This window comes from Lampris incognitus, chromosome 6, assembly GCF_029633865.1.
Source record: "Lampris incognitus isolate fLamInc1 chromosome 6, fLamInc1.hap2, whole genome shotgun sequence".
In the NCBI taxonomy this organism is placed as follows: Eukaryota; Metazoa; Chordata; class Actinopteri; order Lampriformes; family Lampridae; genus Lampris; species Lampris incognitus.
Genome location: NC_079216.1, coordinates 13,671,429 through 13,743,517, shown reverse-complemented (window position 1 = coordinate 13,743,517; position 72,089 = coordinate 13,671,429). Strand labels below are relative to the sequence as shown.

General features: G+C 44.8%; 1 protein-coding gene across 1 annotated transcript; it reads left to right on the top strand.

The window, feature by feature from the left end:
* Positions 1 to 26,325: 26,325 nt before the first annotated feature.
* On the top strand, positions 26,326 to 68,933 carry LOC130113889 (solute carrier organic anion transporter family member 1C1-like; the record flags this gene model as incomplete). The annotated part of the gene is made up of 15 exons (XM_056281583.1): positions 26,326 to 26,343; positions 30,673 to 30,814; positions 34,964 to 35,096; positions 37,310 to 37,440; positions 38,286 to 38,432; positions 52,012 to 52,110; positions 53,519 to 53,767; positions 54,757 to 54,921; positions 55,653 to 55,836; positions 57,761 to 57,773; positions 57,948 to 58,088; positions 58,257 to 58,441; positions 58,815 to 58,879; positions 59,574 to 59,691; positions 68,663 to 68,933. Coding segments are annotated over 15 exons (2,016 nt in total), but the record flags the coding sequence as incomplete, so codon positions are not given.
* Positions 68,934 to 72,089: the final 3,156 nt, after the last annotated feature.

The window sequence follows — 72,089 nt, the reverse complement described above, 5'->3', positions numbered from 1 at the left end:
AGTATTGCCACTGCTGATTGGATAAGATGCAACTAGCTACCTAATTTGCATATCTATCTGAAAATCCTGCAAAGACGTTATCAAAGATTCCCCTCCGCTCGCTAATTAGCGACTGACTGTAGGCTAACGTTACTCTGACTGTAGGCTAACGTTGACTGTAGCCTAACGTACAAATATGTTAGGTGTTTTTCCGATCGCTGGTTACACCTGCAGTGCCAGTGATGCTGCCGGTGGCAGAGCAGCCTGGCCCCGGAACCCAAGTCGAGGATACCGCCATTGCTAACGTTACTGTAACCGGTTATTTTCTTGCCCGGTGCGGGATTTGATACGGGGTGTACTGCACCACAAGGCGACATCACTAACCGCTCGGCTAAAGGGTCAGACCCGTTAGCTAGGGGCTAACGTGTCTTATTAGCAGTTTACAGTCGTCACCCTTCCCGGAAGCGCGCCCTCGCGCTTTGTTCTTCCCGCGCTCCGAAGAGACTTCTGAGGATCTGCACACTTCCGGATCCCACCGCTACCACCAATGTAACCGGTTATTTTCTTGCCCGGTGCGGGATTCGATACGAGGTGTACTGCACCACAAGGCGACATCACTAACCGCTCGACTAAAGGGTCAGACCCGTTAGCTAGGGGCTAAAGGGTCAGACCCGTTAGCTAGGGGCTAACGTGTCTTATTAGTAGTTTACATTACGTTAGCACCGTCGGCGTCAACTAGCAGCAGCAGCAGCAGCACTCGGGAGTTTGTCACACACAGTGAGACTGTGGAGGCTGACAAAGGAAAGAGGCTGTCAAAGTTCACAAGGTGAGTAATATTTTCTAGCTAGCTAGCTAAATATTATAATTATAGGCAGCTTTGTTTCGCGACGTTGAACGTTTCCCTGTCACTAGGACGGGTTCGCGTTGTTGGGAAAGGTTGACGTCCTTGAGACCGTTGGCTCCACTATCTCAGTGCAGGGGTGCAGTTCAAGGAACAAAAACGAAACGTTCCTGCACCTAGACAGATAGATTTGTGTGACGAATAAATGACAGTCAAATTCAATTGATTTGTCAGCTAGTAGGATTACATTAGATAGAAATACCTTATTGTCAAGCCCTGCATTTTATTTATAGTTCTATCTTTGACAAAATTAGTGGACTTCCCTAGGTTCAATAGGTTGTCTTTTACTGTATTGGATTTTTGTATAGCCCTGGTTAGTTTACTTTTTTTTTTCCATGCCATATATATTTTTTTTTAACATTTCCAACATTTTCAATTGAAACTCTATAATTTTATTGTATTTATAGCTCTAACAAGCACAGGGTTGGTTGGGATCCAGCATGGAAACAGGAGTTCCCGTGGCTGTTGGAGACCAGTGACGAGTCCGGCAATGTGGTGGGGATGCTCTGTAGGGTATGCAAATCAGACCAACAAAAGCAGCGTAATGGGGAGCATTGCTGGTCAAAGGGTCCCGTCTACGCACTCAGGAGGGATGTTATCCATTCCCACCATCTGAAATCAGAGCAGCATAAGAAAGCTTTGCACAAAGAAATGCAGCGGCTGGCATCTGAGAGGGACAGTGGAGTCGAGCAAGGCTTCCAATTGCAGGTGAGGCTTAAAAAGTACTGCTTTCTCTGATGAGACATAACACATTATTGTTTTGTTTATTTATTTATTTATTTATTTATTATGAATCTTCTACCGCTCAGGTGTCACTGCAGCACGATGCCATAAAAAGGCCATGGAGACCCTCTATTGGCTAGCAAAGGAGGAAGTGGCCCACACTACTAAATTCTCCTCATTCCTGGACTTTGCACAGGACCACCTTGGTTGTGAGGTTCTAGCAGGGTGAGAATGCAAGTTACAGGAGTAGGAGGATCCTGCAGGAGAGGCTACAGGTATAATGTCAAAAAGATAGTTAAAATAACTTACATTTACATTACATTTTATATTAATAATTGGTTTAAATAGGAATCACAACATTAATGATGTGTTCTATTAGGTTTATGCTCATCAGATCCAATTGGACCAGAGATGGCAGAGATGACAGCATCGCAGTTCGTGGGGCTCTTGTGTGATGAGACAACAGACATCACCACCACTAAGGAGTTGGTGCTCCTCACAAGGTGTGTCTTTACCTTTTTTTAAAATGGGGAACAGCTATGCCATAATTGCCAATGCAAGGTCTCTTACAGATATATCTCTGTTCAGGCTGGTTGACTTCAATGGCCAGGCCAAAAGCACCTTTGCCAAGGTAATCCCACTGCAAGATGGCACTGCGGACACAATTGCTGCAGCTCTGAAGGCCTGGCTCCAGGAGAAGAATATCTCCATCAAGAAGGTGATGGGCTGAGGCAGTGATGGAGCTGCAGGGATGACTGGTAATGTTATTCAAATTAATATATATATTACAAAAAATATTGTTTTATTCATAATGTTGACCAGGAATGTTTTTTTCTTAAAATTATGGTTGTTTTGAAACAAAAAATGCCACAAAACATTAATTTTTGTTGTACTGCCTAGGGTGCAAGAATGGAGTGGCGGTGCTCCTGCACAAGGAAAACCCCCTCATGACGGTGATCCACTGCATATGCCACCAACTGGCACTGGCTATGGGGCAGGCAGGGGAGAGGGTTCCATACATAAAGAACCACTTCAAGCCAAATCTGGGTGAACTCTTCAGGTTCTTTGCCTATTCGGCCTGCCAGGTGGCCAGACTCCACCAAATACAGTTTTTTTTCTTTTTTTACGCGTCATTAATTTTATAGGGATAAATACAGTGGCTGTCTCGCCACTTTGTTTTGTTTATTTGCTGAGATACATTTTCTGCAGTTTACTGAATTAAAAATGGCAAATATTGTAATTAAAAATGACAAATACTGTTCTCTTGCCCCTTCAGTTAACATATATTTTGATATTTTATGTTAAATGACATTACATGTCAAAGATTCCAACATGATTCTGAATCTGATAAGATATTGGACTGCAAGAAAATGAACGTTTTTCTCTTTCAGGAACTTATGGATTTGGCCCAGAATACCCTAAAGGAAGCAAAAGATACCCAGTGGCTGAGTCATGACGCGGCATGCAAGCCACTCTATAGGAACCTCCCTGCGGTGCTCATGACTCTCGACAATGAGAACAAGACCAGTGCCACTGCCACCGGTCTCCTCATCTGGCTGTGCAAATACAACACCCTGGCCACTCTCTACATGCGCTGTGATCTGCTGCCACACCTGTCTTTGCTGAGCAAGTGCTTTCAGCAAGAGAAGATCAACCTCCAGCAGATCGACAAAAATGTGAAGGCCAAGATGGCAGAGGTTCGTTCGATCGATGAGAGAGGACATGTGACCTGGGAGCAGGCTGGCTGAGCTCCAGGAAGACCTGGCTGAGTGTCATTACAGTTAGCACGGCTGCCTGTGAGCGTGCCTTCAGTGCACTGAAGAGGGTTAAAACCAGGCTGCGCAGCAGCATGACCTCAGCCACACTGAACGCTCTGCTGACCATACCATCGAAGCCCCCCCCCACCCCAGATAAATTTAACTTTGGTGTGGCAGTGAAAGCTTGGGCACAGCTTAGATGATTGCTCTGTCCTCTGTTCCTGTGTGTGTGTGCGTGTGTGTGTGTGTTTTCGTGTTCTAACAGCTATTTCAGCACTACTTAAATAAATACTTTATTTGGAACGTACCCTTGCATTTGCTTTTTTATTGAAATTATGTTTTTTAAGTTGCAGGAAATTACAGCAAATGGCTTTCTTTATTGCACATTTTTTTGCCTCCCGTACTCGCGACTCAGCACCATCTTGTTTGAAAGTCCTTGGGACACCCCTGTATATATAATATAATATAATGTGTGTATAGTGTAAGGCACATTATATTTATTATGCCCGCACTGCCCTGTCCATCCAACCCCCGTCCCTGTCCCCTGTTCCTTATTTGCATTTCAAGGAGTTGGCAACTCTAGTCGGTGTCCCCTCTGACCTATATTGGGCGTGTTTTAATAATGACGTGGTAAATTATGATTTCATGCTAAAGAGTTCATCAGCCCTTTCTTTTCCTGAAACTTTTACGCTTCTTTGGCAGGTCTCCTTTCTGAAGAAATTTAAAATGGAACCATCCAAGCTATGCATAAGATCCTTTAAACAGGAATGCTCAAATGACAAATGCTTGCTTGACTCTTGATTTTGCTGGAAGTCGAGCATTTATTCAGTGGTTTGGAACTAACTGAGTTCTGTTATTGTATGTACATGTGACCCAGTCAATCTTATAAGGTAATTTGTAAGAGTTTAGAATTGAAAGCTTGCTCAAAGGATATAAATTTATACACTGCATTTTTCTGTTGCCCTTTCAACAAAGCTTCGATGTTTCCCCACCATCATTTTATCAATTTATCTAAAGCTGGCAAGAGCAGAGTTTGGATTTGCTACGTAGCAACATGCCAATTTTTACTGTTAGCAGGGAGTCTTATTTTAAGGCACTATCGTCCCACCTTTTTAGTTCTCAGTTATTCAATTCTCTGTCCAGACTGTGATGAATAAGAAAGAAGCATGTTTGGGCAAAGTGTATTGTTGGACATATATTTAATTTTAGCGGATTTACGGTTGCCATGTTGCTGGCTGTTGACTCCAGTTGCTAGGACAACATTTTGATCCACACTATTTGGTAATTTAGTAAAATAACTGAGTTATGGTTCTGTATTTTTAAAAGCTTCTTCGGGCAGCACGGTGGCCCAGTCGTTAGTGCTGTCGCCTCACAGCAAGAAGGTCATGGGTTCGAACCCTGGGGTTGTCCAACCTGGGGGGGGGGGGGTCATCCCAGATCATCCTCTGTGTGGAGTTTGCATGTTCTCCTCGTGTCTGCAGTGGGTTTTCTCCGGGTGCTCCGGTTTCCCACACCATCAACAAGACATGCATGTTAGGGTTAGTACTCCTGTCTGTGCTCCTGACCGAGACAATGGGAAAAGAACTGGAGTTGGTCCCCGGGTGCTTTCACGGCAGCTGCTCACTGCTCCTAGCTACACCGCTAGGATGGGTTAAATGCAGAGAAAGAATTGCCCCACGGGGATTAGTAAAAAAAAGAAGAAAAAAAAAAGGATGTTCTGGGACTTTGTTCTTGGTAAATAGTGTAAACTGTATGTCTATTGGCTTCATCATGTGTGCACCACATCCAGTTGTAATGGCCATGCGAGCTACAGTTCTACACGGCTACACGCAATATCAAGCATCGAGCATAAGGGATTGATCTCTGCTGACTTTTCAATAAATCTCCTCTCAATTGTCATCAACAGGTGTGAGCGGAGGCAAATTTAGCCAAGTCCTCTCCTGAAGCACCATCTCCAGAAGAAGAAGACTGTGTTTGTTAGGAAGATGGAGGCAAAAGCCAAAGGGAGGTGGACACAGGACAGCTGCCCCAGTCTGAAGGTACCGTACTTCATGGGAGAGGGAGCTCTCAGCTGCTCATGTTGCTGCTGTGTTGTCCGGCCATGTAGGATCCCGAGTTAATGGCAGAGGGACTACCACAAAGCAGAAATGTGAAATAAACCAAAGGGTAATCTCAAAGCGAGCAGCTGTCAGACTCCCCAATCTCTAACCCCCCCTGAAATGTTAGAATTGTATTATGAATAAATGTTTGAGGAGGGAAAGTAGACTCTAAAGAGAAAGTAACTTAAAATTACAATTCTGAAAAGCTTTTTTGGTTTAACTTGTTGACACCTGTGGTGATTATTGTCGTCACAAGAAGATATTCGTTTTCACCTTTTGTACAGAGCCTCACACACAGTAAATACATGTACACATACTGTACATACCACAGGACACACACAGAGGACAGGGAGACAACAACACATTAACACAGGAGTTCAGAGGTGTTCATGTGTTGTTGTCTGCCTGACCTGTGTGTGTGTCATGAGTTTGGTTATTGCATTAGTGTTTTACCACACCGGATCTGAGAGATCCATTTAACATCAAACTGTCACCAGTGCTGTTGTGTCAGCACAGTTTCCACCAATGAGCCAAAAAAATAAAACATGGTTGGACCTGAAGTTTAGTTATTGGTGTTGAAGTATATGTTAGTAAAAGTCTCCTAAAAGCCTATTCTGCCCGTTTTCTCCTTGTTAGCTACAACTTCGCTTCTCCAAAATTACCACGAGCAGTCTTGTTGTTACCACATTTGGCTTTAAAGGTGAAGATGTGAAATTATATGTGCTGTATCCCTTAGGATAGTCCCAACTGGCATTATCTATTTAGATGAATAACTACTTCTGTTGCCTACCAACACGGAGATCGTAGGTTTGAATCCCCATGTTACCTCTGGCTTGGTCGGGCGTCCCTACACACACAATTGACCGTGCTTACGGGTGGGAAGCCGGATGCGGGTATGTGCCCTGGTCGCTGCACTAGTACCTCCTCCGGTCGGTCAGGTGCCTGTTCGGGGGGGAGGGGGAACCAGGGGGAATAGCATGATCCTCCCCGCGCTACATCACCCTGGTGAAACTGCTCACTGTCAGGTGAAAAGAAGTGGCTGGCGACGCCACATGTATTGGAGGAAGCACGTGGTTGTCTGCAGCCCTCCCCGGATCGGCAGAGGGGGTGGAGCAGCGACCGGGATGTCTCGGAAAAGTGGGGTAATTGGCCGGATACAATTGGGGAGAGAAAGGGGGGCCAAATTAAAAGAAAAATTACAAACTACAAAAGCATCCCCAAATTGGATATTCAGGGATTAGGAATTTCCTCAAATCTAAAAAATACCAAAGAGGTAATTTGTTAGCATGTTAATATCAAGGATTGCAACATTAATTATACTTTATTCAGGGATCTGTTTCTCATGTCCATCCTTAGGACACTTTCTTCTATTTCAACTGCTTTCCTCTTTTTTCCATTGGTATTTTTGTGACTATTTTAACTGTTTTGACTAGATAGGACATAGTTAAACTTTGGTTTGAAAAGCGCTATATACAAACAGAGTTCTTCTCCATAGATACTGACTCTAGGATGATCATGTGGTTTGAAACTGCTTTGTTGGAAGGGAGAGTGCCGTGTCTTCTGCGGGGATCAATGACATGGCTGTGTAAGAAAAGAAAGTAGATGTCTGAGCCTGTGACTTGGCCGTTTACTAATGTGACCATGCTTTTTAGAAACAGTCGAGTTGGTCTCGGAAAGGGCACACTCCTCCAAAGAAGCTCTGTTTGAACAATTTCACAGTTTGGCAAGTAATTTACTAGCATGTCAATACTCTTATTCAACTTTCCTGTCATAGCTATACACTCGAGAAGAGACAGAAATTTCAATGACTTCAAACCAAATTCCAGAATTTATATAATGAACAAAATGTTAAACCACTTTTGCCAGGGATTTAGTCTGGATATGCTGGGATCAGATAACAGGATATTTTTGAATCATTTAAAATTGTGTTAGTCAGACTTGACGATCAGCTCTTGAGATGTGTTGGTCCCCAGATAGGACACATTACATGTTTGACACTCACCAGCACAAATAGGAAGGGTGGAAAGCAAGCAAGGAGGGAAGGAGTCAGGAGGAATGAACAGTGTCTTGGAGAAGGGAACATGCCATTTATTATCATCATCATGAAGGTGATAGCTAGCTTCCTACTTATTTTTACCAGCATTCTGCCGGTCTAAAATACCTGTGTGCAGATTGTCAGTTGTAGGGAGAAAACATGGCTGGCGTTATTACTGGATATCAGGCTCACTTTAGGGAATTACCAATCGATGTATCTTCTGGGGTTCTCAAGGCAACAACTTGGCTTCATTCATGCACCTTGTGACGACCACAGATGACTAGACTCACAAGCCCTTGACTAATGTCGGACCCTTTAGATCAGCGTTTCTCAAACCTCTCCTGGAGAACCACTTGTCCTGCATGTTTTAGATCTCTCCCTGCTCCAAACACAGCTGATTTAAATGATCAGTTTTGTTATTAGGCAGCTTCGGGAGCTCATAACGAGTTGATCAATTGAATCAGCCGTGTTGGAGCAGGGAGAGATCTAAACCATGCAGGACAAGTGGTCGTCCAGGAGAGGTTTGAGAAACACTGCTTTAGATGACTGGTTAGCACAGTGGCCCGTGATCTGGGCTATCAGGGGTTCGATTCTCGGCTGCAGCGGATTCCTGGCTGCCCCCTGAATTCGCTACATCGGTGTCAGAAGTGGGATGGTGAGACCGTGAGGCCACCAGAAGCACGTGCACTGCGCCCAGAGGCGTGAGGGAGTTGATATGCTGAAGCGCGTTCCCAAAGGAGGGGGGTTAGTGTAATGACCACGGATGAGTAGACTCGCTAGCCCTTGGCTAACGGGTCGGACCCTTTAGTTGACTGGTTAGTGCAGTCGCCCGTGGTCTGGGCTACCCGGGTTCGATTTCCGGCTTCGGCAGATCCCCGGTTGCTCCCTGAATTCGCTGCAAGCTGCGTGATTTATTTCCACGAGACCGTTTTAATTGTCCCCGGACAGGATCGCTTATTTATTTATTTTTTTGCGCTGCACACAGTTGACTCGCTGGTATAGGTTGTAGCCTTGCTTTTCATAAAATGTGACAGTAGTCTAATTGAAACTCGCACAGTCTGATAAGGGAGATAAATCAAGATTTTATTTTTTCCCTCATCATGCAATGTGACATATGATAGACTTGCGAGCCACTCAGTTTGAAACATAACAGGTGCAGCAGCATAGCTGGTGTCCATTAAATAATAGGGGGTGCATAAAATGGGAGGAATCAAAAAAGTGAAGTCAGTTTCTGATAGGATTACGTCTGCTGTCATGTGTGAGTCTTTTTTTAATTCCTCCCCACCAAAACCGCTTTTGATCCCGCGAGAAATCCACTATCAAGCTTTTCTCAACATCAGATTCTTGCAGTTTTTTCTTTATACGTCGAGCAATACAAAAAAGCTTAAAGAGAAACTGCATGTTTTGTTAGCCCTAACCTTTAATAGTTTGCAAACCAGAGGAGGTATTGCACTGATACAAGAGTCTGCTGTCCAGCTACCAGTGGACCCCCCTTGTTTATTTTATCACACATCATAGAATTCAATTCAATTCAATTCAGTTTATTGTCATTAAAAACAATGTGCAGGCACATGTTAAAAATGAAATGAGGGCTGTGGCTTCACCAAACAGTGCAAGACAGACACATACAAGCACAGCAAACACAGTATAAGATATACACACATGAAGACCAAAAGCTAAAAATAAGTTAAAAAAGATCAAGGGTACAAAATATTTAAAAATATCTACAGGCATTCAGTGGGTAGCCAGGTTGAGGTGGGCAACAGCTTGTGGAAAGAAGCTGTTTTTGAGCCTGGTAGTGCGGGATCTGGGGCTCCTGTAGCGCCTCCCAGAGCGCAGGAGGAAGAACAGTCCATGGTTGGGGTGGGTGGGATTTCTGTTGATGCTCGGACTCCTTCGAAGGCAGCATTTGTGATAAATGTCTTTTATGGCTGGGAGCTGGGTATCAGTGATATGCTGGGCTGCCTTGACGGCCCACTGCAGAGCTTTCTGGTCTACTGAGATGCAGTTGCCGTACCACACTGAGATGCAGATGGTCAGGATGCTCGCTATGGTGCAGTGGTAGAAGTTGGTGAGAATTTTGGGGGATAGACGGGCGCTCCTCAGGAAATGCAGGTGTTGTTGGGCCTTTTTCACAAGGGCCTGGGTGTTTAATGTCCAGGAAAGTTCCTCGCTGATGTGGACTCCAAGGAATTTAAAGCTAGAAACACGCTCCACTTCCATCCCATTGATGTGTATGGGGGTGTGTGTGGCTGCAGCTTCTAGACCTCCTGAAGTCCACAATCAGCTCCTTCGTCTTCTGCACATGGACACGATAGTTGGTAGTACACCATGATGTGAAGTGCTGAATCTCGTCCCTGTAGGCTGTCTCATCATTGTTGGTGATACAGCCAATGACTGTGGTGTCATCTGCAAACTTAATTATAACATTTGAAGGGTGAGTTGGCAGGCAGTCGTGGGTAAAGAGGGAGAAAAGGAGGGGTCTGAGAACACAGCCTTGAGGGGCACCTGTGCTGAGGGTCAGGGTGGAGGAGGTGTGGTCACCTAACCTAACAGACTGAGGTCTGTTGGTCAGGAAGTCCAGGGTCCAGTTACAGAGGGAGGGGTTGAGGACAAGGGAGAGGAGTTTGGTGGTTAGTTTGGCGGGGATGATAGTGTTGAAGGCAGAGCTATAATCTATAAACAGCATCCGGATGTATGTGTTGTTAAGTTCAAGGTGGGTCAGAGCAAAGTGCAGGGCAGTGGCAATGGCATCCTCAGTAGACCTTTTGGGACGGTAGGCGAACTTATGTGGGTCGAATGTGGGGGGGGGATGTTTTTGATGTGAGCCAGAACCAGTCTTTCGAAGCACTTCATGGCAATGGGGGTGAGTGCTATGGGTCAGTAGTCATTCAGACATATGGATGTTGGTTTCTTGGGGACAGGAATGATAAAGATGGTCTTAAAGCATGTCGGGACTATGGATTGGGACAGTGAGATATTAAATATAGTTGTGAAGACCTCAGCCAGCTGGTCGGCACATTCCCGGAAGACCTCCAGGGGATCGGAGTTATTGTGAAAGTGGTCCTCTATTCGTAGGGAATATTTATGTTTGGCTGTTCTGATGACCTTTTTGAGGTTGGATCTGGCTGCGCTGTAGGCCGCACAGTTACCTGACTTGAACACTGCATCCCGGACTTTCAGCAGCTGCCGGACCTCACTGATCATCCAGGGTTTCTGGTTTGGAAAGGCGCAGATTGATTTTTTTTGTTGTGACACTCTCAGTGCAAAAGTTAATGTAGGCGAGTATGGCAGATGTCTGTTCATTAATGTCTATATGGGAGCCATGGGTAGCTGAATGTGCAAAAATACTCCAGTCTGTGTTTTCAAAACAGTCTGGAGTTCAGAGACTGCTCCTTCTGGCCAGACAGTGATTATCTTTACTGCTGGCTTGACCCGTTTTATTAGGGGTTTATAGGCTGGGACCAGGAACAGGCAGAGGTGGTCAGAATGCCCCAGGTGGGGGCAGGGAGTAGCTTTGTATGAGTCATTGATGTTTGTATAGAGATGGTCCAGGGTGTTTTGTCCCCTAGTGGGCCAGGAGACATGCTGATGGAATTTGGGCAATACAGCCCTGAGGTTAGCCTGATTAAAATCACCACCTATGATAAAGGCGTTCTCTGGGTGTTTGGTCTGTTGTCTGCTGATGGCACACTGTAGCTGCTTAAGTGCTACCTTAGCATTAGCATGTTGGGGGTGTATACAGCAGCGATGGTAATGACCGTTGGCTCCCTGGGCAGGTAAAAAGGCCTACACTGAATCATAAGGAGCTGGAGATCAGCAGAGCAATGCCTTTCAACGATCTGTATATTGCTGCACCAAGAGTTATTGACATAAACACTCAAACCTCCTCCGCGGATCTTGCCGGAGTCCGCTGTCCTGTCAGCACGGAAGGCTGTGCGGCCCGCTAGCTCGGCTGCCGAGTCGGCTATGTTGCTGTTGAGCCGAGTCTCCGTAAACATCAGCAGACAGCAGTTCTGCAGCCTTTTCTCAAAGGACATCTTGAGTCTTATGTCGTCCATTTTGTTAGCTAACGACCGGGGAGGGAAACTTTGAAGGGAGCGCTACTTAGCTTAGCATGTAGCCCGCCACGTTTCCCCCTCTTCTGTTTACGTTGCCGACGGGGGATTTCACGGATATATATCACCAAGTCCAGTTGCACTTGATTCAACTCCTTTGGATAACCATGATCTGGATGAATGAGAACATTCACAGACACGACGGGGGCAGCGTTTCCACTGCGAGACCGGTGAGCGGATCATATCGATGGGGAAATTGTCCGTGATGGTGGAGGGAAGTGAGGAATCCGTTCTGAGGTTTAAAAGTTCCTGACGGCTGTAGAAGAGCGCATGACCTACACTAGTAAATAAACTGAAAACTAAAATATAAATAACAAAGAAAACACAACACTGACCGGGCAGCCGCAGTAGCCGCTGCGTCCAGCGCGCCGATATCTTGGAAACGCTGTTATGAAAGGTATTGTAGCGAATCCGGGGGACACCGCAACCACAGGAACTGCCGCGGCCGGGAAGCGAACCCGTATCGCCCGCACCGCAGGAGACATCGCTAACCGCTCGACTAAAGGATCAGACCCGCCAGCCAGCGGCCAGCGTGTCTACTTATCCATGCACGTTACACTATGAAAGCTCAAGGTCTCAGCTTTTTGAATATACACAGAGTACATTACTCTGATAATTAACATTGCAGAAGGCATGTTTAATCAGAGGGTCATAGAATCTAATGGGTCACAGATTTTGGTGGGACACCAGGCAAATCCACCTCATCTTATGCCTAGTTGACATAGAAATGGAAACGGATGATCCGCTGTGGCGACCCCTAACGGGAGCAGCCGAAAGTAGCAGTAGTAGTAGTAGTTACGCCTAGTTGACATGTACACGAGTATTTTTGAAATCTGGGTTTGTCCTTCTTCATTCTTAAAAAAAATCCCGTCCACACAAGCACTGTTCAAAAAAAAAAAAAACTCCGTCCAAAAGAAAATGCAAAAACACATAGTACTCAAGACAATGAATGTGCTGTCAACAGCATGCCAAACCAACAGGAGGCGACATAACCCTAACCCTAAAGCGATGTTGGCCAATCAGAAGCCTGGAGAAAAAAAAGCCCCAAACTCCGTTTTCACTGTCTACAGGTCAACGCTGAAAACGGAGTTTCTGAAAATCTCCACCGTGAAAGAAGTTTCCCAAAAGGTCCATTTTCAGGGACGCAAAACGCAGACTAGGCATACAACTGTAATTTGAGCGATCTCCGCGCTGCTTGGTTTGTCCTCTCAAATTCAAACCTTCAAGCACAGACTCCTCAAGAATACGAGTTTGTCCTTCGTACCGGATACTGGGAAATGTGCCGGATTCTGAGGAATGCGCAAACAAAACCCCAGATATATTTAGGAATTTTATTTATCCAATACTTTAAGCCTCAAAAAGAGACATGTCTGTGAAAAAGAGTTCTTCTGGTCAGCCTACTCAACCCAGTAAAAGCTACTTAGAAAAGTAAAACAGACAATGAGCTATGGAGTTGCTTAAAAAAAATCGAGAATAGTTTTTTCTACTCTTCAGAAGTTTTTGTTATTAGTTTAGAAGTTACTATTTGGGTATTTCTGAATAGAGTATTTGTATTTGGGAGTACACAGAATATTGCCACTTCTGTTTTTGTTTTTTCAGTTGGACCATACTCATACTCAGCATCCATGTAATTACTGCACCCCAGGAGAATCTCTAGAAAGCTTTGGTGTTACAGTCTGATATGTGCCGTAACCATAAACTGGTTCTTTTGTTTATGTTAAACTGGTTCTTTTGTTTATGTTAAACTGGTTCTTTTGAGCAACAATATGATAATTGAAGGGCGGCACGGTGGTGCAGTGGTTAGCGCGGTCGCTTCACAGCAAGAAGGTCCTGGGTTCGAGCCCCAGGGTAGTCCAACCTTGGGGGTCGTCCTCTGTGTGGAGTTTGTATGAATCAGAATACTTTATTCTCCCCGTGTCTGAGGGGTTTCCTCCGGGTGCTCCGGCTTCCTCCCACAGTCCAAAGACATGTCGGTCAGGTGAATTGGCCGTACTAAATTGTCCCTAGGTGTGTGTGTGTGTATGATGGACTGGCAGCCTGTCCAGGGTGTCTCCGCCTACCACCCAGTGACTGCTGTGATAGGCTCCAGCATCCCCGCGACCTTGAGAGCAGGATAAGCAGCTGGATAACGGCTGAATGAATGGATGGATGATAACTGAATTGTTAATAGTTGGCATAACACTATGGAAGGATGATGTTGGGTAGGTGAGATGTAGAGCCTGATTACTGCCCACATGGGGAGTGCTGTATTCCCAACAGAAATGGGGGAGATGGTTGGAAGTGCATGAAGGGTTTGGGTGTCAAAAGACTTGGGAGCCTGCATATCTTTTCAAGTTCCGTATCATCTGCCAGGCCCTGGGGTGACACGCAAGAGGCCAACTGTTATGTCTGCACACATCGACAGTGCTGCATTTGATTTGGTGCTGTTCTATTGTGCTGGGATCGATTGGTGATGCCTGCGGGCTCTGGGTTGTTTGATCGGGTCTGCCTTTGATGCTGTGTCAGTCTAAATAAAGAATGCCACGGAGAGGTTGTGTCGAGCGACAGCGCAGTGTCCTGACGTGATTTCTAAATACAATATTGGCGACGAGGATGGCTGATATCTCTCTCCCACCACCTGCCCCCTTCCTGGCATTACCTGGTGAGCCTCCGGTACCATGGACTCGCTGGCTACATAGTTTTGAAAATTACTACATCATCGCCTCAGGGCTCGACGACGTGAGCCAGGCTAGGAAGACGGCTCTGTTGCTACGATGCTTGGGAGCAGAGGGTCATCATGTGCTCGGGACTCTGGGGAACGTCACAAACTTTGACGAAGCTGTGGGACTTATGAGCACCCATTTCGCTGCTCCACAGAGTGCCCTCCTTCGGCGATTTATATTCTGTCAGCGACACCAACTGCCTGGTGAGTCTGTGCAGCAGTATGTAGCTAATTTGCGAGGGCTAGCTAGCTCATGCAAGTTTGGCGCGCTTCAGGACGAGATGGTTCGCGACCAGCTAATCGAACACACCAACAACGCAAAGGTGCGTGAGACTCTCCTGCTGGAAAAAGACGATCTGCTGCTGTCCAGAGCAATTATCATCGCACTACAGGTTGAGGGAGCAGCTGAGTGTGCTGCTATGCTAAATACACAGCAAGTGGCCACCTCCAGTCAAGCTGCCAACGACTCCTCCCTCTACTCACGGCTGCCCCTCGGGATGCAACCCAGCCAGAGCGAGGCGGGCGCCGACTCCACTGGGGACGTCTTGCAACTGCAACGACAGCATTCTCGGCCCCGCCCTCAACAGTCCTGTGGTAACTGTGGGTCTCGGTCTCATGTTTCAAGGGCTCAGAACTGCCCTGCCCGTGGCCAGACATGCCGTAGCTGCGGTAAGCACAATCACTTTGCCAACGTCTGTCGATCTTCCCCGGCTGGGTCAGAGGGCCACACCCCCCAGTCATTCACAAGGTGAGCTCTGGGCCAGTGTCATTCAAATCATGCACAGTCAACATTAATGATGTGTGCATCCCCCTGCTGTTGGACACCGGTGCAGGTGTGTCTCTCCTGAATGTTGATACCTACAGTCAATTTTTCGGTTCACTGCCACTGTCCGCACCCTCAGCTGTCCTCTGTGGGTATGGTGACTCCAAAATCGATCTGGTTGGCTCTCTCCAAGTGACTGTCTGCTATGGAACCAAGCTGGTGCCCAATGCAGTTTTTCATGTGGCACGCCGTGGGGCCAACCTGATGGGCCTGGACCTGTTCACCGCTCTGGGGTTCTCCCTCTTAGACACAAGGGGGGCAGCAATCCTGACTGTTGCCACACCTTGGCAGCAGAAGTGGCCATCGCTGTTTATGGGGCTGGGCTGCCTCTCCGCCTTCGCCCATCAACCTCTCCTCAACCCTGCTGTGAAATCTGTCATCCAACCACTGTGCCGCATCCCGTTGGCTCTCCGTAATGGGGTCTCCGCCAAGCTGCAAAAACTGCTGGAAGCTGGCATCATTGAACCAGTGGACGCGTCACCTTGGGTCTCAAACCTCGTGGTGGCTAAGAAGAAGTCGGGGGGCCTGCGTGTCTGCGTCGATCTACGTGCAGTAAATAAGGCAGTGGTCCCTGATAAGTATCCACTGCCCACCTCAGAAGAACTCACTGTTCAGTTCTATGGCTCTGAGGTGTTCTCCAAGCTCAACCTCAGACAGGGGTACTTACAGGTGCCCCTCCACCCCAGCAGCCAAAACCTCACAGCCTTTGTGACACATGCAGGAGTGTTTCGCTACACCAGGATGCCTTTCGGTCTCAGCTCCGCCCCTAGCTGCTTCCAGAAAATCATGGTCTCCGTGCTGGCTGGCATACTGGGCGTGGCCATTTATCTGGACGATATAGTGGTACACGGGCCCACCAGTGAAATCCACGACAAGCGCTTCAACATGGTCTTCGCAGCCCTGTCCAAGCACAAGCTAACTCTCAATGCTGAGAAATGTGTCCTCTCTGTGCCAGCCATCGAGTTCGTGGGGTTCCGGCTGTCAGCGAGCGGTGTAACTCCACTACAATCCAACGTGGACGCCATTCAGGCCATCCCTGAGCCCAGCTCGGCCGCCCAGGTCGCCTCCTTCCTGGGTATGACAAGTTACTACCTGAGGTTTCTTCCCCAGTACTCTGCGACCACAGCCCCCCTGCGCCAGCTGCTGCATAAGGACGAGCCATGGGTGTGGTCAAAGGCATGCAGTGACGCTGTGCGTGATCTCAAGACTCAACTGACTTCACCACCAGTGTTGGCTCACTTCGACATCTCCAGCTCCACCTTTGTGACCTGTGACGCATCAGCCACAGCGATAGGGGCTGTGCTGTCTCAAACCCAGAACGGTGCCTTCGCCTCCCGTGTCCTCAACCTGACTGAGCAGCGGTACTCCGTGGGTGAGCGTGAGGCGTTAGCCTGTATCTGGGCTTGTGAAAGGTGGCACCTCTACCTCTATGGCCGCTCCTTCACCCTCAGGACAGATCACCAGGCCCTGACAGCGCTGCTGTCCACATCTGGGACAGGCCACCGCTGGTCTGACCGCCTCCGCCGGTCCAATTCAGCCCGCAGTTCACCCCAGGCAGAGACAATGTTGTCGCCGACCTGCTCTCTCGCTCTGTCTCCACCCCAGCTCCACAGACGGACACTGACTTTGGAAAAGGACATTGTCCAAATGCTACACACACCCCTCCAGGCCACTGTCTCTCTGCAGGAGCTGAGGGCAGCCTCCGAACAGGACCCTGTCCTCCCCCAGCTCCACACCTACATCCAGAACGGCTGGCCTCACAAGGTCCCAGAGGAGCTGGCTGCGTTCGCCCGAGTCAGACAGGAGCTCTCCTGCTGGAACGACACCTGCGTGGCACATGGGTTTTGCACAGTGGTCCCAGCTGCTCTCCATGCACGTGTTTTGAATATGGCGCATGAAGGCCACCTGGGCATTGTGAAACTGAAACAGCGCTGCCGAGACCTGGTGTGGTGGCCGGGGATAGACAGAGATATTGAGGCTCTGGTGAAGGACTGTTCTGCCTGCCTTGTGAGTGGCAAGACTGGCCACCAGGCTCCCCCACCCCTGCAACCTCTCGCCTGGCCCTCTCAGCCCTGGGAACACCTGCAGTTGGACATTTGTGGTGAGATCCATGGAGTTCCCCACCACCAACGCTTCGTGGTGGTCGCCTACGATCTACACTCAAAATGGCCTGAACTCACCACTTCCGGCACTGTGACCTCACAGATCATCATCGACTTCCTGGACTCTCTTTTCTCTCGCCGGGGCCTCCCAAAGACCATCACCACTGACAACGGCCCTCAGCTGGTCTCTGCTGAGTTCACTGCTTATCTCGAAAGCAAGGGCATCCGTCATATACGCACTGCGTACTACCACCCCCAGGCCAATGGCGGCGTTGAACGTTTTCACCAGTCACTGAAGAACGGCCTCAGAGCACACATGGCCCAGGGGTGCTCTTTCACGCAGGCCATCCGTCACACTCTGCTGCACTATCGGGCCACACAGCACTCGACCACAGGCGTCTCCCCAGCCTCTCTCATGCTAGGCCGGGAACTGTGCATGCCCCTTGACAGGCTCCGCCCCTCCACACCTCAGGCACCTCCCTCTGGGGTCAGAGCCTCAGTCACTCGTCAGCAGACGCGGATGAAGCAACGGTTTGACCAGTCAAAACGAACCAGGGTGCCAGACATCAATGTGTCAGACTGGGTCAGGGTCCGCAGGCCCCACAGGGACAATAAAATGGCTTCATACTGGTCCTCTCCTCTCCAAGTCACCCGTCAGCTGGGCCCAGCCACTTACCTCCTCAGCGATGGCACTCGGTGGCACTCCAGTCGTCTACGGAAGGTGTCAGCTCCGCCACACACAGCTGGTGACACAACCTTAGCCATTCCCTCAGCATGGCGAGACGCCCCGGGGCTTCATGCAGCTCCTACACGGGCCCCAGACATTTCTGGGCCTCAGCTTCCCCTGCCTTCTCCCTCCCCACCTCGGCCTGCCCAGCCTCAGGCCGCCCTGCGACCTGTTCTTACACGTTTACGCCCTGGCCACCTAGAGGACTTTGTGTCAACCTTCCATGTTTGAAATCCTGCCGGGGGGGGGGGGGGTTATGTCTGCACACATCAACAGTGCTGCATTTGATTTGGTGCTGTTCTATTGTGCTGGGATCGATTGGTGATGCCTGCGGGCTCTGGGTTGTTTGATCGGGTCTGCCTTTGATGCTGTGTCAGTCTAAATAAAGAATGCCATGGAGAGGTTGTGTCGAGCGACAGCGCTGTGTCCTGACGTGATTTCTAAATACAATACCAACATGTCTCATAACTGTGATGTCAGCTTCTGTGCATGAGCAGCTTGCTTACATGACTGCATGCAGTCACAATCCCATATTAATCACAGGCTTATTTACATGATATAAACAAAGACTAATCTATGTGCTGTATTTTCTGAGCATGCTAATGTGAATGTTAACCCCTTGGTTGGTCCACTGAAAGCTGCTGTTAAGGACATAGCTTGTGGCTGGTTAAAGAGGGCCTGGTATCAATGACCATGCAAGGTGTTCTGTTCAGCTCTTTATGCCCTTTGGACACGGCATTAAAGGCGGAGAAATTCCTTGGATAAGGTTTGTGACCCAATTGCAAGGGGGTCAGAATGAGGGCTCTGTTCACCTTTATTGGATTAGGCACCATGCTGAACAGTGATTTCCACAAAACAAAAAAAAGCTGCTTAAAGGAAATACCCAGAAAGGACTATTTGAAGGAATTCCGGTCACAGTGCTTCTCGGTTCCTGTGTTTTCTCCCACGTGTGGTAATCCTGCAGTGGTCAGCCCAGTGTGGAGCTTTGGTACTGCGCCCGCTTGTTACTGTGGGGGGGGGGGGCGGTCTTGCTGTTTGCATGCGGCACACGCAACATGTTTTGTGTTTTCAGCAGCAATCTTTATGTTTGTGATTAGTTAGGATTAGGGTCAGTTGCACACACAGCATTGGAAAGCACAGGCAAACATTAAACCTGCAGCGCAGAAGTCTTGTTTCCCGCTTCTGGCAGCGAGAGTAATTACTTCTCTTCTTTCCAACGAGGAAAAGCTTCACCGACAGTTATCCGTGTTTGTCCTTGCTGTTGATAGCCTTTTTTTTTTTTTACCCCAATCCTTCCTCTAGACACTGAGTCTCTTTTTTTTCTTCTCTGGAGCATCAGAAACTTTTCTTGGACTCTTCTTAGAGTTTTCTGCCATAACTTCCAAGCCTGGAAGCTTTCTGGCAGAAAGCCTTAAAGGCAAGCCAATCAGAGACATGTGAACGCTTCCATCACGTGGGGATTCAGCTCTGGCAAAGCAATCATTCCTAGTTGTGGTAAAACGCGTCACTATGCATCACCTCCAGCGCGCCAGCATGGGCATGCAGCGCGGGGATGTCGCCCCGGACACCAGATTTAAAACTCCGGTGTACTGCGAAACACCGAGATTTACCTGGCGGTGATGGGTTTAATCATCATTGTGTGAACTCATTTGGTAAGGCCTTGACTGTCAGAGACGTTCATTTATATTGTAACGATCACGGGTAAATAGCCTCGCTAGCCCTTGGCTAACGGGTCGGACGCTTTAGTCGACTGGTTAACGTTGTCGTCGGCGGTGCAGGAGATACGGGTTCGCGTCCCAGCTGTGGCGGTTCCCGGGGCTGCCCCCGCCTAATTCGCCGCAATATGTTAAAGTCCCACAGGTTCTTTAGGACCCCACTGACAGCTTGCGTCTTTAAAAACAATTCTACCAACAAATGCCGGAGAGACTGCGGTATGGTCACATATTCTGGGACTGCCCGAAAATACAGGCATTATGGAAAAATGTGAAAGAAGAAATGGAGAAAATCCTGGAAATGGACATTCCCCTAGACCCGCTATTGTTTCTATTGGGAATATCACATAAGCACTTGTTCACCACAGACCAGTGCTATATACTGCATATTTTGTTGAGGGTTGCAAAAAAAATAAAAAATAACAATGCGATAAATTAGATGAAGCCTAACCCCCCCCACCCACCCACACACACACACACACAATATGACTTAATGGTTGCAAAAAGTCAAATATGTCTACATGATGGGACGCATGACTGTCCAGCTACAACTTAAACTGCCTATTTTCGGGGTCCGCGGTGGTGTAGCGGTGTAAGCATCGGCTTTGTGTCGATGCAGTTGCCCACTGGGGACCGGGGTTCGCGCCCCGGTCTCGTCAGATCCGACTATGGCCGGACTCCATGAAGCAGCAATAATTGGCAACGCTGTCTTCGGGAGGGGGCGGAGTCGGCTTGTGTTCGTCACATGAATGCGTGTGGAGTGGAGTGGAGTGGAGTGGAGTGGAGTGGAGTGGAGTGGAGTGGAGGGGGAAAGCAGGGGTTTGAGACTGCCGGCCGGCCGGAGAGACGCAGTTGGCGAACGCATGCAGTACGAGGGCGGGTGTTTTGAACTAAAATAGGGAGCGATTGGCCACTAGATTGGGGGGAAAAATCTGAAATAAATTTGAGGAAAAAAAGAAAGAGAACTGCCAATTTTCATAACGAGATGGACACCAGTTATTAGCTACCTTAGCTAGGAAACGTATTGTATTGTATTGTTTTGATGTATAATTTATGTAGGTATATGTATGTGTGTGTTCTATATTCATGTATGGTGTTATGTCATCTATATGTGCATGCATGTCAAGTGAAGCCCAATCTCAAGGTGATTATGTTCTGCATTGTTAATTGCCTGTTAACTCACATGTCTGGCAATAAAGTTTAAAAAAAAAACAAAAAAACAAAAAACTCCCACACTGGCTTTAAAAAACCCAACAAATGTTATCAGGTTTCCTCTGAAATGATGACTTGTATTTTCTGGGCTGGATCATGGCTTGTTCAGCGCTTATAATTTATTTTACCTTAGTTTTCCCAATAGTCTCATCTTAAATGCCTGAGCAGCACTGAAATAAAAATCCCTTTTTATTGCTTCATGTGGTTTCAGGCTGGTTCGAAAAGCAGGCTGAATTTTTGGGTCAAATCAGAACTTGTGTTATGTTAGTGTCATTACTGTAACTCTTCTTTTCTGTGGCTCTTGTGCTTCTGTGCAACATGGAGTTTATGTAATACCCTGAAATACAACTGTTGAAGAGAAATGATACCGCATCGACCTCAAAAATATTAAATATGGATAGTATTTAATGAAAATGTAAACCACTAAATCCGTGGAATTTACACAAGGAGCTCAACAGTCAAATGTAATAACGAGTAACAGGGTAAAGACCAAATGACAAAGAGGAAAGACAGGGGTGACATGACATAACACAAAGTGTCTTAAGAAAGGCTTTAAATGTCGTTTCAAAGAAATAAAGAGGGGAAAAAAGCCTTCTCTAATTTTATCCTTTGTAAAAACAACTTAAAGAAGTATGTAATGGACCTTATTGATTTTTCATTTTGTTCAGCAGACCGCACGTCTCTAACTTTTCCACAGATGTGGGGCCGAGCCCTTATTTTAACAGCAGCAAAAGATCGCAGGAATAAAGATGGGAGTATTTTCTTTAATTCTGGGTTGTGCATGGTAATCACACACTTGACACTACTACAAAGCCTCGAGGCTCATATTCGAATTCGCCCCAGAGGCCTCAGGAGAGGTCTGGTACGACTCCATTTTCTCCATCCAGCTTCTCACGGCTCTTTCATGTTTGCCAGTGTGCAGAAATTGTAATTGAGACCAACAGCAACTCGGCCACCGTCAAGTTATCCCCACCCTTATGACCAGCACAGCTACACAACGACCGCAACCCACCCATCGGTTTCATATGCAAATTGCCGTGACCATTAAATAGAGTTACAATGGCCACGTATACTATTCGCAGAGGATTGGGGAATAGTTGCAATCAAAGCGTTATAAGATGGTGACAGAGCACTTCGCATGTGCATTCCTGTTACTGAAGCAATGGAGGCAGTCACCGTTTGTATATGGAGGAGATGGGAAAGAGGGCGCTGATGTCTCGACCAGGGACATCACCTTACCATTGGTTCAGATTTGTGGATGACACCTGGGTTACAATTAAATCTCAGTGTAGTGTATGGAGATACACACGAAAGCAAATGTGTTCATTTGCAGTAATATGTATTTTTATGTTTGACCTCTGACCCTCGATGTCTATTGGTTGTGTATGTTGTCTAAATGTACGCGTGCCACTCTGGTGTGTGCCCTTGGAAGAAGACAGAGCGAGAGGGCCACTCGTGTGTTTCCGTGCCTGCTTGACGCAGTCGTTTTGTAATGTTACTACGGTCTAGCAAATAAAAGAGGAAGACCAAGATACACCTTGATCGTTGTATATTTCAGTTATACATGACACCCTTCCTTCGAGATTCGCGTCCCCGCGAATCACCACAGCCAGGACGCGAACCTGGCTGCGGCAGTTCCTGTGGTTGGCCTCCTCATTCGCTACATTGGTGTCAGAAGTGGCATGGTGAGATCGTGAAGGACCGTGAGGCCATCGGAAGCGTTTCCCGAAGGAGGGGGATAGTGTAATGTGCATGGATAAGTAGACACGTTGGCCCTTGGATAACGGGTTGGACCCTTTAGTCGAGCGATTAGCGATGTCTCCCGCGGTGCCGGAGATACGGGTTCGCGTCCCGGCTGCGGCGGTTCCTGTGGTTGGCCCCCGAATTTGCTACTATATATATGGGGGGGGGGAAGGGCACAAAATCACTTGAACTTACAATGGGCACTTTTGAGTCCCCATTTAATTTAAACTGCATGTTTTTGGACTGTGGGAGAAAACGTTTGAACAGCATGCAAACTCCCCTCAAGACGGGCTGGGATGTGAGGCAGCGGTGCTGAACAGCCAGCCATCATGTCACCCTGACCACGGTCCAAAAGAAAGCGATGGGGCTATGCCATTTAATGCGACGAAATGTTTCATAATGTGGAAAGATGGCGGCGCAAATTCACGTTTGCGGTGGCCTCACCCAGTCCCGTCCATGCAGTGTCTTTGTCCACGTTTGTGTCTAAGATTGTATTTGTTTGATGGCTGGGAGAGCTGGCGTTGGATCGGCTAGGAGAGCTTGGTTCGCTGCGTCCGGTGGGCCCGGGGACCACAGCCCTGCCGGAGCTGCGCCCGAGGAGGAAACACCGAGGGCGGTCTGACAGGACGCAGAAGCAGGGCAGGCTAAGCTAACTGCTAGCCCATGCAGACCGGCACTTTCAACCGTCATCCTGGCTCGCCTTCGTTCTCTGGACTGTGTAATTTTTGGACTGTGTGTTACTGAGTGGACTGTGTTGTTAACTGTTTTTAGGGCTCCAAGCAGCGACAGCTGCGGAACCCTATTGTTTTTCTAAGGATTATTATTATTATTATTGTTTCCGTTTCTTCTTCCATAAAAGTGTCTGGGCAGCAAAAACTATACGTTGCACAGACACCAAACTTGGTAGGCAGGTTCCAGACCTGTTAACAATCTTACAGAAGAGATATTATATAGACACACCTCTAGGGGGCGCTACAATAAGCACATTTACGTTTTGGGTCATATCGGGCTTTGTATGGAATTTTTGAGAAATTCTTTATGTTGGTCATGCTAACACTATAGCAAACATACTTACTGAACAGACAATGTGACTAGACTGTGAAATTATGTTGGTTGGTAGGCAGCTGCAATACTGCTTGGACACCGTTAATCACCGCTTGTGGATATATATATATATATATATTGCTCTATTGCTCTATTCTCCGTTTTTGTATGTTTTTGGTCGTGTCAATTTTGGGAAATTTGGGGCGTGCGTTTTTGTCTGTGTCGCACTGCTGTGGGCTGGGGGGAAACTGGATTTTGTTTCTTTTGTGTACGCAAGTACATGAAAGAAATGACAGTAAATTATTCCTGATTCCTGATAATCCTATTTAATGCAGAACGTTTGCCTGCAACAAAGATGCCCTCTATTTCAGTTCGAGTCCAGCTGGCAAAATTATCTGAATATAACGTCTAAATTTGTAATGAAATCTATCCTCCGTCTGGTTCTTGTCAGGAACAGAATCAGAATGCATTTAGAAAAACATGTTGAGTCTTATTTTAGGGTCGTAAACATCTGTCCGTCAGTTTATCGTTCTTAGTCTGCCAAGTTATTAGCTGAGGCCAGATGGCAGTGAATGTGTGATGCAGTAGTGTTTGATTCTGACTGGACCCTCTGTCTTCTCAGAGACAGAAATACACACCTGTCCTAGTTTGACTGACTGCCCCCCCCCCTTTTCTTCCCAATTGTACCCGTTCAATTACCCCACTCTTCCGAACTGTCCCGGTCGCTGCTCCACCCCCTCTGCTGATCCGAGGAGGGCTGCAGACTACCAAAGACCTCCTCTGATACATGTGCATTTGCCAGTCGCTTCTTTTCACCTGACAGTGAGGAGTTTCACCAGGGGAATGTAGCGCGTAGGAGGATCACGCTATTCCCCCCCAGCCCCCCCCCCCAAACAGGCGCCCCGACCGACCAGAGGAGGCGCTAGTGCAGCGACCAGGACACACACCCACATCCGGCTTCCCACCCGCAGACACAGCCAACTGTCAGGTCAAGTCAATTTTATTTGCATAGTAGGGACGCCTGACCAAGCCGGAGGCAACACGGGGATTTGAACCGGCGATGCCCGTGTTGGAAGGCAACGGAATAGACTGCTATACTATCCGGATGCCCCCGACTGCCTGGGTTTTTAATATCTCCTGCTTTTCCTTCGGTGACCTGCCACTCATGTGTGCTGTGATTCTTTGTGTGTGTGTGTCTGTGGTACTCTGTCAGTGTCTCTTCCCAATTTGAGATATTTGTGGTGTGAAGGGCGCACAACAAGTTTTCATGCTCAGCTGTTTCCAATTATGCTGCCTGGTGATTGGTCAGTTGGTCTGTCAGTGTAGCGTGTCGTTAATGCGTCGTAACTCCGAGTCTGGATTGTTGTCGGCAATCCTCCTTTTGTCAGTGACACTTCAGTGTCCAGAGATGAGATAGGTTGAATAAAACTGGAGGGGAGCCGAACACACACACACACACCTTTTACCCAAGATTGAACCTGATGTTACCACTTCCACTGTCATGAAGGCACAAATGCACCACAAGTTCACATCATACATGCACAAACACAAGTGCTGACTCTGACATGCCAAAGCAACACACACACACACACACACACACACACACACACACAGCTCTGCAGTGTGGTTCAGTGTTGTTGGTCTGGTCTCTGCTCCTCCCTGCAGCGTTTGCTGCAGTGTTTTCTCTCATCTTCCCTCAGCACTCTCAATGTTGTGTTGGCACAAAGTTCACCCAAAGTTCATTCTAATGTAATAAGCTCTGTGGAATATTCACTGACAGAAAATAGAGGATCAAAATAGAGGCTCAGCGCAGCTCCCCCTCCTCATCTTCTCTTCCCTGATATGGTTCTTATGTGGCCACATGTAAAAAAACAACAAAAAAGACATGTTTTAATCCAAGAATTTGGGTCACTTTGACACTAAATCTCAGATCTCTGTTTATGTTGACTGCTACTATTATTATTATTATTATCATTATTATTCATTCATTCATCATCAGCCGCTTCTCCGGGTCAGGTCACGGTGGCAGCAAGCTAAGTAGGGCACTCCAGACGGCCCTCTCCACAGCAACACCCTCCAGCTCCTCCTGGGGGATCCCAAGGCGTTCCCAGGCCAGATTGGACATGTAGTCCCTCCAGCGAGTTCTAGATGTACCCCGGCCAACTGGGCTCCTCCCAGTTGGCCGTGCCCGGTAAACCTCCAAAGGAAGGCGCCCAGGAGACATCCTAATCAGATGCCCGAACCACCTTAACTGGCTGCTTTCAACGTGAAGGAGCAGTGCTTCTACTCCAAGCTCCCTCCGGATGTCCGAGCTCCTCACCCTATGGAGGAAACTCATTTCAGCCACTTGTATCTGCGATCTCACCCTTTCGGTCTCTACCCAAAGCTCATGACCATAGGTGAGGGTTGGAACGAAGATTTGACTGGTAAATTGAGAGCATTGCCTTTCAGCTCAGCTCCTTCTTCACCACAATGGTCTGGTACAACGTCCGCATTACTGCTGATGCTGCACCAATCCGCCTGTCAATCTCCCGCTCCATCCTACCCTCACTCATGAACAAGACCCCAAGATACTTGAACTCCTTCACTTGAGGCAACAACTCATCCCCAACCCGGAGGGATCAATCCACCATTTTCCAGTGGAGAACCATGGCCTCAGCCTTGGAGGTGCTGACTCTCATCCCAGCCATTTCCCACTCAGCTGCAAACCGCCCCAGTGTGTGCTGGAGGTCTCGTTCTGATGAAGTCAACAAAACCGCATCATCTGCAAAGAGCAGAGATGCAATTCTGAGGTTCCCAAAATAGACACACTCCTCACCTTGGCTGCGCCTTCAGATCCTGTCCATGAATATCACAAACAGAATCGGAGACAAGGGACAACCTTGGTGGAGTCCGACACCCACTGACCATGTGTCTGACTTTGTGCCAAGAATGCGGACAAAGCTCTCAATTATGTTATACAAGGACCAGATGGCTTGTAGCAATTGCCCCGGTACCCCATACTCCCGCAGTACCCCCCACAGAGTGCCCCGGGGTACACGGTCGTAAGCCTTCTCCAAGTCCATAAAACACATGTAGACTGGCTGGTCAAACTCCCATACCCGCCTCAGCACTTCCGCAAGGGTAAAGAGTTGGTCCATTGTTCCACGGCTAGGATGGAATCCGCATTGTTCCTCCTGGATCCGAGGTTTGATAATCGGTTGGGGCCTCCTTTCGAGCACCCTAGAGTACACTTTCCCAGGGAGGCTGAGCAATGTGATGCCCCAATAATCCGGTCCCCCTTTTTGAATATGGAACCACCACCTCAGTCTGCCACTCCACAGGTACTCTCCCTGACCTCCATGTGACACTGAAGAGGCGTGTCAACCAAAACAGCCCAACAATGTCCACAGCCTTCAGCATCTCAGGGCGAATCTCATCCACACCCGGTGCCTTGCCACCGAGGAGCCTTTTAACTACCTCAGAGACCTAACATGCCCTCCACTGAGGGCATGTTAGTCGTGTTCAGGAGCTCCTCAAAGTATTCTTTCCACTGCTTGACAACATCCCCCGTCCGGTCCGGATCAACAATTCCCCTCCCTGGCTGAACACAGCCTGAGTCAAGCCCTGCTTCCTCTTCCTGAGATACCGGATGGTTTGCCAGAACTTCCTTGAGGCCTCGTCCATAGCCTCGCCGAACTCCTCCCACAACCAAGTTTTTGCTTCCGCGACCACCAAAGTGGCAGCCCTTCTGGCCTCCCGGTACCTGTCTGCTGCTTCAGGAGAACCTTCGGCCAACCAAGTCCGAAAGGCCTCCTTCTTCAGTCTAACGGCTTCCCTCACTGCCGGTGTCCACCAGCGGGTTCTTAGGTTGCCGCCTCGACAGGCACCGATGACCTTATGACCACAGCTCCTGCCTGCCACATCTACAATAGAGGCTTTGAACATGGCCTACTCAGACTCCATGTCCCCAGCCTCCCTCGGGATACACGAGTACTTCTTCCGGAGGTGGGAGTTGGAAGACCTCACAGACAGGGGCCTCCACCAGATGTTCCCGGTTCACCCTCACTACATGTTTGGATTTGCCGGGTCTGTCCAGCAGCCTTCCCCGCCATCTGATCCAACTCACCACCAGGTGATCAGTTGACAGCTCTGCTCGTCTCTTCACCCGAGTGTCCAAAACATATGGCCACAGATCTGATGATATGACCACAAAGTCTATCATCTATATTCTATAATCGAGAGATTATTAGCTAAGGAAGTTGCTCAAAGAGTGGGAAGGCCCATAAAACGTATAGGACATTTCATCTCGTTCATGAAATGAAATGACAAATCAAGTGTTCCTGATTCCTGAAAACATGTTACACAGTAGAAAATGTGATAAAATCTTAGACTATACATAAGTATACAGAAGATGGTGGCACAAATTCACGTTTGCAGTGGCCTCACCCAGTACCATCCATGCAGTGTCTTTGTCCACGTCTGTGTCTAAATTTGTCTGCATTTGATGGCTGGGAGAGCTGGCGCTGGATCGGCTGGGAGAGCTTGGTTTGCTGTGTCCTGTGGGCCCAGGGACCACGGACCTGCCTGGAGCTGTGCCCGAAGAGGTAATACCGAGGGCGGTCTGACAGGACGGAGCGGGGCAAGCTAAGCTAACTGCCAGCCCATGCCGACCGGCAGTTTTGATAACACTGAAGGCGGCCTGGCGGTGGCCTCGCCTATCCTTGACTGTGTTTAGTGTCATCGTGTGGAGTGCGGAGAGGTGTGTCGAAGGTGTCTGGCTGGGAAAGCCAGCACTGGATCGGCTGAGGGAGCTTGGTCTGATGCATCCTTTGGGCCCAAGGACCACGGCCCTGACTGGAGCTGCACCCGAAGAGGAAACACCGAGGACGGTCTGACAGGATGCAGAAGCGGGGCAGGCTAAGCTAACTGCTAGCCCATGCAGACCGACAGTTCTGATAGTCATCCTGGCTGGTGTTCATTCTCCTGGACAGTGAATTTGTTTGTTTAGTTTAGATACAGTGCATCCGTAAAGTATTCACACCCCTTCACTTTCCCCACATTTTGTTATGTTACAGCCTTATTCCAAAATGGATTAAATTCCTTTTTTTTCTCATCAATCTACACACAATACCCCATAATGACAAAGCGAAAAAGGTTTTGTAGAAATTTTTGCAAATGTATTAAAAATAAAAAACTGAGTTATTGCATGTACATAAGTATTCACACCCTTTACTCAGTACTTGGTAGAGGCACCCTTGGCAGCGATTACAGCCTCAAGTCTTCTTGGGTATGAAGCTACAAGCTTGGCACACCTATATTTGGGGTATTTCTCCCATTCTTTTCTGCAGATCCTCTCGAGCTCTGTAAGGTTAGATGGGGAGCGTCGCTGCACAGCTATTTTCAGGTCTTTCCAGAGATGTTCAATGGGGTTCAAGTCTGGGCTCTGGCTGGGCCACTCAAGGACATTCACAGACTTGTCCTGAAGCCACTCCTTCGTTGTCTTGGCTTTGTGCTTAGGGTCATTGTTGTGTTGAAAGGTAAACCGTCGCCCCAGTCTGAGGTCCTGAGCGCTCTGGAGCAGGTTTTCATCAAGGATCTCTCTGTACTTTGCTCCATTCATCTTTCCCTCAATCCTGACTAGTCTCCCAGTTCCTGCCGTTGAAGAACATCCCCACAGCATGATGCTGCCACCACCATGCTTCACTGTAGGGATGGTATTAGCAAGGTGATGAGAGGTGCCTGGTTTCCTCCAGATGTGACGTTTGGCATTCAGGCCAAAGAGTTCAATCTTGGTTTCATCAGACCAGAGAATCTTGTTTCTCATGGTCTGAGAGTCCTTTAGGTGCTTTCTGGCAAACTCCAAGCGGGCTGTCATGTGCCTTTTACTGAGCAGAGGCTTCTGTCTGGCCACTCTAACGTAAAGGCCTGATTGGTGGAGTGCTGCAGAGATGGTTGTCCTTCTGGAAGGTTCTCCCATCTCCACAGAGGAATGCTGGAGCTCTGTCAGAGTGACCACCGGGTTCTTGGTCACCTCCCTGACCAAGGCCCTTCTCCCCCGATTGCTCAGTTTGGCTGGGCGGCCAGCTCTAGGAAAAGTCCTGGTGGATCCAAACTTCTTCCATTTATGAATGATGGAGACCACTGTGCTCTTCGGGACCTTCAAAGCTGTAGAAATTTTTTTGTACCCTTCCCAGATCTGTGCCTCGATACAATCCTGTCTCGGAGGTCCACAGACAATCCCTTTGACTTCATGGCTTGGTGTCTGCTCTGACATGCACTGTCAACAGTGGGACCTTATATGCAATAACATGCAATATTTCAGTTTTTTATTTTTAATAAATTTGCAAAAATTTCTACAAAACCTTTTTCACTTTGTCATTATGGGTTATTGTGTGTAGATTGATGAGAAAAAAATGGAATTTAATCCATTTTGGAATAAGGCTGTAACATAACAAAATGTGGGGAAATTGAAAAGGTGTGAATACTTTACGGATGCACTCTATATGTGTTAGTTTGGATATACGTGTTCTTGTAGTTTTTGGATGCGTTTTTGTCTTTGTGTTGCACTGCTGTGGGCTGGAGCAAACAATGTTTCATTTCATTTCATGAGCGCAAGTGCATGAAATGAAATGACAAAGTGTCTCTGATTCTGAAATAAGTATGCTTAGTTCTAATGACAGCTATGTATCTTAGCGTATCTTTAAAAGAACAGAATACGTCTAAGGGAATATAGTGTCATCTGTACTTCTGTGAGTACAAATATATTAAAAAAACGGTTTTACAAAGAGGTTACATCTGTAAATATTGAGCTTCCACAGTCTGCAGATACTTAGTATATTAGTAGTAATGAGCGCGTCGTTTAACTTATTTTAACTTTTATTTTGTGCTGTCGACGTTTCTCAAGAGTGTTGAAGATGTCCCTGTTTTTTTTGGTCAAATGGGTATTTGCAGATGCAGATCTTCTGCACGGGCATGTGTTTAAACTAACCTCCATCTTTCCCCTGTGACGTGCAGATTTTCCTGGCAGCCCTGTCCTTTGCCTACTTTGCCAAGGCACTGTCTGGCAGCTACATGAAGAGCACAATCACACAGCTGGAGAGGCGCTTTGACATCCCAACTTATCTGATCGGCATTATAGACGGGAGCTTTGAAATTGGTGAGTTTGTCTGTGTGTGTGTGTGTGTGTGTGTGTGTGTGTGTGTGTGTGTGTGTGTGTGTGTGTGTGTGTGTGTGCGCATCCCTATTTTTACCCTGGCTTTTTGTGTCTGTGTTTTGAGGCTTTTTAAATGCTAATGCCAGTGGGACAAGAATATATTCTCAGCACGTTCTCATATATGTTTTAGTGCTGCCGCCTGCGAGCCTGGAAAAGCCACAGATGCATCCTGGCTGCATATGAAATTGACTTGTAATGAGCAAATAATCCTTTGAAGCTACACATGTAGGCTAAGAAAAAGGATTTTTGTGATTTTGTTCCCCCTCCGGTGTTCAACAGATAATGAATGATCATTTGGATATGTAATAACATGGGCACATTCTGCAGAAAAATGGAGCTGATACTCAAATAGGTGACATTGTAAACGTTCAACTTTGCAGCAGGGCAGTAAGTTTGGACTGAAGACGTCACTTAGATGAGGGATGAAACGCTTCTGTCAATAAATGCTGTAACCAGATGAACTGATTCAACCTCGTTTGATTTTCTTACCTGGATTATTGAGCATGCATCAAGACATTTGCTGCAAGGCAGTTGCACACTTAACAGGCCCTAAGAAAAGTGTTAATTGTGTGGTTGTTCTAATATGAACACACACACACACACACACACACACACACACACACACACACACACACACACACACACACACACGTATATATATATATATATATATATATATATATATATAAACTTTTTTTGAACTGCCTGTCATGCTGGTGAATACAATAGAGCACACCTCAAGGACGGTTGTTTCTATGGTGATGTTTCCGTCAGCAACGGCGGATCACAAGCAGGGATTCTTTTAAGAGCACGTGTCCACAGCATGTATGGCTTTATTCATCTGAGAAAACGACATCACCCCCCCCCCCCCCCGCCCAACACCCCGCCCCAGTTTGCTCTGCTACCATATATACTCAGCACATGCAAGAAGGGGTTGCGCACGATCAAAATGCACTGCACACAGAGAGAGACAGACAGACAGACAGACAGACAGACAGACAGACAGAGAGAGAGAGAGAGAGAGAGAGAGAGAGAGAGAGAGAGAGAGAGAGAGAGAGAGAGAGAGAGAGAGAGAGAGAGAGAGAGAGAGAGAGAGAGAGAGAGAGAGACTCACACAGAAAGAGAGAGAGACAGAGAGACACACACACACACAAACACACAGAAAGAGAGACAGAGACAGAGAGAGCGAGACAGACAGTGACAGAGAGACAGAGAGACAGGGAGAGACAGAGAGAGACACACACACACACACACACACACAGAAAGAGAGACAGAGACAGAGAGAGCGAGACAAAGACAGTGACAGAGAGAGAGAGACAGGGAGAGAGAGAGAGAGAGAGAGAGACAGGGAGAGAGAGAGAGAGACGGAGAGAGAGCGAGAGATGACAAAGAGAGACTTGACAATATGTACAGTGTTATGTCATGCCAATAAAGCCATTTGAATTTGACACAGCAGCTCTAATTTAGTGGCGTTTTGGAAAGACTGGCTGCTCATAGCGTTATTATTGTCTGATGTCGGTAGTCATTTTGAAGTGTGGGGCAGAAAGCGTACCCTTGTATCACTGCAGTAACTGTGCTGCTCTTTACCAATGCCCATCTGCAGCCCAGTTCCTGTTGTCATAAGGCTGTTCACCAGGAAGGTCAGAACCTGATTTTGGCCATTAGAATCAGGCCTGAGAGGATGCACTTCACAATTATCATCACCGAACAACCCAGAGGAGTTGTTAGAAGCAGAATTTTATCATAATGGGGCATCCGTGTAGTGCAGCGGTCTATTCCGTTGCCTATCAAAACAGGGATCGCCAGTTCGGATTCCCGTGTTACCTCCGGCTTGGTCGGGCGTCCCTACAGACACAATTGGCTGTGTGTGCGGGCGGGACACCAGATGTGGGTATGGGTCCTGGTCACTGCACTAGCACCTTCTCTGGTTGGTCGGGGCACCTGTTCAGGGGGGAGGGGAAACTGGGGGGAATAGTGTGATCCTCCCACACGCTACGCCTGCCTGGTGAAACTCCTCACTGTCAGGTGAAAAGAAGCGGCTGGTGACTCCACATGTATCGGAGGAGGCATGTGGTAGTCTGCAGCCCTCCCTGGATCAGCAGAGGGGGTGGAGCAGCGACTGGGACAGCTTGTAAGAGTGGGGTAATTGGCCAAGTACAACTGGGGAGAAAATCAAAATAACAAATTTTTTTTTCATCATAATGAACAACTTCAAGTCTTACATTGCTTTATTACTAAAACTGCAGTAAAACGTCTTCCAGGGTGAATATAAACGTTTGTTTAGATACATTAAATAAATCAAATGTCATCTGATGACACGTGAGCTTATGTGTTTTGTCATTTTTAAATGGCTTTGAATGCAATTCTATCAACAACAACTAAGGACTGAACCTGCTTCTTTTGTAAACTGTCATGTGAGATGTTTATCTTTTGAGGTCTCATATATATATATATATATATATATATATATATATATATATATATATATATATATATGTATATGTATAGTGCATCCGGAAAAGTCAACATGGTTTTGCAGAAATTTTTGCAAATTTATTAAAAATAAAAAACTGAAATATTACATGTACATAAGTATTCACACCCTTTGCTATGACACTCAAAATTGAGCTCAGGTTCATCCTGTTTCCACTGATCATCCTTGAGATGTTTCTACAGCTTGATTGGAGTCCACCTCTAGTAAATTCAATGGATTGGAGATGATTTGGAAAGGCACACACCTGTCTATATAAGGTCCCACTGTTGACAGTGCATGTCAGAGCAGAAACCAAGCCATGAAGTCAAAGAAATTGTCTGTGGACCTCCGAGACAGGATTGTATCGAGGCACAGATCTGGGGAAGGGTACAAAAAAATTTCTACAGCTTTGAAGGTCCCGAAGAGCACAGTGGTCTCCATCATTCGTAAATGGAAGAAGTTTGGATCCACCAGGACTCTTCCTAGAGCTGGCCGCCCAGCCAAACTGAGCAATCGTGGGAGAAGGGCCTTGGTCAGGGAGGTGACCAAGAACCCGATGGTCACTCTGACAGAGCTCCAGCATTCCTCTGTGGAGATGGGAGAACCTTCCAGAAGGACAACCATCTCTGCAGCACTCCACCAATCAGGCCTTTATGGTAGCGTGGCCAGTCGGAAGCCTATACTCAATAAAAGGCACATGACAGCCCGCTTGGAGTTTGCCAGAAAGCACCTAAAGGACTCTCAGACCATGAGAAACAAGATTCTCTGGTCTGATGAAATCAAGATTGAACTCTTTGGCCTGAATGCCAAATGTCATATCTGGAGGAAACCAGGCACCTCTCATCACCTTGCTAATACCATCCCTACAGTGAAGCATGGTGGTGGCAGCATCATGCTGTGGGGATGTTTTTCAGCGACAGGAACTGGGAGACTAGTCAGGATCGAGGAAAAGATGAATGGAGCAAAGTACAGAGAGATCCTTGATGAAAACCTGCTCCAGAGCACTCAGAACCTCAGACTGGGGCTAAGGTTTACCTTTCAACATGACAATGACCCTAAGCACACAGCCAAGACAACGAAGGAGTGGCTTCGGGACAAGTCTGTGAATGTCCTTGAGTGGCCCAGCCAGAGCCCAGACTTGAACCCCATTGAACATCGCTGGAAAGACCTGAAAATAGCTGTGCAGCGACGCTCCCCATCTAACCTTACAGAGCTCGAGAGGATCTGCAGAGAAGAATGGGAGAAATACCCCAAATATTGGTATGCCAAGCTTGTAGCTTCATACCCAAGAAGACTTGAGGCAGTAATCACTGCCAAGGGTGCCTCAACTAAGTACTGAGTAAAGGGTGTGAATACTTATGTACATGCAATATTTCAGTTTTTTATTTTTAATAAATTTGCAAAAATTTCTACAAAACCTTTTTCACTTTGTCCTTATGGGGTATTGTGTGTAGCTTGATGAGGGAAAAAAAAGGAATTTAATCCATTTTGGAATAAGGCTGTAACATAACAAAATGTGGGGAAAGTGAAGGGGTGTGAATACTTTCCGGATGCACTGTGTATATATATATAATGTTTGTGTCACCCCCATCTCTTCTTCTGATCACCTCACCCTGTAGGGAATTTGTTGGTGATTGCGTTTGTCAGCTATTTTGGTGCAAAGCTCCACCGGCCTAAGATCATAGCGACCGGATGTGTCTTGATGTCTTTTGGAACCTTCTTGATCGCCATGCCTCATTTTATTATTGGCCGGTAGGCAAGACACATCTGCAATTCACTGCACTGTGATTCAATAATTAACTGTATGTTAATTCTACTGTCCTGAAAAACCATTTTTATTTCATTAACTGACACCTACTGTGCTACTGGTAATTGCACTCTTGTTTGACCATGAAATCCCAGAGGTGCGTTAGGATGGAGAAAGTCACCAGTGTTGTTGCATCAGTACTTTCCTCAACACAGAACCATAAATATGACTGAACCACAGTTTCAGCTATTGGTATTTTAGTCCCTGAAAGGTCTTCTAGGAGCTTTCAAAAGTCATACCCGACACAGTTTCCCAACATTAACAATAAGAAAGGAATGACTACAAAGGCATCTATCATTTGAATATTCATGCATCAGCTGTTATTTGAAATGTGCCAGCAATAAAAAGCATCAAAAATGCATTTTTTTTGTATGTAAATCACTTCAATTTTAGGTTCGGAAAAGTTTTGGACTTTTAAAACACATTTAGTTTAACAGTGCCATAACACCCTAGCACTAGAATGACCAGGATTTCACTCCTACCTAAAACGACCACGGGCCGTCAAAATCACCGCCGGTTTTTAAACTCTATATTCTGTCAAGATAAATACCCAGTTGAGATATTAACGCATTGCATGTTAGTATGTCTGTTAGGAAACTAACGGACACCAAAATTAAAATTTCAACAACTATAATACTATTTTTAAACAATTTATGCTTCACAGAGCCATGGTCGAACTTGAATAGCAAAATTGAAAAAGTGAAAATATTACCTGAAAAACAAAACGCAAAACATATTGTTGATCATATATCTTGATCAGGCAGCACAGTGGCGCAGTGGTTAGTGCGGTCGCCTCACGGCAAGAAGGTTCTGGGTTCGAGGCCTGGGGTAGTCCAACCTTGGGGGGGTCGTCCTCTGTGTGGAGTTTGCATGTTCTCTCCGTGTCTATGTGGGTTTCCTCCGGGGGCTCCGGTTTCCTCCCACAGTCCAAAGACATGTAGGTCAGGTGAATTGGCCATACTAAATAGCCCCTAGGTATGAATGTGTGTGTGTGTGTGTGTGTGTGTGTGTGTGTGTGTGTGTGTGTGTGTGTGTGTGTGTGTGTGTGTACATGTCGGCCCTGTGTGATGGCCTGGCGGCCTGTCCGGGGTGTCTCCCTGCCTGCCGCCCAATGACTGCTGGGATAGGCTCCAGCATCCCCGAGAGCAGGACAAGCGGTTTGGATAATGGATGGATATATCTTGATCATATGTTGATGTTGAGCATATGTCTCTCATATTGAATAACAAAACAGAAAACACATATTGCTAATCCAACAAACGCAACAAGGCCTATAAAATGTGAAATGTAAAGAAATAAGTGTAAATAACCACTTAAACAGTCCCGAACAACGACTGGACCTTAAAAACTACTAGGACGACCGTGGGCCGTCATTTTGACCACCCAGGTTTTTTTTTAAACTCTATTCTGTCAAGATAAATACCCAGTTGAGATATTAACGCATTGCATATGTTAGTGTCTGTTAAGAAACGATTGACCAAGTACAAATTAACATTTTAAGAACTTTAAAACTATTTCTCAAACAATTTAAAATGGCCGCTGTCCCACGCCTGTAAATACTGCAACGCCTCGGTGGTAGTCATGGTGCCCCTGAAACGGCGTCTGTAACCAGACATGTTGGCAATAATCAGAAATCAAGTTTAGACCATTACTCTCCACTGGAGGGCGCTAGTGTGTTTCTAGGGCAGAGCGAGGAACTCAGCGACGGAAGTGACACGAACAACACACATCGTAAATAGTGACATGACACGCACGATGCGCGCAAATTACGAGCGGCCATTTTGACGGCTCGTGGTCGTTTAATGTATATCTTATCATAACCTTTTTTGTGCAATTGATCTAAAAATCATTTTAATGCAAATACAGTATATGCAATTTTATGATCATTCAGGGAGTGGCAGGTCTGTATCTTTTTTTTTTACAAAGTTATACTTTGAAAATCCAAAACCGTCAAAATGGCGGCTTTGGTCGTTCTAGTGCTAGCTGTTTTTTTGCATGACAGATATTAATTACCCTTTGTAAATGTGACGTAAACTCTTGTACCATTTGTAAAGTGATGTGGTTCACATTGTGTACAGGTCACGTTGTGTGGGTCTAATGACACCTGATGCTTTCTCCCTTCCCTTGTTTAACAGTTGCATTGGTATTTTCTACGCAGCTATAAGTTCGAAACATCAGTTAGATCTGCAGTGAATTCAACCACTAACCTCTCTCCATGTCCAGCAAGTTCACCTGGGTCGATCAGGGCAGGTGACAGGCCCTCTACACTGCCTTCTGGAGGTGAGCCCTGCAATAGCAACAGCACAAAGCATAGTCAGGAGAACGCATTACTTCCTCCCTACACCTCCTATATGAGCACATTCTTTTTCATGGGGCAAATAATGTGAAATAAACAAAGGTTAAAAGAAATTTGTCCAATTTACGTGGCATTTGAGTCATTGAAATGTGGCACACAGCAGTAATCTGATAATCCACAACAGGTTAGAAAAAAAGGAATGTTTCCCTACTAGTTTTGTCTCGTGTGTTGACATATACACATAAACACCACATAACCTGACAGCTACTTCAAAAACACCAAAATAAGATGGAGGACTATACAAAGCACCCTCCATACATGCAAAGAGTTACTCCTGTGTGTGTCATGCAGCTTTGGTTGGAGTAGCTTCTTTAACTATAGAAGCGTTATAGTAGATTAGGATCCAGCACCGCAATGGGTTTACATTCCAAGCGTGGGATGGTAACGCAAGCCTGAGGTAATCACATATAAATAAATAAAAAATATGCAGAATTCACCAGTTTTTTGTTTGTTACATAGGTTGAGCTTTTTCTTTTTTGCACTCCATGTAGAAAGACACCAGTTATTTCCAATTTACGTGGAAATGAAATATGTAAATATTCTTACGATTTTAGGTCAAGTAGTCACTTTTGCTAGATAATTAAGATGTATTTTTTGTTTTAATTTTAAACCGTTTTCTTCATGACCTTGCGTCTTTATGTTGAACATCCCGCTGAGACAAATGGCTGGCATGTGCTCACTTTGTGTACTCGGATGTTAATAAATGTAAAACGTGAAACTGCACGCGAGGGAAGTGCTCACATTGTTGCTCATCATCACGTGTTACTTTCTGCCTTAGGGTGTGAGCGAGAGTCCGGTGTCTCCATGTGGATCTATGTGTTCCTGGGGAATGTTCTGCGTGGGATTGGAGAGACTCCAGTCCAGCCTTTGGGAATCTCCTACATAGACGATTATGCGAGCTCTGAAAACGCTGCCCTCTACATTGGTATTGGATTTCGTTCTCTTTTAGCGCCGTTGGTCTGCAGCTACTGGGAGTGTGGTTCAGTTTTTATCTGTGGTAAAAAATTAATTAATTAATTAATTAAAGGTAGTGTAAACTACTAATAAGACACGTTAGCCCCTAGCTAACGGGTCTGACCCTTTAGCCGAGCGGTTAGCGATGTCGCCTTGTGGTGCAGTACACCCCGTATCGAATCCCGCACCTGGCAAGAAAATAACCGGTTACAGTAGCATCTGTAATTGTGTGACACAGCGGCCTCTAAGGTCTTTTTATGGCGATGGCAAAAACACATTATGTTGTTGGGTGGAACCACGGGTCGCCGCGCCCCTCCACAACTCTCACAGTGTGCCTCCCTTCACACTTCCAAGCCAGCAGTTTTCAGAGCCTTCATGTTTGACAAAGATAGGGGGGGGACAAGTCATCACTTCCACAGTAAAATGCTGCAAACGTAGCATCACTTGTGAATCCTCTTGTGGCTTTAAAGCAGTGTTTCTCAACCGGGGGTCCGCGGACCCCTCGTGGTCCGTGAAAATAAATATCTTTAAAAAAAATATCCTATGACACTTATAGAAATAGGGTTATTTTACTCAAATGTGACTGAGACCTTTATCTACCTAAACTATACAGGGTAACAGGACTTTTTTCTCTAATTACATCTGTTTCACAAGTGTAATTTATTGTATTTTAATAAGAGATCTCGCTCCCGTTTGCATTGTTAAAAGTTACTGCATAAAAATTCTGTTGTTACATATATCTGAAAGTTACTGAATACATATTCTGTTTTGTTACATATATCTGAAAGTTACTGCATGAGAATTCTGTTTTGTTAACTATATCTAAGTTACAACTGAAAACTCTTATTTTTGCCCCAAAGAGTGAATAAATGCTATAATGCAATTTAAAATGCAGTTTCTACTGTTTCTACAAATTGCAACCCCCCCTCCCCCAAGATCAGGTGGAGGGGTCCTCAGGGTAGATCAAAAATACGCAGGGGGTCCAGGACCCCAAAAAGGTTGAGAACCACTGCTTTAAAGCAACACTGTAATGTTCCTAGAGGCCATGATACACGAGCAACTTTTTTGGACAATGTTGCTGACCATTATTGCTAGCATTGTTTTGCAATGAAAAGCAGCAACTTTTCATTATCGGGAAAATTAGATCAGGCGGGCAAAGCAGCAGGCAACTTTTGGGACCCTCCAATCCGATTTCAGTTTTTAGTCATGTGACTACTTAAGACGAGTTTTCCCGCCCTTACCTGGGTGCATTGTTCTTCCGGTCTAAGCGTCCGTAGCTGGACGTAAACGTGCAAGCCTAGATCTGCGATATCTTCAATAACATTAAACATTAAAAATGGACATTAGAAAATCAAAAACAATGTGCGGCGCGTGGCTGTACTACTACACGGAAACGCCTGAATGAGTGGTTGGATAGAGAGCGTGTTGCCCATCGACCTGCCACAAAACGGCGATGTCCCTGCATCCCATTGTTTTCCTTCCACAGAAAACCAACAGCGGATTTCGAATCACGGATGTGGTTGAAGGCTTTGAATTTGAAGAAACCGCCGAAAAACGTCTTTGTTTGTTCCCGTCGCTTCATTGCCAAAAAGCCCACCAAAGAAAACTCTCTCCCTGAACTGCGGTAACTAGGTAGTTACTCGTTACACCGGAAAAGAAAAGCATAGGGTGGCCGGAATGCGGAAATGGACCGGAAGTGCCGCGTAAACTTGTCTAAAGAAAATCAACAAATATGGCGGCCAATCTTGCCTGGAGGGAGAAAACGGAGAAGCAACTAATTTCACTCTTCTCAGGTAAACTGAACAATCAAAACATGTAGTTTTCGTATATTCTGAATAAACGTGTATTTTTAGGTGTTATTCAAACAGTCATCAAATATATTCTCAGCTCTCTCTATTTGTTAGCTTAAGGAGCTGTGAAAGATTTCATGCGTTTCCTTGGTTACCATGGCCTTGCCAGTCATAAATAGAAATAAATTCAATATGTGACGAAAATCTGTCAAAGTAACTGAAGCTGTGAAATTAATATGACCTAACATTCAAAACTAGGACACTGAACAAGTGTATACCTAAAAAAAAAGAAAAGTACCTGCCAACCCTCTTCTTTTCCTTGTGCTTCTAGACCATCTACCGGCATACTGCCGTATATTTTTGCTGAGGGAGAACTCCACTAATGTCCCAAACCCTCAAAGTTTATTAAGAAGAGGCATCATTAAGGGATCAATCCGTTTTGTCTGTGTAAGTATAAGATGAAAGAAACCGTAGCCTACTCATTCTATTCCCCCACTTTCCTCTAAGGAAAAAAAAATTCCTGGGCGTCCGTGTGGCGTGGCAGCCTATTCAGTTGCCTGCCAACACGGGATCGCCGGTTCGAATCCCCGTGTTACCACCGGCTTGGTCGGGCGTCCCTACAGACGCAATTGGCCGTGTCTGCGGGTGGGAAGCCGGATATGGGTATGTGTCCTAGTCGCTGTACTAGCGCCTCCTCTGGTCAGTCGGGGCACCTGTTCGGCTAGGAGGGGAAACTGGGGGGAATAGCGTGATCCTCCCAGGCGCTACGTCCCCCTGGTGAAACTCCTCACTGTCAGGTGAAAAGAAGCGGCTGGTGACTCCACAGGTATCGGAGGAGGCACGTGGTAGTCTGCAGTCCTCCCCAGATCAACAGAGGGGGTGGAGCAGCAACCAGGACAGCTGGGAAGAGTGGGGTAATTGGCCAAGTATAATTAGGGAGAAAAAGGGGGAAAACATAAAAAAAATCCCCTGTATTTTAAAACCTAAATGGTATGATTTTTGTCAAGATGCTAGCTAACGTTAGTTAATTTGCTTGCTGTCATTTGTGTGTGTGTGTGTGTGTGTGTGTGCGAGTGTGAGTCAGTCAGTCAGTGAGATGTTGAGGTTCTTGTTTCTAGCCCCCTCATCTCATCCCTCTTGCTCCATTTCATTTACTTTAGGGGTCACTGTGGTGACCCCTAACAGGATTAGCCGAAAGTAGTAGTAGTAGTAGTATCTGGCCAATTACCCCACTCTTCCGAGTTGTCCTGATCGCCGCTCCACCCCCTCTGCCGATCTGGGGAGGGCTGCAGAATACCACATGCCGCCTCCGATACATGTGGAGTCGCCAGCCGCTTCTTTTCACCTATTGTGAGGAGTTCAGCCATGGGGACATAGTGTGTGGGAGGATCACGCTATCCCCCCCCCCCCCAATCAGGCCCCCCAACTGACCAGAGGAGATGCTAGTACAGCGACCAGGACACACACCCACATCCGGCTTCCCACCCGCAGACACGGCCAATTGTGTCTGTAGGGACGTCCAACCAAGCTGGAGATAACACGGGGATTCGAACCGCCGATAGTAAGCAACGGAATGGACCACCACACCAATGGACCGCCTCCCCATTTCATTTATTAGAGCACCCGTGCCTGTGGAATGTTATGCTTGAAGTCTACAAGACAAACAGAGGAGGGGCAGATGCATGAAGGCCTTGTGCGCCCAACTAAATTCTGCACAGACAGAAGTTGTTGTCACAGGTAGGAAATTGAGAATGAGCAGTTAATGATAATGGGTGTGTGATATTATGTCACAGACAGACAATTTCCACATTGACATGTACAGAGGGGTCTTTCATTTTTGGTAGCAAAAAAAGTATGTAATGTGTTACTTTTCTCAGTAAGTAATATTGTAATATATCAAGTCACTTTTAGAAGTAAGCTCCTCAACACTGCTGGCCAGTAGCTTGGCACTAAGCCCAGAGCGGCAGCGCACTAGGAGTGAAGGGGAGGAGGCAGACTATTAACAAAAGGCCCTTTAAAAGTTTTACAAAATTTTCTTTTTGTCCTTTGCAGTAGACATCATTAAAAGAAATTCAAGAACCTGCTGACCACCTTCCAGCAATAACATAATGCAGCATCCAGCAAGTGGTCAGGTGATGGAGCAGATGGCATTTACATTCCGAGATGGAAATATTATAAAGACCTGCTTTTTTTTTTTTTGAAGCGGGACAACCCAGTGAGTCCAAAGACCATATCCCATCCCATCCAGATTGAAACAGTAACTCAAGACAAAAAAGCTTCCAAAAATGTAAAAAGGAAAAAACAGAGATCATCCGCAAAGCAGAGGTGGCAGTATGTCTTGGAGTGCTTTAAAAAACAACAGCAGAAACTGGAGTCAGCACGTTCAGGTTTTATAAAATATGTGGAAGAATGTCTGCATGAGGTGCCGGTGGAGAAACTGAAGAGTGTCGAGAGGAATATCATAGAAGTTTTACATGCTAATATAGTAGAAGAAGAATAATAGAAAAGATAGAAATAGTTTGATCACTCGGTTTTTTATTACCTGATTTTAGTAATAACATACAAGAGAAAAGACTACGTACTAATTAATGTTCCATAAAATCTAACAAAATGTAAATTTATAATCACCTGCTCACTTGTTTTCATTACTTTCCTGTGTCTATTTGCAATGTGCATTTAAATGGAATTAATAATATATATAAAATAAAAAATAAATACATATACATTAATTCAGTGTATTTATTCACTGGAAAATCAGTGCATTTATTATTGCTCAAATATTATGAGCCCTTCATAGGTCAGGATCATTATTATGCACTACAAGGAAATGGCACTGTTCTGCCAACTGACAGCTCCATTTGTATTGAAGTAGGAGGTAAACTTGTCAGGTAATTTTGGCATCAGTGGTTGGGTTTCTGTCATGATTAGGTTCCAGCTGAAGTAGTCCCTCTGGTTCTTTTCACCAGGATTCTGGAATTACATGTCCAGTTTCCTGGGCCACCTGATCTACTAAGGTGTTTGGGGAGTACACCTGCCATGTGGCATCTTGTGTGCGAAGGTAGTTGTGCAGTGCACAGTCTGCCTTGGTGACACACACCACTTTTTCAGGTACTATTCCAATGGAGACCCATAACTAGTTGGACAAAACCCCAAAGGCGTTCTCCACACATCCTCTTGCCCGAGAGAGACCAGTTAAATATCCTCTTCTCGTTCCTTGAGGGTGAAGGCCTCATCTGCCACCACAACGTGAAAGACTGGCATCTCTCCCAATGTTTTCTGAGCTGGCATGTTGACCGAGGGGTGGGGGGTGGCCAGAGTGATAAAGTACTTTGTAGCCACTAATAAACACTTGATTAAGTATGCCAAATTGTATCCAAGCTTTACATAAGTTTGATCTTGTGACCCTGTTATCACCTGACTACGTCTCTGACTTTTGACCTGCGACCACAGAATGAGTTTTAGTTTACCATATTATTTCAGACACTGCAACAGGCCACTGGTCACCTATGGAGAAGTAGAGAAGCAGAATAGATTCTGCTTTGGTCCAGGTAGTGTGACAATCTATTCCATTGTCTACCAACACGGGGATCGCCAGTTCAAATCCCCGTGTTACCTCCGGCTTGGTTGGGTGTCCCTACAGACACAATTGGCTGTGTCTGCGGGTGGGAAGCCGGATGTGGCTATGTGTCCTGCTCGCTGCACTAGCGCCTCCTCTGGTTGGTCGGGTTGCCTGTTCAGGGAGGATGGGGGCACTGGGGGGGAATAGTGTGATCCTCACATACGCTATGTCCCCCTGGCGAAACTCCTCACTGTCAGGTGAAAAGAAGCAGCTGGCGACTCCACATGTATCGGAGTAGTCTTCAAGGGTGGAGCAGTGACTGGGACAATTCAGAAAAGTGGGGTAATTGGCTGGATACAATTGGGAAGAAAAATGGGGGGAAAAGCAGTTGATATTTACCTTTTATCAATCAATTTAAAAATCAATCATTTAAATGATAACTGCTGCTTAGGACTGGTCTTCCATTTTTCTGCTTAACATCATCAAGACAACATTCTGATTGGTCCAGACAAGGTTTCAGAAGTATCAATAAGCAATGTGAATGGTGACTGGTTGCCAAACATTCTTTTTCAGGCATGTTGCCCAATGTCACGTCATTGCTACCAGTGTATCAGGGGAACTTGCGTTGCTGGCAATATTCCTGGCAATATTGCCCAAAAAAAGGTGCTTGTGTATCATGGCCATATGAATTTATTAAGTTCCGGAGTGTGTACACAACAAATTGAGGCCTCTGTGACTTTAATACACCACTTAATTCCACTGCTGTTGCATCAAATGGTTTGGTGCGATGCAATACCAGCCAACGAGATGTGATTGTTTCTTCGCATACAGGAAATGATGCTCACTATGAGGCATGATTAAAAATGAATGCCACAGTTTACTTTTTTCTCTTAAGCAATGGACCCACACATTGCTGCATACTCTACCACTTACAAGCCAAGAATTTGCTCTGCGAGAAATAAAATCTAAAATCCCAAGTTCATTTTTGTCATGCCTCATTTCTTTTGTGTGAAGAAATGACATGTCTTGTTGGCCCGTGTTGTGATAATACTGCCCATGCTTGTTGCACACGACAAATTTTGGTAATAGTTGTGGAAGTAAGTGGTGTATTGAAGTGCCAGAGGTCTCAATTTTTATGTACACACTCCAGATGTGAATGAATTGATGGGAAATTTTGCAATTTCCTTTTAAAATATTTCCATTTCAGGAAAGCATATTTATATGATGTGAGAGCAGTAGCAAGCTCATACGCTTTCCAGGGAAAGGTGCTTTCCTCTATCTGCTATTGTGAAAAGTGGCAATCCACCCCCCATCCCCCCACCCCCGAGTTCATCAGTTAGTGTCTTCCATTGCTGACCATGTAAAACAAGAATGTAATAATAATAATAACTTTATTTATATAGCACTTTTCTAAAACAATGTTACAAAGTGCTTTACAAAGAAATAAAACCAGACAACACAAAAATAAGAATATGACCAAATATGTAAGAGTAAAAATAAAAAAAACATTTGTAAAAGCTTTCATAAAAAGAAGTTTTAAGATGAGATTTAAAAGAAGCTAGAAACTTGGTTTGTCTTAGTTCAATAGGAAGAGAGGTCCATAGTGTGGGGGCTCTAACAGCAAAAGCCCGATCATCCTTTGTAACAAACCCGAGACATGGGAATAACCAGCAGGGCTCCATCTGCTGCTCTTAATGGTCATGGGGCATAAACCAGGTCAATAAATCATACTCGTATATAGGAGTAAGACCATTTAAAGCTTAAAAGTGAGCAATAAAATTTTAAAATCATTTCGAAATATAACAGGGAGACAGTGTAGGGAGCCAAGCACAAGAGTAATATGGTCATGCCTCTTTGTCTCAGTATTGAGCTGAGCAACGGTATTTTGTACCAACTGCAGATGGTGGAGGGAGCCCTTGCTGATACTAGAATAAAATGCATTACAATAGTCAAGCCGAGAATAGATAAAAGCATGTACAACGTTTTGCAGATCAGCAATTGATAGAAATGACATAATTTTGGAGATTAGCTTGAGCTTGAGAAAGCATGACTGAACAACATGTTTGATTTGATTATCAAAACCGAGGTTAGCATTGAATATAACCTCAAGATTCCTAGCAACCTGCTTAAAACCAACAACATTAGTAACAAAAGGGCTGATGGAATTTTCAGGACTTAACAGAATGACCTCAGATTTATCATCATTAAATCTGAGAAAATTTTTGGACATCCAGGATTTAATGTCAGAGAGGCAAATTGTGAGATTTGCTAGGGCGCTAGGATCTGTGGGTTTTAGTGGCATGTATAACTGAGTGTCATCAGCATAAAAAAGGGTAGAGCACATCGTGATTTTGAATGACCTGGCCAAGGGGCAGCATGTAAAGAGAAGGGGGCCAAGAACTGAGCCTTGAAGGACACCATAACTCAACTGAGCCATCGAGGAGGTGGAGTTACCCAGAACAACAGAAAAAGTTCTGTTGGTGAGGTTAGAGCGTAATAAGCTAAGAGCTGAGCCCTTGATGCCAACCCAAGTCTCTAAGCGATGTAAAAGGATGCTGTGATTGATTGTGTTAAAGGCAGCACTTAAGTTTAAAAGTACTAAAATTGAGCAGTCACCTCTGTCTGCAGTTTGTAGGTCATTCTGTAGGTCATTAGTGACCTTAACTAGAGCTGTTTCAGTGCTATGAAGTACTCTAAAACCAGACTGGAAACTATTAAAAACACTATTAGTGTTAATAAAACAAAAACAAAAATCAATTGAGAAGCAGTTACTCTTTCCAGAACCTTAGATAGAAAAGACAATTTGGAGCTTGATCTGTAGTTACTTAGGGACAGTGGAACTAAATTAGGTTACTTCAGCAATGGGTGAACAATGGCATGCTTAAAACTGTCTGGAAAAGAACCAGAGGCCAGAGAATTATTAAGAATTTGCAGAATAACAGGGCTGATAGTTGAAAATACCTCCTTTAGCAGCTTAGTGGGAATGATGTCTAAGATGCAGGAGGAGGAGTTCCTTTTGGAGACTAATCTCTAACACTGAAATTGTAGTTGATTGAAACTGGGTAAAAGAGACAAAATTAACATGGAGAATGGAACAAATGCAAGAGCTTGGCTGGATTCGGGACCTGATATTCTCCACCTTATTTAAAAAATGAGTGAGAAACTTTTTGAACAACTCAACATCAGGTTCAAAAAGAGACGCAGATTGACCATTAATAGAATTAATTACCCTAAAGAAAACTTTAGGATTGTGGTTATTTCTTGATATTAGTTCAGAGAAGTACGCTGATCTCGCATCCTTAACTGCCTTCTGGTAAATCAACATTTGGTTTGTAATGGTGTTATGTACTATTTCGAACTTGTTGATCTTCCATTGTTCTGATTTTCTACAGAGCCTTCTAAGGGCAAGAGTGTGATCATTCAGCCAGGGGAGGTTATTTGAGTTTTGTTTCCTAGTTTTAAATGACGCAGCTTGGTCAAGGATGGATAGGCACTGATCATGGAATGAATTTAACAGTGCATCTGGGTTGAGGGGGGATAAAGAAGGATTAAAGGATGATGAATTAAAAGCATCACAGAATTTAACTGCAGAGCCAGCATTGAGAATGCAAGAACATGTTTTAGGATAGTGACTAGGAATAGCGAGCTGTAGTGGGACTTTGAAAATGACAGCTTTATGGTCAGATACAGGCATATCCACCAGATTAAGACATTCAAAAGAGAAACCAGATGAGAGTACAAGGTCTAAGATGTGGCCTTTGGTATGTGTGGTCCCTTTAACATTGAATGAGGTTAAAAGAGTCTAGCTCTGACTTTTTGACCTCAGGATAAATGACCAAATTGACCTCTGGATAAATGAATGTTAATCTGTGTGAAGAATGAATGGACTTATTCTGCTGTGCCATCTCAGTTTGATGACACCAGCGATAATAACATATAGGGCTAATAGGAAATTTGATTGTAATTTTTAGTCAAATGTTCACAGTTGAATAAGGTTCAGTGAGTCGTAGTTTGGCAAGATGAGGATTTTTCCTTTTCTAAGTGCCAGTCTAGCTGTTGGGTTAAGCTAATTTTGTTTTATGAACATCGTAGGAAATTTACAGAAAGTTGAATTAACATGTATTGACAGAGAACCGTTTCATCACTCATCTATGTGACATCTTCAGTCTCAACTGACTGCAGGTAGCCCCACCCTTATAAACAATACAGTGTGGCATAACGACCGAAAATGATCGGTTTCATATACAAACTGCCATGACCATTAACTAGAGTTACAATGGCCATGTATACTATTCACAGAGGATATGGGAATGACTACAAGCACAGCATTGTAAGATGGTGACAGATGCACCCTTAGTCTCCCCTCGGTTCAGGGATAGTCATTCCTTCTTAACATAGATGGCCTCTTTGACTCCCTGTTCAAACCAGCATTCCTCCCTATCAAGGATGTGCACATCCTCATCCTTGAAAGAGTGGCCACTGGCCTGTAGATGGGTGTAGACTGTGGAGTCCTGGCCTGACAAATATAGTTCTTCTGTGTTGTACCGTCCTCTTGGCCAGGGTCTGTTTGGTTTCCCCGATATACAAGTCACGGCAATCCTCCCAGCACTTAACAGCATACAATATATTGCTCCATTTGTGCTGGAGGACCCGATCCTTGGGGTGGACCAACTTCTGGCGCAGCGTGTTTTGGGGTTTGAAAGCAACTGAGAAACGGTGTTTAGAAAATATGCGTCTAAACCTTTCCGACACTCCTGCCACATACGGAATCACCACTGGTTTACACTTATGCAGCTGTTGTCCTTCTCCTCTCTTCGATCAACTGGTGCACTGTTTGGCCGTCTTCCTGGCTTTGACAAATGCCCAGTTAGGATAATCACATTTAACCAGGGCCTGTTTAATGTGGGATTTCTCCCCTTCCCCAGGCATTGTGTCAGTGGGGACGTTGTCAGCTTGGTGGTAGAGTGTCCTGATGACTCCTAGATTGTGCTCCAGTGGATGATGAGAGTCAGACCTTAAGTTCTGATCAGTATGTGCTGGTTTACGGTAAACATCCACAAACAAATGTATGTGTCACCGAGTTAATCATAAAAACAATAGGCCTTAATGGCACGTGTATCTTTGGTAAATCATATAGACTATGTGTAGTTTCCCCTGGGTGTAATCTATGGTACAAAATTCTGTCAATAGCGTTGTCCTGTTCCAACAGCTTCAGACAATCTATCACCTTTTTCTTGTAAGCACTGCCTAGATCTCGTTTCAGGAGCTCATGAGTATCCAGGCTGTTCCGATTCCCTGGTCGTAGTAAAATGTATGAAAGTAATGCACAACAAAGCGAATGTGACGCACGTCAGGCACTTTGCCCTAACCCTAACCCCTAGGGACCCCTCCCCGCAGAACAGCCCCCCCCCGCAGGGGATTGCGCAGGTGCTCCACCGCCCCACCTGGTGCAGGCTGTTGCACAGGCACAGTGAGTCACTCCACAAAAAATTGTGTATAATTTTTCGTACAATATCACACGAACCGTTCATGAGGATACGTTGAAGTATTTATGTTGCAAAGTAACATCATAACTTTCTCATGAGTCTGTCTGATTTAATACAACAGTGCATCTGCCTTTGACTGCCATAAAGATGATGATGATGTTTATCGTCCTGAGAATCGTGAGAGCATTCCTCTCGTCTCTGCTGATGTTGGATGGTAGCCCCTTCACATTGCTGAGGGAGGCTGAAACCTTCGTCCGCAGTTACTCTGCTTCCAGATCCACAATGTTATTGTTATGGATTGCCGATTCATGGCTGTGAACAGTTCCACTAGCAAGATTTGCCTCGGCGTGACCGGAAAATTCAGCCCCTTAGCAGGACATCTTTCCCTGCCTAAGTGAGATGTCTGTTAGACACATTCTTCACCCACTTGTCCACATTGTTGGAGTGTTTGGCGTCCGTCTCTGTCTGCCATTGAGGGCACCGCCAGTTTTCTGCTGATGTCTCTGGCATGCAGGAAGCAGGTCAAACTTCTTTAGCTGCCTGGTTTTCGACTTTCCATGTTGTGCTAGAGCTAGACGAACCTTGTCCGTGAACTCAATCACTTGTTAGAAAGTGTTCTCATCTAGATGCGGCCCAAGTCTCTGTTGGATCTACTCCTCTTCGGCTTTCAGAGCATCGATGGTAAAATTAGTTTGTCTCACCTGTTCATTCAACAGCTGTCTCTGTGCCTTCTGGAGGCTCTTGTTAGCTCGGTGGCGCTTGACTGAAGATTTAATTTGCAGGCTCTTAGGTGTAATCCCGCTCTGTCTGCACATGGGGCTGAATGTCAGGTGGTTCCTGTAGTCTGCCAATTCACGTGCCATTTGCTCGTATTCACGTACAAGTTTAAGGCAATCCTCGCTGAAATGAGTCAGAATGTCTTTATGCATGCTCAATAAACTGGGTAAGGAAATCACAGAAAGTTGAATCAGTTCATCTGGATAAAACGTGTTTTGAGAGAATTGTTTCATCACTCATCTAAGTGACTTCTTCAGTTTCAACTAACTGCAGGTAACCCCACCCTTATGAACAGCACAGTGGCATAACAACCAAAAACAACGATCAGTTTCATATGCAAATTACTGTGCCCATTAACTAGAGTTACAATGACCATGTGTAATATTCACAGAGGATTGGGGAATAGTTGCAATCACAGCATCGGAAGATGGCGACACAAACTGATCATTGTTTTCGGTCATTGTGCCACTGTGCTGTTCATAAGGATGGGGTTACCTGCAGTCATTTGAGACTGAAGAGTTCACTTAGATTGCCATGATGCATGCTCAATAATCCAGGTAAGAAAATCAAAGAAGGTTAAGTCAGTTCATCTGGATACATTTATTTGATACTGGATACAACGTTTATTGATTTTCTGTCAGTAAACGTATCCAGATGAACTGGTTCAACCTTCTTTGATCACTTAAGATTGCACTTTTCAAAAAGAAAAGGTCTGCTATGCAGCCACTTTGGTCTAACCTTGTCTTTAATTTCATGATATAATAAAGCTGGGTAAACCACGCCGAAAGAAGAAGAAGAAAGTTGGATAAACTGTTTACGCTTGCGCATGCGCAAATCACATCTACAGTTGACTCAGATCCGGCAACGAAGAAAATATGCAACACTTCCTGTTTAGACTGCAACCTAGAGGAAGTGATTCCTTTAAAAATTTCGCATTTTTGGATTAGTAAAATTCTTTAATAACTTGATCATGTGGCTTCCTGAGCCGAGTTAACTGTAGATGTGAGTGTAAACGGTTTACCCAGCTTTTTTATATTATGAAAATAAAGACAGAGGTTATTTTTGGCTTAGCCAATGACTCTCTAGTTCTTTGCTGAGGTAAACAGTGAATGATTTGCTGACTTGTGATATATGACTAACTTGTCGTTTACTTTCAAGACTCATACCCGACTGAACACATAATGTTTTAACACTGTTGCTGCCCGATCCGAGTAAATTGTAATTTGACTCACATCTATGGTCGACTCAGATCAGGCAGAGAGCAACATTGGGCGAGCAAGCTAGAGAGTGAATGAAGAGAGGGAGCGGTGGTAGCGAGAACAAACATTTTTCAAAGGTTTTGAATCAGCGCAACCAAGATAGGTTCTTGATCATACAGTCGTAACTACATAAACAATGTTAGGCTGATAGACCCCCCCCCCCCCATGCACACACACACAACTGTTTAAAAAAAACCGTTTTGAATCACCGCAACCACATGAGGTTGTTGACATACAGTCTTAACTGTGCACAAAAAATATTAGGCTGATAGGTCTTAGTATGCCCCCCCCACACACACACACGTGTGACCAAATGCATAATCCCCTCCAGGTTACCCTGGCGGCAATAAAGTTTGATAGAATTTATTTGTGTTTGTTTCAGAGTGAAAGATTACATACTGGAATTGACAGAATGTTTTTTTCTTTTATGGTGCAAAAATGCTTTAGTGCAATGATCTAAAGATAAATACATACATAAATGCACATAGATACATGCATGTATCTATATGTACATACAAACATACATAGATCAGCGCATACATAAATAAATTAGCATATACTTCACTATGATTATAAAAGTAATTTTGTGAATTAAATAGTGAATTCAAGCATGACTTCCATCGTGATAGCTATTAAATGTGGATTAAAGAGCACCCCTTTCTTTGTTGGCATGGCACAGGCTGTATCCAGACCATATCTATTATTGGGCCTGTCTTCGGGTACTTGCTGGGATCTTTGTGCGCCAAGATCTATGTTGACATCGGTTACGTGGACATGGGTGAGTATATTCAGGCAGCGCTAGTCTAGACGATCTGTACAGCTGGGATACTGCTTGACTGTATTATGTAATATCTTTTGATTTCATCCCACCAGACACTGTCTTGCAACTTGCTTGCAACTGCTGGAGAACTGCTCTAACAATGATGCAAATCTTGTATCATCAAAGTTTAGAAATAAATGACAGAAAAAGTTTGGACTCTGGTACATCAGGCTTTACGAATGCACACTGAACATACTAAAGAAAATGTGAAATGAAAATTGATGTTTTTACCTCGTTAGTTCATTTTCCCAGTCATATTATCCACCTGTTCAATATAGACGAGTTTTCCCGCCCTTACCTAGGGCGCCGGGGTGGGTGCGATGTTCTTCTGGTCTAAACATCTGTAGCCGGATGTAAACATGCAAGCCTAGATCTGCGATATCTTCAACAACATTAAACATTTAAATGGACATCAGAAAATCAAAAAATGGTTCAGGGACACATTGTGCGGTGCGTGGCTGTGCTAATACACGGAAAAGGCCTGAATGAGTGGTTGGATAGAGAGTGTGTTGCCCATCGACCTGCCACAAAATGGCAGTGTCCATTCCATTGTTTTCCTTCCACAGAACACCAACAGCAGATTCCAAATGTGGTTGAAGGCTTTGAATTTGAAGAAACCGCCGAAAAATGTCTTTGTTTGTTCCCATCGCTTCATTGCCAAAAAGCCAACCAAAGAAAACCCTTTCCCTGAACTGTGGTAACTAGGTAACTACTCGTTACACTGGAAAAAGAAAAGCATAGGGTGGCCCGAATGCGGAAATGGACCAGAAGTGCCACTTAAACTTGTCTATATTCTGCCAAAACAAAAACAAACAAACAAAAAAAAAAAAAAGGAGGGGGGGAATCACAAAAATTCAATTTCTTACATATTTTTCATCAAAATTAATCATCTTAGCTTCCTCTAAAACTGACACGTTTTCGTGATTGCATCAACAGTCAGAGTGGGTGGGTGAGAAACATTCAAACCAATAATATCACAGAATGTTTTGCACCATCCAATCAAATCCTGAAGGATCAAATCACATCCCTGCCTATGTTTTGTCCCACTGTAATATATCCAGTTTTAATTGGAAATAACATCACATTATGGAAGCAGGATTCGTTCTAAATGCCGTTTCACATCGTCTTTAACAACAAATTAAAATTTAAACAAGCATTATCGCACAATAACTTTAATTTCTGTTGAAAAATGCTATCATGAAAAGAACACATCTGTAGTTATTGTTTTACCCTTGAATATTTGCTGAAACATCACAGCTAGTTAATCACAATTTCCAGGAGAGAATAAGAAACAAAACTACAGACGAAAAAACAAAACAAAATCAACCCACAGATTCCATTGTCATGATTCCCTGTCTCTACCTAGAGAGCGTGACCATCACTCCAGGAGACGCCCGTTGGGTGGGGGCCTGGTGGTTGGGCTACATCATCGCGGGCAGCATCACCCTAATGTCTGCTGTGCCCTTCTGGTTCCTGCCCAAATCCCTGCCAGTGCCCGTGGATAAGCACGATTCCAGCTGCACCCCCGAGCAAACCAGGTTCATCAAGGACTCCCCAGCTATGGAGCACAAGTTCAGACCTGAGGAGCCAGCTAATTTGCACGAGATGGCCAAAGGTACATGTATGATTGAGACGCAGTCAACCACTGTACAGCGTTCAGTGCTCTCGGTGACTACAGACCTCGCTGAATCACTGAGGCTACTACTATTCCTAGATATTTCATCTGAATCTGTTTTACAACCACAGTTCCCAATTCCCAATTCAAATACAGTACTTGCATTGTGAAACGTCTCTCGGATTAATCTGTCTGCAACCCAACTGAAAACTATACCCTTTACTTTTAAAATGAATGCACTTAACCTTTAATTCCTCACTGGTGCTGGCCAATAGCCAACAGCAGAAGCCTGACAGTGATGAAGGTATTGATTATTGTTTTGATTAATCAATTACTCATTTAGTCTATAAAATGTCAAAAATGCCCATTACAAGTTCCCAGAGCCCAAAATGTAGTCTTAGAGCTGTCTGACTAGCAGCCACAATAAACCCCTAAAGTATTCATTATGAGATGAATCACAGAAAGGCTAACCATGATCATTTGTGAGGCTTTAATCAGCAAATGTTTGGCATTTTTACTTGATGTGTCTAAGTCACATGATCTATTACCAAAATAATAATTGATTAATGTTCTGTCGACTAGTAATTGATAAAAAAAAAACATCCAACTAGCCTGGAACAACATATACATGCAGCAAAAATGTTATACTGTGGCGATATACAATTGAGGGTAGATTCACCAGGGGCTGCTGCTCCTTTAAGGCGGATGTTCAGAGTGGTGACGTAGGCACTGCTTAGAGTTTTCGGGGCGGAGCCATGTTTGCAGCAGCCTAGCGGTTAGCTGGTTGCCACGAGAGATTGTGCTGCGACTCGATCTCTCCGTCTCCTCATTCCTGCACCCCCACAATGTGATGAAATGTGCTCCATGAGAATCATAATCTGTACGCACACTGACGAGTGTTGAAAGTGACTCAAATCTCAAACAAGGTGTTTGAATTGGTGTAATTTTTTTTTTAAATGGTATTGATTATTTTAATCTTTCCTATGCAGAATTTTTGCCCACACTGAAGAGTCTTCTGGGGAATCCTGTGTACATCATCTACATATGTGTGACGATCATACAGTTCAACTCTCTCATCGGTATGGTCACGTACAAGCCCAAGTACATTGAACAACACTACGGGCAGTCAGCATCCAAAGCCAACTTTCTCATGGGTAAGGAGGTGTTTTTCATGAACCATAGTAATTTTGTTTTCATATACTCATTTTTGACACATCTCTCTAAATGACTTGTGAGTTTCAAAGAACCCTTTGTTGCTTTATTCAAAACAAAAAAAGTTTGAGGATGCCAGGTGATGTGGGCTGGTTCATGAACTATCGTCTTCGTATCTTTTATGTCTTCGTTCCCACAACCCTCCAGAGCAAAGGCTGTAAACCAAGATGATGACTTTTCTGCAATTAAAGGGCATTTTGACATGATAGTATAAGGGAGTAGGGCTAGAAAAGTTCTCAACTTCTTCTTACCCCTTTTGAACATGATCGCTATTATTTGAGTTGCTTATTTGTCACTTGTGTTTTCCGATGATTTTGTTTGTTTATTTGTTGCTTATACGTTTTCTAACATGCTCAATAAAATTGATTGATTGATAGTCAGTCAATTAGATGAAAATAACACTGATTATTGATGAACTATTAATGATTAAGTCTGATGCAATTTTTAATGATATAATAACATATCTGCATCAGAAAAACAGGATGAGAGTAAGGCGCAGGATGTTGAGAAAGACATTCTCCATTCCCCGTCCTCTCGACCATCAAAAGAATTCATCTCTCATGACGTGACTGTGCCTCACGTTAAGTGAAATATAGATGAGATGAGTGCTCCAGCTTTGATCCCTGCAGTACTGCATATTTTCATCAGAAGTTCCTGTATTCTGTTTGTCTAGGAATGATCAACATCCCAGCTGTGGCCCTGGGGATGTTTTTTGGGGGAGTTGTCATGAAAAAGTTCAAGCTCGGCGTCATGGGAGCAGCTAAATTTGCTTTTGTGACATCCCTACTGGGCTACTTCCTGTCACTCTTCTTCTTTGCCATGGGCTGTGAGAACTCCAAGGTGGCGGGCATCACTATGTCATACACTGGGTATGCATGCAGAATCAATGTCTGTTTGTATGCATGTCTCTCATCTTATTGTGGAACAGGCTCCATTTAGCAAAAGTGGCCGAGCCGCACCATGTGGATTCATCGTATGTCAGCCGCCTATTACAAATCTCACTACAGCTAAGATGGCTGGCACCTTTCTGTTACCTTTCAGTTTCAGTGTATTCTCATATCTGTTTTCATATTTCATGTCGTTTAAGGATCATAGCTCCTGATAACGCTTTCTATGACGCCCATGTCTATAACACATTACAAACACTTATAATGCTTTATAACCTGCTTATAGCACTTTATAATTATAGTTATAAGCACTCATATATATTCATAATACTTTATAACAATATAAAGTTTATAACAATATAAGTTGTTGCCTCAAGTGCAGGAGTTCAAGTATCTCGGGGTATTGTGCACAGGTGAGGGTAGGATGGGGTGGGAGATTGACAGGTGAATTGGTGCAGCATCAGCAGTGATGCAGATGTTGTACCAGACCATTGTGGTGAAGAGGGAGCTGAGCTGGAAGGCAAAGCTCTCAATTTACCAGTCAGTCAATCTTCATTCCAGCCCTCACCTATGGTCATGAACTTTGGGTAGTGACCGAAAGGGTGAGATCGCAGATACAAGCGGCTGAAATTAGTTTCCTCTGTAGGGAGTCTGGGCTCAGACTTAGAGATAGGGGGAGGAGCTTGGACATCCGGAGGGAGCTCGGAGTAGAGCCGCTGCTCCTTCGCATTGAAAGGAGCCAGTTGATGTGGTTCAGGCATGATTAGGATGCCTCCTGGGCGCCTTCCTTTGGGGGTGTTTACCAGGCAGTCAACTGGGAGGAGACCCTGGGGTAGACACAGAACTCGCTGGAGGGACTAAATGTCCAATCTGGCCTGGGAACGCCTTGGGATCCCCCAGGAGGAGCTGGAGGGTGTTGCTGGGGAGAGGGAGTCTGGAGTGCCCTACTTAGCTTGCTGCCACCGCAACCCTACCCCGGAGAAGCAGCTGATGATGAGATGAGATGAGATGAGATGAGATGAGATGAGATGAGCTATTGGGCTACAAATAAAATTGACTTGACCTTTCTTATTTGCCCGAGCTACATGGGCATAAGTATAGCCAGGTGGGGAAGCTTCATTAAAGAGAAGTAAAGTAAGTCTTTGGTAGACCGTGATCTGATATTCATGAAAACAAATTTAAGCATCAGTAGTAGGCAGAACTTTAGAACTAAATATGGTGATGAAATATTAATTGGGATTAGACACCTTGTCTTATTAATTGACAATTTTGAAGACCTACACTTTGGACGATATGTGGTCACACTTCTGATAACATTAGATGTTTGTTTCTGTAGATTATTAGGTACTTCACTTCACATTTCACCACCACCAGTGGTAGGACTGATAATTATTTAGATTGTTGTGACTCACACATTTAGGAGAGGAGAGCTTGGGAGCAATACAGCAGTGTAGGGAGACTGTCTCAATGTTATAGCTCAAGCTGTCAGTCTGATAATCTACATAATGAGAAATTCCCTGACTAATCATATTAATTAAACTACCTGACTCCACATCCGCACTAGATTTAAACCTAGCAGGCTCTCTTATCACCTGCAACCTGCTGAATGATAAGTCCCTAGTGTCAAACTAAACGTAGACAGTTATCTATATTGCTAGACAAAAGAGCGGCGCCATCCTCAGTAGGGTGAATGCCGTCCGCTTTCAGCAGCTAAGGGCAGCCCCAGAAAGAAGGCCAGTTATCAACAAAACCAAATCCCTGCTCATTACAGTAACGAGCCAGTCAGCGGTTCATTGAGGTGAGCCTACTGTACATCTCATCATTACCCCTCACGGGTAAGGGACCAGAGACAATTAATGTATATTAATGAGTGCTTATAACTATAATTATACAGTCCTTATAAGCAGGTTATAATGCATTATAAGTAGGTTTATTTTATAGCCATGGGTGTCATAGAAATTTTTACCTAACTTTATCTTGGTAGTCAATAATGCATTTTTTTTTCTTCATGTGTTTTCGTCTTCATGTTTCCCCCCCCCCTCATGTGTATGTGCAGAGGGGAAGGCTTCTCTTACCATGAGCACTCCCTCTTCTCTGACTGTAACTCGGGGTGCCTGTGCTCTGTGAGAGATTGGGACCCTGTCTGTGGAGAAAATGGTGTTACCTACTTGTCTCCATGCCTGGCTGGCTGTAACTCCTCCACCGGCTCTGGCAGAAACACGGTTAGACAGCCACCACGTGTCCTTGTGAAAGTGTTCGTGCATTATATGTTAACATGTGATGATCAGTGATGATGGCTTACGTCCACCAAAACAAGAGCCATTTCTCCCATTGTGTTGCGGTTCATAGTGTCTAATGGGGTTCCTATCTGTTGGTCTGCTCTCTACCAGGTGTTTGACCAGTGCAGGTGTGTGTTGCTGGCCGGTGCCCAAGCAGGTAACCTGACTGCTACACTGGGTCAGTGCCCACACCGGCAGAGCTGTGACAGGGTCTTCCCTTACTTCCTGGCTCTGTCCGTGCTAACTTCCTTCATCATCTCCCTGGGAGGAACACCCGGCTTTGTGCTGCTAATCAGGTCAGTTAGTCAGACTGTGCCGCACTCAGTTTGGTCATGTTACAAAAAAGCAGGATCCGTTCACATGCATGTCTTAAAGTAAAACCTCCGTCTTCAAAAAGTGTTTGCCTCTGATGATACGGAACTTCCAATTCATTACCAGGTGTAACTTAATTAGCTGTCCAAGTATGAAAAACATGGCAAATACACTATCCATGAATGTCACAATTTTACACAGTCTTTGTCCACTATGGGAGATTTCATCAGTTGGGTGCTCCTTCCAAGGTGTTCTCTTCATTTTTCAGCATAGAAATAAATGGTAACTTTTTTCATGCTAATGACCGATTTGTAGAGCCGACTGCTTCCTCTAAGCTCCTCAATCTCTCTTCCATAGGTGCATTAAGCCAGAGCTGAAATCCCTCGCTCTAGGAATCCACACACTGGCCACTCGGACCCTCGGTGAGAACCCAAAATTGGTATTCTGTCTATTGCCTTCTTCTCATGTCAGCCAGCGTAGTGTGAATGTCAGTCCCATGGAAGACTCACTGGAGCTGGCACTCTCGGCCTGAACAGAAATATTGGAGTCTGATCATTATCCCTAATCATTCTTCAAGTTAATGGTGCATTACCAAAATAATCAAGTATCCAGTTTGTATAGCGGTTATCATTTATGTCATCAAGGACTCTGTCTACTCTCAGCCCTTTAAAATGTACCACTGCCTAACCTTCATATAATGGGAAAATATGTTGGAGCAAAATTGAATATAATGGGATTGGATTTTATGTTGTCTGTCCTTTTTTCTGATGTAACTGGATGATAATGCATTTGTGTGTTTATTCAGGAGCTGGAAAGTTAATATAGCTTTCTTAAAGCCTTGGACTGTAGAAAGACATTTTTCATGTTAGGATTTGGTTTCTGGCTTTGTTTTCAATTCACAAGAGCTAAAACAAATCTTTATTGTTTGTTTTTCCCCCCCGTCACTTTTCAGTGTAGGAAACATGAATGCAAGTACACTGCTGTACACAAAACAAACATTTACTACACAAGTGTCACTGTTTTCAGGAAGTGAGTATGTGATTTTACAGGGGAAAATCTTCATTCGCTTTTTCCTGTCAATAACAAACATGGTTGTTTTACTTTGACTTCTCACAGCTGGAATACCTGCTCCTATCTATTTTGGGGCCATTATCGACACCACCTGTCTGAAGTGGGGGTACAAGAAATGTGGAGGCCGGGGAGCCTGCAGAATCTACAACACCTCAGCTTACAGGTATTCTCAGCTACAGTATAATGCACTTTTACACACTTCATGATGGAACCTGTCTCATGCTAGCTTATATTCTTATCTCATTTCACCTTATGTTATCTTTATAGGATATCCCATCTTTGTTACCAAACCCTTACATAACTTTATGTTAATGTATACATGTAAACGAAATAATACAATCAGAAAAATTGAAGGGTTTCTTGTCTATACTCTATACCGGGGATTTTCAAAGTCTACAAGTTGGCCTCCCTTCAGAGACACACACACACTACACTGCACTACACTAGCATTTCTCAAAGTATGACGGGGGGGGGTATGTAGTACAGAACTACTGTTTTGACGTTGGACTCGTTTTCACGGCGGAGCAATCAACAAAACGTGCTTTCATGAGACAGAGTCTGTAGGTTCACAGAATGAAGAGATATTTGACAGGGACGGAAAGAAAGCCAGGTGATGCTTCCAAGACAAACAAGACAAAGCACTTAGTTGATGGTAACCAACCAAAAACCAAGTTAAGAAAATATGACGAAGCCTATCTTGCTCTTGGGTTCACAGTGAATGTGGTGGGAGATGAGGAGAGACCAGTATGTATTTTATGTCTGAAAACTCTGGCAGCTGGTAGCATGAGACCAAACAAATTAAGAAGACACTTAGAGACATTGCACCTCAGTCACATCAATAAGCCACTCGAGTTCTTTCAGAGAAAACTTGGTGCATACTGTCAGCAGGAACATTGCTTTGTAAAAGCTGCATCTGTGCACAACAAAGCACTAATGGCATCATACGAAGTCACATACAGAATTGCCCAGTGCAAGAAACCACACACAATAGCAGAGGAGCGCATACTTCCTGCGGCTTTAGATATGGTGTCACTATGTTTGATGAGACAGGCACCGCAAAATTGAAGGCTGTCTCTATGTCCAATGATACAGTTGCAAGACATTTAAAATGACCTTGAAGAATAACTCATTAAAAAACTGAAAGACAAACGTTTCGCCTTACAAGCAAATGAGAATACTAACAGCAATAAAGACTGCTTGTTTATTGCTTATGTTTGCTTTGTCACATCAGAGTCACTGTGTGAGCATTTGCTGTTTTGCAAGTACATCCCAAGTAGAGCGACAGCTGATGAGCTCTGTAGACTTCTTGACTGTTACCTGACAGAATATGGGCTGAAATGGGAGAACTGTGCGGGCCTTTGCACGGATGGTGCAAAGGCCCGGTACAGATTAGCCCTGACCTAAACGAGGTTTTGACCGATGTTGTTAGGGTGGTCAATTTCATCAAAATAAGACCCCTGAGAGCAAAGCTGTTCTCTGCCCTTCATAAGAAGATGGGAGCTGAACATTTAGCTGTGTTGTTTCATAGCGACGCTAGGTTGCTCTCGCAAGGTAAAGTGTTGTCGCGAGTCTTTGAGCTCAGAGAGGAAATTTGGGTGTTTCTGGAGGAGCAGCCTATCCATGAAGTTGCAAGCAAGTTTAGTGATGAACAATTCCTGATTAAACTGACCTATGTCAGCAATATGTTTGGAAAGCTGAATGAATTAAATCTCCAGTTTCAAGGCAGAGACAAGCATCTTCCTCATCTGGCAGACAAGATCAGTGTATTCACTCGAAAGCCTGGGATGTGGGGGCAGGTGACTTGATCAAGGAAATACTGATTTCTTTGAGAATCTGAGTGAATTTGTTGAAACTGGTGATTCTGGAGCCACCACGGTGATTTCATGTCTTAAGGAACACATCTCTTCCCTGAGAGGATTCTTCCAAAAATACTTCCCAAACAACAGTGCTCGGTATGACTGGGTGACAGATCCATTCAATGCAGCAGCACCTGCTGATTTCAGCTCTGCTGAAGAGGACCAGTTCAATGAGATGACATCTGACTCCACCCTGAGGCTGAGCTTTACAGCTCAGACACTGAGTGAATTCTGGCTTGGTGTGGAGAGGGAGTATCCACTCATTGGACAGAGGGTTGTGGGCATTCTGCTTCCCTTCACCACATCCTACCTCTGTGAGATGGGCTTTTCTGCTGTTGCCTCACTTAAAACAAAGCACAGATCTAAGCTCAACAGTGGGCATGACTTGAGAGTGGCAGTATCAAGCCTGTAACCCCGTTTTGAAAAGCTGTGCAGTGCCAAACAGGCTCATTGCAGCCGTTCTTGCAGCAGTGATAAGACTTGAGCTCTCACAAATTGACTTGCTCATAATTTTCCCCAAATATCTGCATTTGTTTTTGTTTTTTGGCACAGATTTAACTTTGTTATTGTTCTAGCAGTGATTTGTAAATTTTATTTCTTCCTTCTCTGATTTTGAAAAAGCACAGACTGATGGATCAATCTAGTGACAAATGTCACAAAAAAGGGTTTGATAAAGTTGACGTGGAACTTGCATTTGTTATTTGCACAATAGAAATTACTGAAAGAAAATGAAAGGAATGTTCATGATATTGATGTTATTTAAATAAAGGTAAACTCAACGTTAAACCATTTTGTCAGCATTTTGTTGGGGCGTGGGGTATGAAATATTTTCTTCCTCCAAAGCGGAGCATAACGGAAAAAGTTTGTCAGAACCACTGCACTACACACACATACATAGGATGGTAGGATTCAGCACCACTCTGGACAGCGCCACTCGACAGAGGCATGGAAATGCACAACCGACTGGTTAAAAAGGGCCGTTAACAGGGTGGACACGTTTAGGAGCATTATACATTGTTCACACTTAACCTTTTCCCTCACTGCTAGAAATGTACACAAATAAGAGCAAACAGCCTGTCCCCATTCTCAGGCTGAATGGTGACAAATTGTTGGTGCTTTCTTTTGTTGTTGCTTTCCTTCCAGATGTCAGGTCTATCATTAGCTAGAATGTTTTTGCAAAAGACACATTGGCAGAGTCTTTGCAAATATGTCATTTTCAAAAAAATTTGCCAATGACCCTGTCCATTTAAATCTCAAGTTGATGTTCGCTGCATCATAATTTCAGCACTTCGGTTTATTGCCCATTGCTGTGGCACGCTCATGGCCAAGCACTGCTGGTCTCAGGTACCTCTCCACTTTGATAACAGCTAGCTAGACAAGACATCTGTCAAAATATTTTAAAGGGCTAATGTTTTGATGCTATAATATGGCATGCCTAATTAAAGCAGCATGGAGAGGCGACATTTATTGAATTGATAGAAAGTAGCCGAATACTAATGCTGCCAAGTGTCCTCAAATTTAACACATATCTCTTATTCCTTTAGATTTGATATCTTGAGGGGGGGGGAATAACATCTCACTCAGAAAAATACAGTCCATTTGTTAGTTTTACACAAAATACCTGCACACACTTTGAGAATGGTCATATGGTGGCAAGTGTTCCTTCTAAATATTTTCAAATTCCATAGCCATTTAGGTTGCTGTGGCCTGGGTTCGAATTATGGGGGAGCTAAGGGGAGCCTGGCCTCCTTGAAAAGGACATGAGCTTCCCTGAAAGCCTACTTTGAGAAATTTAGGGGGAGCTCTGAAACATCATCCATTTTTGTGTCACAGGTTATAGATTTTTATTTTTCTGTACATTAAGGTTCCTGAAATAAATAATAGTGGTGAAAATATGCCAATGTTGCGATCATTCACTCATTATATTCCAATTTCTGAACATTTGACTCCACTGTAATAAACATAATGCTGTGTCTATTCCTGGCCATCCATGCGTGGTGGCGCACTCAAATCCCTATGTATACCTTGCCACTTGAACATCTTTGCTTCACTGAGTTGGCTAGCTAACAAGTTGCCCTGTCGTCTTCTGATTTAGGGTAAGAATCGGGGAGTTACTTACTTGAGCTGTGTTTTTGAGGACTGGCCCTAGTTGTTTTTCTTTTCTTTTTACAATATTTTATTAGGACAAGGGTGTAAGACAAAAGTACAACCACCCGCTTTCCCTCAAACCAGGACTACGATGAGCCCACTAGATGATTCCCACCCCACAGTCCCCCTTGATCAGATTGAAACAGTGCGTAAAGCATGAACTCAAATTGAGCCCTCACGTACACAGCGACACACCCACCCATCCATCCATCCATCCATTATGCAAACCGCTTATCCTGATCTCAGGGTTGCGGGTATGCTGGAGCCTATCCCAACAGTCAGTAGACGGCAGGTGGGGAGACACCCTGGACAGGCTGCCAGTCCATCACAAGCAAAAAAAAAAATAATTAAAAATCATAATAATACAGACATAAACAAACACTAGAAAAGAAGAGTTGGTAGTTGCTGACATTCAGACCATTACACTGGACTACTGAAGATCTGAAGCTCAGGAGGTAAAACTGATAGACACAGCGTGTGCACTACTGCTCACGCAGAGCCCTCTTATACACCCAGATAAAGGGATCTTATATGGAGGCCGTGTGGCAGGCAGGCAGCGAGACCCACGCCCGATGCAGGCAGACACAAGGCATACCATTACTGCGACACCCTACCAGGGGGAAGCTGGTCAACATAATTGATCAATGGTCTCCAGTGAGAGTAAAATCTATTGGAGGAACCTCTCAGTGTAAATTTAATTTACTCCAGCTTTAGGAGAGACAGAATGTTGAGCAGCCAGGATTTAAATGAAGATGGCAGGGTGAACTTCCATAAAAGGAGAATTTTCCTACGGGCAATCAAAGAGGTGAACATGCTAGCATTGGTGTGGATGGTTGTTGTAGTGATTTCATCAGGAGGGCTACCAAAAATAGCTACATGAGGGGATGGAGGGATTTTAATTTTTAAAATTTCTGAGAGCGCATCAAAAAACGATTGCCAGAATCGACTCAATTTGGCGCACGACCAAAACATGTGGGTCAGATCACAAGGGGCTTGTGTGCATCTATTGTAATGCTGAGTATTTGGACCCAATTGCAGAGAAGAGGCAGAGGCAGTTTGTAACATACCTCTTTTACTGGACTTCAAAAAACAATACAAAATAACAAAAGACCACTGCACAACAGGGCAGGCAATAACGTTAACTAGAATAACCGTAAAAAACTAAACGACGTGAAAACACTCTCTCGCACAGAGGAGGCAAAGGAGGGTTTTGGAGACACTGGCTTCCGCAGACCAACGTGAAGCTTTTCCAAGACTCGACCCCGAATGTCCGCAAAGCACCCAATCAAATAGTCCCCAGCACAGGTGCACCTAATCACAGACCAATCAGTACGCAGGTGCCACTCATACTGGCTGATTGCAGGCCGATAGGAAAATGTCACCTGTTAGCTGCTGATCCTCTGGCCAGTGATCGTGTCATCTATTACATCATCTAGTCTATCTGGGTAAAATCTGGAAAGTTTAGCCTTGCTATAATGGAGTCTATGAAGTACCTTGAACTGTATAAGGCTAAGCCTGGCGCAGCTGGAGGATGAGTTGACAGCTCGTAGGGCTTCTTCCCAGAAATTATCAGAGAAGGTAATCTGCAATTCACTCTCCCAATCGGTTCCGATTTTGTTAATGATAGACTCATCCGCTGGGGATAAGAGGCCACAAAAGTAGGAGACATGGCCCATGGGTAAGGATCTGGCTCTAAGTATAACATCTACACCATTGGGGGCGGCTTCTAGCAAAATCCCGTAGCTGAAAATATCTATAAAAAAAAAATAAAAAAATCAGAGCTGCCTAAATCGAAAGCTGCACGTATTTGATCAAACCTGGCAAACAGGCTGTCTATATATAAGTTTTCCAAGCAGTGGATGCCTTTCCTTTTTAGAGAGGTAAATCTAGGGTCAATTCCAGCTGGCAAAAATAAATGAGTATTGTAAATAGGGGTCACCTGGGGAGAGTAAACCTCCCAAAGTGATGCCTAATCTGTGCCAAGATTCTGAGTGGTGATAATAATGGGGTTAGATGTGTACTGCAAGGGGAAGAGGGGCAGGGTGCTGCATGCAAAGGCCTGGGGTGAAGATGAAGAGCATGAATCAGCCTCAGTCTGATACCAGCTACTCTGAGGTGAAACAAACCAGAGTAAGACCTTGTGTGCATTGTTGGCCCAGGAGTAGCCAAGGAAGTTGGGTAAGCCAAACCCACCCAATGACCTGTCTCTCTGTAGCAAGGTTCTACCAATTCTTGCATGCTTACCAGCCCAGATAAACGAGGACTTAATGCCATCAAGAGAGTTGAAAAACGATCTAGGTAAAAAGACAGGGAGACATTGGAAAAGGTACAAGTATCTAGGTAAAATGTTCATTTGATAATCTGTACCCTTCCTGCTAAAGAAAGCAGTAGATGACTCCACCTCTGTAGGTCAGATCTGACTGTTGCCTTTAATGCCGTAAGGTTTAGTTTCTGTAGTGAACAAATGGATCTAGTAATAACGATGCCTAAATATTTAGAATATGAGGGATACTAGACAAGGGGTCGTGCACATATAAAAGCAGGTCTTCAGCATACAGTGAGACTCTATGCTCTGTACCCCACCTCCAGATGCCCGCTCTCTGCCTTTAGAGCAATCGACAGTGGCTTGATAGCAATCGTGAACAAGAGTGGCAACAACGGACATCCCTGGCACGTCCCACAGAAGAGGGGGAAGGGTTCAGAGTGGTGGGTGTTTCTACAACCAATGCATTTCATGTACTTGCATACATGAAATGAAACAAAATGTCATTTCCCCCAGCCCACAGCAGTGCAACACAAAGACAAAAACACATCCAAAAACTACAAGAACACACAAACCCAAACTAACACATATAGCCAAATTAAACAACAACAAAAAATCACTGTCCAGGGGAAGGAAAGCCAGCCAGGATGACTGTCGGAACTGCATGGGCTAGCAGTTAGCTGAGCCTGCCCCACCTCCATGTCCTGTCAGCGCTCCCAGCCGATCCAGCGCCAGCCCTCCCAGCCAGACACCCTCGACAGACCTCCCCGCACTCCACACAACGACATCAAAAACACCACAGTCAACCCCAGGTGAGGCCACTGCCAGACCGCCCCGGGTGTCATTGGAACTGCTAGTTCACACGGGCCAGCAGCCAGCCCAGCCTGCCCCGCCTCCGCGTCCTGTCAGACTGCCCTCGGTGCTGCCTCCCCAGGCACAGCTCCAGGCAAGGCCGTGGTCCCTGGGCCCACAGAATGCAGCAGACCAAGCTCTCCCAGCTGATCCAGCACCAGCTCTCCCAGCCATTAAACAAAGACAAAACTTAGACGCAGATGTGAACAAAGACACTGCATGGACGGTGCTGGGTGAGGCCGTCGTAAAAAGTGAATGCGTGCCATCATCTTCCTACACTGGTACTGGGTGAGGCCACTGCGAACATGAATTCGCACGATGCCCACCTTAGGTCCTGGGAGATTGTGGAACCCAGAAATCTGTAGGTTTTCACTGCAGACACTGTGCTGTTGACAGCACGGTGTCTACAGTGAAAACCTATGGTGGTACGGTATGGTATGTTGAAAGGGGTGCAGTGTTGGGGAACTCCTCCTGAGGTCCAATGTCATCTCCACAGTTTTGAGCGTGCTCAGCTTCAGGTTGTTAAGGCTGCACCAGAGGGCCAGCTGTTCAACCTCCCGTCTATACGCAGACTCGTCACCTTCCCAGATAAGGCCAATGATGATTGTGTCATCCTCAAACTTCAGAAGTTTAATAGACGGGTCTCCTGAGGTGCAGTCATTTGTGTAGAGGAAGAAGAGTAGAGGGGAGAGCACACATCCCTGGGGGGCGCCAGTGCTGATTGTTTGGGTGCTGGATGTGGTTTTGCCAAGCCTCACCAGCTGCCTCCTGTCAGGAAGTGACTGACAGGGGTGGGGGCTCAGAACCCTTGTGTATGTCCCTGGGGAGTCGAGGTGTTGGAAGATGTAGTGCAATCCCATGTTCACTGCATCCTCCACTGACCTGTTTGCTTGGTAGGCAAACTGCAGGGGATCGAGCAGGGGGCCTGCAATTTCCTTCAGGTGGGTCAACACCAGTCTCTTGGCGGATTTCATGACCACATGAAATAAAGTAAATCGTACTGATGCAATGCATGTCCGTCATACGAGTCAACGAGGCAAGGGAACTTCACGAGTTTACAGTTCTTAGTTCCTTACAATAACAATTAAACAAATAGGGCTTACTGTTCAACTAAAGACATCTCAAATATCTCACCATAGCCTAGTCCAATACCGTCTGCTATCCAAATCTGTTTTACACGGTTAGAAGCTTTATTCGCTATGCTCTTCACAACCTTCTTCTTAATTAAGCTAAACTATTTTTATGCATGCTTCATAACAGCACTACTTAACCACAAGACGCACACAAAGAATATAAAATCTACTTAAATAAGCACAAATGAAACGTTCAGAGACTGAAACAAATGTACGTATACCTAAGAAAACATGATTACCTGACTATCATTTCACACTAATTGCATTCACCGTTATAAATGAATTTATTTAGAATTTACCATTCTACACCATTTACAATATACACCATTTAGAATATACACTGAATTCTGCTCTTACATGTCAAAGACGCTGTTGTTAGCCAACCAATCATAGTAAGTTCATCATCCAAAAGCAAGAAAAATTAGTTTTATTTCTTGTTACAGCATAAGCAGGTATTATTTTGTTACAGATCTTTTTTCCTCTAAATTCATTTGTGCTAATTTGGGAAAATTGTGTGTTCTGTTGCCACTCATTCTGGGGAACAAGTTTCTGTTTCTGAGAAATGAATTTCTCCACTCCTCCCTTGAAACATACGTTTCTAAATACAGATGGTTACAAAGTTTGACAACATTGCTATTTTCAAAGAAAGGTCTTCAAATGGCCATCAGCTTATCCATGTTTTGCCTCATTCTGATGCCAGCAATCAGTCTTTTCTTTTTCTATTTTTTTTTCTCCAAAAATGTCTTCATTTGTAAACATGCTCTACAATTGGTTTAGGTATTCGTACAAAAATCACAGAAGAGTTTTCAAGCTAGACCAACAGTCCTTTTCCCAGTAAGCCCTGTGTGCCCCAATACATTTCTATGCACTTTTCTCTGGCAGGATAGTTTACCTGGGTCTGACGCTGGGACTGAGGACAGCCTCCTTCTTCCTGTGTGTTCTGGGCTTTGCCTTGCTCAAAAGACAGATGAGGAGAGAGGAGAAACACGACCTGACCAATGGAACTACAGAGCTGGAGTCGTTAAGGAAAGAGGAGAACAACTCCATGCATTGTGAGCAGTTCATAAAAGCTCTGGGCCACAACACAGAAAGAGAGACTCGCCTGTGAGCCGCCATGCAACTTCTTCTCTCATGCACAAAGGACAATATACCCACTGTGGACACTCGTAGCATTTGGAGTATGTATTTATACAGGACCCACGTAGACATATGTGAAATAAGAGAGATTTTTAATATAAACACAAACAAGGCTATACCTTGAGTGTACAAAATTTTGTTTGTCTTTTACATGAATGGAATATATATATATATATATATATATATATATATATATATATATATAATTATGCTGTATTTGTTATGTTTGGCATTTTTTCATGATTTAACCGTGAAAAAAATGTTTTTTTTCTTTTAACAGACTAGTAAAAACATTCAGAAACCGTCAAGTGCAGATGGCAATATTGTCATGTTAGCATTCTGTTCAGGGCTTTGCTTTCAGTTTGAAAGATATAAAACGGGTTGTTATAAGTATTGTTTCCATTCCATTACTCTCATAGTGTAGGAAACTTGAGCGTGATTAGTGTATAATGTACGATAAAGAGCTAGAATATAGTGTTTTAAAACTGAGGCCTGGTCAGACCCACCATCTCATCAGAGATACTGTAGAAACAGGACGGGGGAAGCTCTCAGCAGCCAGGAGAGACACCACCAGTCGAGTATAGGAGGGCAACCATCACTTACTTTTCTGCTTTTACAGAAGTAACACAAATCTTTATTTCAGATGCTGTAAAAGCCACTTTTCTTTGTTGCGTAAGCAACCGAGTTATTCATTCCTGTCTGTGAATTTGATAAAAACATATCCAGTTTTGTATTATTGTCGACCTAATCTTGATTATGACTTGTATTGTTTTCATCTTGTATTAGATATATTCTGATATGTACGAGCAATGCTGGACATTTATGACTGCGTATGTTTTGCAGAATTATCCCAGGGGGAAGTTGCAGACTGCTGTGAGGTGACGGACACACAGCGTGTTCTGTGTGATTTTACAGGGCCTGATTTAAAACAAAAACCTCAACACATCTACCTGATGTACAGTGAACAATGTATGTTGTCACCAGTGTGCCTCATCATTATAAAGGTCAATACATTTTGTTTTCAAATTGTAGTCTGTCCTGTGTCTGCCTCTGTTATTCAATAAGTGCATAATTCACATGGTCAGTAGGAAGATGAGCGATGGTTAATAACACTGCTTTGGGGCTTTTAGAAGGAAGAATTATATTTATTTTAATGTTCAAGAAGTCTGAGCTCATAATGAAGCTAGTCCCTTTTAAAGAGCTTACACAGTTAAAAGGCGTGTCAATCAAAAACAAAAAAACAATTTAAGTTCATTTTCATACATTTATTTTCAATGGGACTGTTAATTTATTGAAAAATATGCAGCTTAAATCAACTTACTTTTCATCTATATATTTTTTTTGACCTCCCTAAAGGAACATAATGACCCTACATACACATCCATTATCCAAACCGCTTATCCTGCTCTCAAGGTCACAGGGAAGCTGGAGCCTATCCCAGCAGTCACTGAGGGGCAGGCGGGGAGACACCCTGGACAGGCCGCCAGTACGTCACAGGGCCGACACACACACAGTCACACCTAGGGACAATTTAGTAAAGGTGATTCACCTGACCTACATGTCTTTGGACTGTGGGAGGAAACCGGAGCACCCGGAGGAAACCCATGCAGACACGGGGAGAACATGCAAACTCCACACAGAGGACGACCCGGGACGACCCCCAAGGCTGGACTACCCCATGGCTCGAACCCAGGACCTTCTTGCTGTGAGGTGACCACGCCAACTACTGCGCCACCTCCTAAATACACAATCATCTAGAATATGTATATATATCTAGAATAAGCTTAAAAGTTAACTAAGACCAATGTTAATTACTTGTGAGTGTGACTGATTTATGATGGCATTCAAGCACAGAGTTATTTAAGGGATTGTGCATTTGGGAATACATGTCTTCCTAACCGCTGAAACAGCTTAACTCAGTATAGATGAGGCAAGATGACATTATTTACAATATGCTATTGTAAGTGGTCTTTACAGGAGGGATTGGGTGAGATTAGCTTTGGCACAGGTCTGGTTACGAACTCTCATATATTTTTAATAACATAGGGCTATAACTACACAAACAACCTAGGGCTATAGCAAATGACAACAGGAAAATAAAAATCAGATTTTATTCTAACCAGGTTTTTGGGTACATTTTGGATGTTTTTTTGAGAAACAGCAGCTCTGACCACTTGACCCTCTCTTTTCCCAGCTGAACAGTTATAAAAAAATTTTTTTTTTTAAATCTTGACCATCCTTGATGTTCCTCTGAAGACTCAATTGTCCTTTCGCAAAGTCCTGCCCCAGAACAGTTCTTGTCCAATCCTACCCTACCAAGGTGTCACGAATTCAGGTGGCAGCCGGGAATCCGGCGCAGCCAGGAAGTGAACCCGGTTCACCCGCACTATGGGCTACTGCGCTAACCAGTCAACTGAAGGGTCCAACCCGTTAGCCAAGGGCTAGCGAGTCTACTCATCCGTGGTAGTTACAAACAGTTTCTATGTGAGGAACAACAGTCAGGCTTTCGCCAGGCAGCAAAATGCCAAAACTGTGTGCCTATGGGACCTGCAAATAGGTATCCAAAAAGTTTGAAGGGGGGTGTAAATTTCTTTCCCTTCCCGAAACCCAAGAAGAGCGATGTTGGCAATGGATTAAGCAGTGTGGCAGACCCCATAGCATGCTTAATCCATCCAAAAATCAACAAAAATACCTTTGTCTGCTCCAAGGTAAACTTGCTACTAAGTTAGTTATCTAGCTATCATTGATAGCTAATATAGACAATGTGTTATTACTTTTACCCACACAATGAATATTACCTTTATTAACAAATCACCATATTTTAGCGACTGGGGAGGGCAGTCGCTGGACTGTTGATGGCTATGTGCTGGGGAAGCATACGGGATTATGGGACCATTACGTTGCTTGGATCATTGTTTTATTAATGTTGTGTTCATGTTTTGATTATTGTTGTATTATTTGTTTGTGCTGGGCTAGGCGCCAGCATCCCCGTAACCCTGACAACAGGATAAGCAGTTTGGATAATGGATGTATGTTTGGTTGGGGATTTGACTCAGACTGGGTAGATGACCATTTTATGAACTGACCGACTGTAGGACCATGACTAAGATTGATGTGTTCCAGAGTGACTTCGTTAGGGGAAGCCATTGTTTGGCAATCATTGGGGAGAGGC